Genomic DNA, 72,089 nt, shown 5'->3' with positions numbered 1-72,089 from the left:
CCACATGGAAAAAATGGAAAATTTGTTTCCGGTCGTCCTGTACACGCACCTCACTTGCCACTCATATTTAACAATGTCGTCTCAGGAGAGGTGTGGTTGGAGATTGCGCACCTCCTACCACAAAAATTCGTGGGTATCCATAGTCTGTCTAAGATTGAAGGAGCCTGCATGTTCACATAATCACATTACACTGTTTAGTGGATTTCGTCTATCTTGACTTTTATATAGTTTGTTCTAATCGTATTCTTTCTTCGCTCGTGCAATTGACACAACATCTACTCTATAGCTGTCTGGAATAGCTTCCGTACATTCATATCTGATTTACCTCTGCACTCCATGTTTAAAAAGGAAGTGTCCTCTATAGTATCAGATCTGACCGAATGGTTAATTGTAGGCATAGACCAATTCATACCATCTAAAAATTCCAACAAAAACCTAACAGCCAGCCATGGTTCTCCCCAGAATGTGCTGCTGCTATCGCGCACAGAAATCACTTTTTCCATAGCTACCAACGTAATAGATGCACTGAAACTAAAGCTGCTTTCAGGTCTGCCAGCAACCACTGTAAAAGAGGAATAAAAAATGCAAGAGAGCTATATGCCCAGTCTGTTAAATCCAAGGTAGCTGATCAGCGGCTTGGATCCCACCAGTTTTGGCAAATAACAAATAGGATCCTGAACAGAAGTGTGCGTTCTATCCCAACCATTATCAATGGACCAGAGATCATCTCGTAAGCATCAGACAAGGCCAAACTATTTGCAAAGAACTTTGCAGCTAATTCTACCCTATGCGACGAAGGCCATCAACTCCTCATATTTCCTCCTATAACACAGAACATGCTAGGTAATATACAAATTTCCGTGCATGAGGTCGCCAAGCAAATCAAGAACCTAGATTCCAGTAAAGCAACTGGCCCTGATGGCATCCCAATTATAGTGTTAAAAAAGCTTCAACCAGAACTTGCTCTCATACTTACGAAACTATTTAAGCGCTGCCTTAAGGAGAAGTGCTTTCCGACTCCCTGGAAGACCTCATCAGTTTGCCCTGTATTTAAGAATTCAGGTGATAAGTCATCTCCCTCTCAGTACAGACCAATAAGTCTACTGTGTGTTATGAGTAAGTTGCTGGAATCTATATTAGATAGAGAAGTAGTCAACCACCTCAGCAGGAATAACCTTCTTAGTGACACACAATATGGTTTCCGCTCTGCAAGATCTACCGCAGATGTGCTGACGGTTATATCCCACAGGATTAGTGAATCTCTTGACAAAGGCTTCCTTTCTAGGGCAATTGCTCTTGACATATCAAAGGCCTTCGACAAGGTATGGCATAAGGGTCTACTTCACAAGATTTCCAGCTACGGTATAACTGGAAATGTTTTCTCAATCATTAAATCATTTCTCTCCGATAGGCTCATAAGAGTAGTGGAAGATGGACAAAAATCGGAGGCCTGCAATATAAATGCTGGAGTCCCTCAGGGGTCAATCCTGGGCCCAACTCTCTTCCTGATCTACATCAATGACCTCCCTAAACACATACTTAAATCATTCGTTGACATCTATGCTGATGACATGACCATCTACGGCAACACATCAAAGGCTGTAAATGACAAAGTTCTCTCTGATTCTCTCTCCTCTGATCTCGAGCGTGTGGTTCAGTGGGGGAAGATATGGCTGGTTACCTTTAACGCATCCAAAACCAAACTCCTATCCTTACATCATCAACGCTCTGATCCCCAGCTGTCATCAATTGTGATGGATGGCTCTCGTCTGGGTGAGGCCCCGTGTTTTGACAAGCTTCTGGGTTTGACCTTTACTCCTGATCTGAAATGGAACACGTACATCAAGTATGTTGCCAAGGTTGCTGGAAAGATGGTGGGATCCTTCTACCGCTCCAGAAGATATCTCACTACTGATGCAATTCTCTATCTATATAAAAGCCAAGTACGTCCAAGGATGGAATACTGTTGCCATATCTGGGCAGGAGCGGCCAAAAACAGCCTATCATGCATTGACAGAGTACAAAATAGACTTCGTGGCTTAGTGGGGGATGCCCTTTTCTCTACTCTGAAACCTCTCTCCCACAGAAGAGACGTTGCGAGCCTATCCTTGTTTTATCGTTATTTTCATGGCAGGTGCTCGTCTGAACTCCAATCTCTGGTCCCCCCTCGCCAATCTTTCCCGAAAAACACCCGTCTAGCTGAATCCACTGTGAAAAATTTCCCCCACTCTTTATCTGTGCCTAAATCAAAACGCGGATTCCATGAACAAAGCTTCTTTCTTAGAACTGAACGCCTGTGGAACTCTGTTCCGTCTGCCTGCTTCCCTCCGGACTACAACTTGGATGTCTTCAAGTCCAATGTTAACAAATTCCTAATGAACCGCCCCCTTAATTAAACACTCCATCAAATCTCCGCACTAACGTAATGTACTTGCAATAACCCTTATCCCTGAGTGGCTTCCGGGCCTTGATAAGTGGTGATCACTGTGAAAAAAAAAAACATCTCTGAACTCGCTTCATAAAAGCTCCCACCCCATATGAATGAGCTTCACTCCAAACCTAAATTGGAAGACTTAAATCAATCTGTTACTAAGACCACTGGAAATATGCTTGGATTCTTTTACCGCTCCAGAAAGTATGACGCCATACTTTAACTGCATAAGAGTCTAATTGTAACGGAGCCAACAGGATATCGGGAAAAGAAGAAGAAAAAAGGAGAGAAAGCGCGTGCTTTTCTCTTAACAAGATGCCGGACTCGTTAATCCTTCAAACCTTTGCAAGATTGTCGAGCGACCGTGAACCGCTGAACGAAATACATACATGACAGCTGATATAGATGCAGATTAAAAAACTGTTAATTGACCCAGAGAGGGAAAAGCAGGAATGTGACCACATTCTATTGGCTTTGGAAATATATGTCAGTGGCTTGGTGTGGAAACGACCGTCAATAAATATCTGTCCTTTCAACAGAAAAAAACTCCTTTAGAATTTCATTTTTTTTTCTTTCATTGCGAGATTTTTTATACACTATGTCGGGTCTGTGTTCAAATGTAACAACCACGTTATAAAATATGTCCTAAGAAGAACTGTTACATATCTGGGTGTAACAAAATGGATTGAGAGAGAGAGAGAGAGAGAGAGAGAGAGGTGAGTAAACGTGGAGTGTAGACACGTTTACCAGCACCGAGGGTCAGCTGACCAGATTACGTATGAGTGACGTGGTCAGGTTGGCTAGTTCTGTGAGACTGGATTTGGGCTTTGAAGAAGATGGACGGCTTAATAGCTGTTCCCTCCCCTTCACTGGGAGTGGGGGACGCTGACGTGTTCAAAGCAAGCAAGATTTACTTCCATATTCTGTGTCGACATCTGGGAGGTAAATAAAAAACTATAAAACCCATTCATCGTCTTGGAGTGATAAATCTTCGTCTAACAGGTACCAGTCTCCCGCTCAAGAGAAGATGAATTCCAGATGGATCACATCGACGACACATGAAGTACGGTATGTCGAAGAAAGTGCATGTAACACACACACACAAAAGCATATGAACAATTAGAGATGAACACACACAACCGCATATGAAACTAGACGATCATACGCACACGGAATTCTTTTATGTTATACACCAAACGCCAATTTTGTGCCCCTCTATGATAACCCTAGTGATAACTTCAATGAGAACACTATATGTTACATGGGGAGGCGACTCTCAGAATATCCTTCCTTACCTTGACAGAGTACAAAACTGACCTCGAAATCTAGATGATGTCCTCTTCTTTTCTCAATAACCTCTTTTTCACAGCAAAGAAGTAAAGTTTCATTCCAAGAACTGCTCGTGTCACTCAGCTGCTTCCCAGCAGCTACAACATGGTCGTTTTCAAGTTAAATATTAACAAATTCTTGTTGATCCATCTCTTGAAATAATCAATTTTTAATCTTTACGGTTCTGTTACATCGTCCGCCTGACACTCATTGACCTTCACCCTCGAATTATCTTTAGGCCTTGATAGGTGATTACTCGTTATTACATAAAATATTCATCTCTAGGTTACGAATATATCATGGCTCAATATCATTATCATCGATTAATATTGTCCACGAACCGACCAAGTTAAGCAATGTTGCGCGTGACAAATACTTAGATGAGTGACTGTTTTCAATGAGTGCTATGTATATGGGAATTAAAGTTACTATAAAATTAATTTTTCTTATATAGGAAAAGTACGAAATATCTGCTTGTTATGGATGAAATAGTAGAATACGATGCACTTGACAGTCCAAGGTTTCTTCATGTACATGGTACATGTTTTGGAGCTTATAAGTGTCAAATAGCAGCAGTATCAGTAGTAATAGTATTATCCGTGTATTAGGTCGGGTCCTTGAGTAATAGTATATTTTTTACTCTAGTTCACTCCCAAAACAAGACATATTGCTACTTGAGCGTAAGGGAATACTATTTGGGACCATGTCTACAGTGAATTATGTGAGATGAGCAAGATGTCTATTCTTTTTTTTTTATATGGAGGTCACCACTTATCAAGACCCGAAGGCCACTTAGGGATAAGGGTTATTGCGTGTACAGTAATCAATGAGATAGTATTGTAGTAATCATTAGTATTGGGGTTTTTGATAGAGTGTCTTACTTAAGGAGGCGGTTTGTCAGGAGTTTGTTTATGTTGGACTTGAAGACGTCCAAGTTCTAGTCAGGTGGGAAACAGGCAAGCGGCAGAGAGTTCCACTGGCGTGCAGTTCTAAGAAAGAAGCTTTGCTCATGGAATCTACCTTTGGATTTCGGCACAGACAAAGAGTGGGGAAAATTATTGACAGTAGTTTCACATTACATTTAAACTTGCATGTTAGTCCAATCAGGGAAGCAGGAAACAGGGATGCAATTCCAAAGCCTAGCAGTCAGAATGAAGAAACTAGTAGAAAAAAAGGTTTTCTGGCATCTAGGGACATCAACAGTGAAGGGGTGAATTTTGCTGATAGATGGATATGTACGTCGAGTTGGTACAAATGTTATGAGTTCATCAGAGTACATTTTATTCTTGTAAAAAAGGCATAGGAATGCAACATTGCGGCGATGGGACAGGGGGTGGGGCTTAGCCGATGGTGTAAGACCTATTTGATTTGAGACTATTTTTAGACTAGTGGTAGATGCACTAGCGCAGATGTGGTCATCATACTCCATACATGAGCGAATGGTGGCTTTGTATAGATGCAGGATACACGCGGGTGTCAGTAATTTTCTAGCATGGTAACAGCCTTGTCAATGTCGTCAATGTATTTGTCCCAATTTATTTTCCTGTAAATGTTAAGCTGAACAGTTTGGACGATAAGCTTTCAGGTAGTGTGCTAGTGGTCATGGCTATCGGTGATTGAGATTTTTTAAATATAATTATTAGAGGAAAGTAGCTTAGTCTCACTAGTATTTAATGTTAGCATCGATCTACAAACTGGTTGGTTGTTTTTGTTTTACAGCATATCAACCATTTTCAGGTTATTTAATGCCGAATCCAGTGATTTTGAAGAATTTTTTTTAAATACAATAATATATTTTTTCAAGTCGGTTTCTATTAAACCCATAGTTGGAACCCTAGCAGGTACTACCACTCCGGGTCAGAGTGGACCTTGGAGCAATTGCAATTAAAACGTGGCTCCACACTCTCCAAAGCCCGCAAGCTGGGGCCTCATCATCGGATATAGTTTAAGGTCATATACAGGACCCTACAAACTAGAGTTCGTTTTTTAGGTATTGTAAGTCGAGAACTGAAAAAAAAAATCTGTGAAGGTCCTCTCTTCGCTGTGATTTTGACGAATGCTTATGCATTGTCAAAAACGCAATATACATTGTACTGAACGTGACCAATGAGACACATAACAGCTCGATTATACTAAGTCTAATCGACAATCAAAATCGAATGTGCAAGATGAATTGTATTACGTCGTCATTAGAGAAAGAAAGTTGTGTGTGCGTACATGTGTGTGTATGCGTTGGTTTAAACGGCAAGTGTTTAGGAAAATAGCGAGGGGGTGGGATGGGTGCTGATGGTGCGTGTAATGTTGAATTAATGCCAGCGGGTGACCCAGTTGACCCCCACTGGTCAAAACCAACGAAATAATTTGAGCAGATCCCAACAGAAACAATTGCGATTAAGCACTGGGCGAACTGCTTGGCAGTATTAATGACGAAAATCATTTACATGAAAAAGGATGGAAGAAAAAAGTAGTAGTAGTAGTAGTAGTAGTAGTAGTAGTAGTAGTAGTAGTAGTAGTAGTAAAGAAGAAGAAGAAGAAGAAGAAAATAGAAAAAAAGGGAGAAACCGAAGAAAGTAGAAAAATAAAACAAAAGACAATTAGGGAAACACAAAAAAAAAGAAAAGAAACAGGAAAAAATAAAAAAGAAGAAGAAGAAGAAGAAGAAGAAGATTAAGAAGAAGCAGACGATATATGTGAAGAAGAAGAAAAAGAAGAAGTAAGACGTAGAAGAAGAAGAAGAAGAAGAAGAAGAAGAAGAAGAAGAAAGAGTGATAGGCGAATGAGGCAACGAAATATGAAAAAAAAAGAAAGCAAGGAGAAAAAATCACAAAGGAAAAAAACGACGAAAAAAAAAAGAAAACTGCAAGTAAACAAGAAAAAATAATAAAGAAAAAAAAGACACAAAAGAAAAAACAAATTGAATAAAGCAACGAAAGAAGAGGACGAAAATAAAACACGAAAAAGAAAACAGGCGAAAGAATAAAAATAACAAAACAATAAGTAGCATTAGCAGCGGCTGTAGTAGTAAGAGCACTAGTAGTAGTAGTAGTAGTAGTAGTATTAACAGTAGTAGTAACAACAGTAGTAGTAGCAGTAGTAGTAGCAGTAGTAGTAGCAGCAGTAAAAATAGTAGTAATAGCAGTAGTAGTTGTAGTAGTAGAAACAACAAAAGTAGTAATAATAGCAGTAATAGTAGCAGTAGTAGTAGTAAAAAAAGAAGAAGAAGAAGAAGAAAAAAAAGAAGAAGAAAAAGAAGAAGAAAAAAGGTGTGGACTTGGTCATAACAGGAAACAGTAGTTAAGTACCTGTAGAGAAATGTAGAAGAAAAAGGTAACAGTGACACCGATCATTATCGGAGCCCAATCCTGGAGAGTGCAACAGTGAGAATAGATAATCTTCAAAATCAAGATGGGCGGAGGGAACGGGTAAGAGATTGAATCGTCCAGATGACATCGTTATTATGGAATATCGACGAGAGTGTTTCTGTTGCTGGACTTCCGGCTGAAACGATAATGTTTCACGAAAGGACACACATAAAAACACGGTGGGGTGGGGGGCATGTCGAAGACGTATTTGTTATAATGGGCTTTTTACTGTAACGCCTCTATGATGATATTTAGCAACACACGCGCACAAGTGCAAGGAAACATGTGCACACACATATAGACATGAAATAAAAAGGAGAAAGAAGCAACCGTATGGCATAAAGGTTTACTTCACAAGATCTCCAACTATTGTATAGCTGAAAATGTCTTCTCAATTATTAAATCATTTCTCCCTGATAGGTTCATAAGAGTAGCGGTTGATGGGCAGAAATCAGAAGCTCTCGATATTAATGCTGGGGGCCATAAGGGGTTCATCCTGGGCCCAACTCTCTTCCTGATCTACATTAATGATCTTCCAAATCACATCCTTACATCATTCGTAGATATTTATGCTGACGACACTATAATCTATGGTAGCACATAAAAGACCGTAAACGACCAAGTCCTTTCTGATTCTCTCTCCTCTGATCTTGAGCATGTGGTACAATGGAGAAAGAGGTGGTTGGTTATTTTTAATGCATCTAAAACAAAGCTTCTATCTCTACACCGTCTACGCTCTGGTGCCAATTTGGCATCGGTTGAAATGAATGGTTCTCGACGTCTGGGGGCTTCATGTTTTGACAAGCTTCTGGGCTTGCCTTTGCTCCTAACGTGAAATGGAACATGTATATCAAATCCATTGTCAAGGTCGTTGGAAAAATGGTGGGATCCTTCTACCGCTCCAGTAGAGATCTTACTGCTGATGCAATTCTCTATCTATATAAAATCCAGGTACGGCCAACGATGGAGTACTGTTGCCATATCTGGGCAGGAGCTGCTAGAAGCAGCTTATCCTTCCTCGACAGATTTCAGAATAGACTTCGTAGCTTAGTGGGGGGATGCCCTTTCTCTTCCCTGCAACCTCTTTCCTACAGAAGAGACGTTGCGAACCTGTCTCTGCTTTATCGTTATTTTCATGGCAAGTGCTCAGCTGAGTGTCAATCTATGGCTCTCACCTCACCAAACTTTCACGAAAAACACTCGTCTAGCCAAACCCACTATCAATAATTTCCCACACTCTTTATCTGTGCCTAAACCTAAACGTAGATTCAATAAACAGAGCTTCTTTCTTAGAACTGAACTGCACGCCTGTGGAATTCTCTTCCGATTGCCTGCTTTCCAGCTGACTACAATCTGATTGTCTTCAAGTTCAACGTAAACAAGTTCTTGATGAACCGTCCCCCAAGTAATCTAATTCACAAAATTCCCACTACTTATGTTTACTACGCTATAATCACATTGACTAATGTATACCTATTAACCCTTATCCTCGAGTGGCCTCTGGGCCTTGATAAGTGGTGATTAGTGTGTAAAAAAGTCAGTATATTCAATGATGCTGGTTAAACAGAGCTGATAGAGAAACGATAACAAAATACCAAGGTTTAATGTACGACATGAAAAAAAAAGCAGAATCTTTAGAAGATCTCTATCGTTCCAATAATTATAAGAGCGAATGGACCGATCCAAAGAATTTTGAAAACAACCTTGCAAATATACCCGGTGAACGAAGTGCATGAGCGATATAAACAATTTCACTTGGAGAAACAATTAGAACCTTAAATAGATCTCTCGGTTGGAATGTATGAGATAGCGGGTGAATGTCTGGTAGGATGCCCCATCCTTAGCTATAAAAAAAAGAAGAAAAATTGAAAAAATAAAGGATATGTACTTCTGAAAATCAGGCTGAATTTTAGTTTCTTCAGCTCCCCTGAAAACTATGCTAACTCAGTAGGGAAAGGGCATTAACTCTCTGTGAATTTAACCGACTTCCTCCAAAGGAGGAAGTTTCATGTGTTATATCCTTGGTCTGGGTTTAAATGCGCCCGGCTTAAAGACAGGTAAGGAGATCTACCACCAGAGACGGTTACGCGACTGGTCCCCAATCCAGTCGAGTGTAAGCAAATTTCATCGCCTATTGACTTTTCCCGAGTTTAATCAAAACAGTGAGAAGTGAGCATGCAAAAAGGTGACAAAAAAAGAGAAAAATTCAACATGAAATAATGAGGAGGTCGGAAGCAGAAATATAGTTTATATATATTTATATATATATAGTTTATATATATATATGTATATATATATATGTGTGTGTGTGTGTGTGTGTGTGTGTGTGTGTGTGTGTTTTCCTTTGATATGGGCTTTATTCATCCTTTTTTTATATAAACAAATAAACAAACAAAACAACCCAGGATTGCAATAGCACGAAAGTCTCTTTGGTGAGGAAACAGAGGAGGAGAAGTTCACAAACCTTCATGGTTAACTCATAGTGAACCGTATAATGTTTTTTTCTCCCTTTCTCTTTTTAAGTTATCATTCCCTTTGATTATTTTTTTTTTTTGCTGCTCATTCCACGAGCCAAGCAAAACGAAAGCATAGTCATAACAGTGTTTTCTCATGGATCGAAGGACCAGGTTTCAATAAGTCATACTACATTTATCGTGATCTTTAAAATTTCCTAATAGATTTATAGATACCCGTAATTAAAAAGGCCAATAGTAACCAGTAAAAACACATAAGAAATTCATCAATGAAATTATGACACACACACACACACACACACACACACACACACACACATATATATATATGTATATATATATATATATACAAACTCATAACTTATAACCTTGAAGTTGTGAATATATATATATATATATATATATATATATATATATATTAGTAGAAGTTAGTGTCCCCGATGATGCTGGGTGAAACAGAGCTGAGAGGGAAAAGATAACGAAATGTGTGACATGAAAAGAAACTGGAATCTTAAGACGATCTATGTTATGCCAGTTAATATAGAATCAACTAGACCCATGAAAAAAGAATTTCAAAAGCTCTCTGGCAAATACATCCGGTGAACCAAGTGCAAGAGAGATTCAAACAATTTCACTACAATACACGGTCACATTATATGAGTTAGTTGCTGAATCTTTGGCATCCAGTAGGATGCGTCATCCCCAGCTTGAACAAACGGATAAGAAAACTTTATATATATATATATATATATATATATATATATATATATATATATATGCTTTTTGCTACTCGAACGCAGAATATTGTACAGCAGCATATGCTCGACAACCTGCACAAGTACATATGTACAGAACGCTCGGTGTTCCTGCGGCGCCGACGTGCAGACTGTCGCACATATTATCACAGATTCTCTCTTAAGCCAGGCTTTCTCCGACGTGAACCTGAGGGGTGCTTCGGACTCTGCCCGACGATGGTCCTCGAGATGGAGTGAAACGCTATGATGCTGACACACGTATACGTATATATGCACATTTAAACAACGTCGTTGCTCACATAAATCATGAAAGCCACAGACCAGAAGTCCTTTCCCATTTGGAATCATCAGTAGAACATATCCGAACTTAGGATTCGAAAACTGAGGTATTTACATGCAAGGCGATTGCTCTGCCACCTGAGCCACTACGCCACATACCAGAAAGCTCATTGGCTAACACAGATCAAATAAACCGCAGAGAAGGCCGACAATGAAATGTACCTACTATTCCATGGGGCGTAGTTATTTAACTACTAAGAACCGAGCTCGATATCTCGCAAGTAAAATTTTACACTCGCTAGCACGGTGTCATCCAATAAGCCAAACCAGCAAGCAAATTAATGTTAAATTTTTTCTAAGATATTTTTAATGTGATGTAATATAATGAATATTCTTGAGCAATTATAGTAGCATGTAGTTCAGAATTCTTGAACTCATCACAATCATAAATATTACTTAATTATAAATGTTTTTTTCATTTAATCTAAGGGCAATGATGTTAAGGCCTTCATTATCCAAAGTATACCGTATTGTTTTCACTGGTTGCCATGTTTGTTTTCGCACGTGTGCCTTCAATTTTTGTGCGTTTATACATTAATTCTGTATAGTCACTTGCACTTTTATACATCGTGAGTATACATTCTGTATACTCACTATGTCGTAGCTAGCTATAACATATACTAGCGCAACGAGTTACAGGTAGTCTAGTATATATATATATATATATATATATATATATATATATATATATGTGTGTGTGTGTGTGTGTGTGTATATATATGTGTGTGTGTATGTGTGTGTGTATACAGAATGTATACTGACAATGTATAACAGTGCCGGTAACTATACAGAATTAGTGTATAAACGCGCAAAAATTGAATGCACGCGCGCGAAAATAAACATGGCTACCGGTGAAAACAATAAGGAATATATATATATATATATATATATATATATATATATATATATAGAGAGAGAGAGAGAGAGAGAGAGTTTTTATTATTCTTTATGTAAATACAGTCATATCTTGCTACGATGTGCAGACCGTTTCAATCATAATAGATCTCATCAGGAAAGGAAATTTAGAAATTAAAAGGGGTTCAAGACCATGTTAAATTTTAGAGGAGAGAAAATATCTATGCCATGACTGGCGTGAAGCAATGTTAATGTTCTTATGGATTTTCAGTTAAAGAATCGGGGATAAAAGGATAGTCTTGGGGAAGGGTGAGAGAGAGTGATAAAGAGAGAAAGGGTGACACAGAGATATAGAGGGGGGGTATGAATTTACAAAGAGGCAGAAAGGGAGAAGGGAGGAGTGGGAAGTGATTTGTGGAAATAAATGAGAATTGAAATACGGTCTAATGAAATTCAGTCGAAAATAAGTTTGACGGATTGTCAGATAGGATTGGTCAATTATTTTGTCATCACTTAATATGGTTAAGAATAAAAATACAAATTTAAAATGGGAATATAAAGAATATTAATATAATTTTTTTTATTAAGAGGAAGATTTGGAACAAAGACGAAGAATTTATATGAAGATAAACAGCGAGTTATCAAATTAAGTCGGATAGAAATTCATTGCATTTAAGCAGCCAAAATACTGTATCTATTTTTGTGTGTATATATATATATATATATATATATATATATATATATATATATATATATATATATACTCTTAATGTATTCTTTACTCGGAACAAACAAAAACTTATGTACGTCCAAAAAAGTTGTTCATTGATTATATATCAAACAATTGTTTCATCCTGTACTCATATATGATGATTTGCAATGTCTTGTCAGACTGGTGCCACTCCCTCAGTCACTCAAAGTCCATGTGCCCGAACATGACATTTTAGTCCTGCCAACGACTTACACACCCTTAAGCAGACATGACACTGAATACGGTTATTGGTATACATACATATACATACATATATATACATACATATATATATATACATACCTACACATACACACACACGTACACATACACATATATATATACATACACACATATATACATATATACATACATAAACAATACATACATACACATATGCACATACATACATACACATACATGATGGCAGCAAACTCGTTCTCGAGTATTGCCATTACTTAATACATCTCTGGCTTAAATGAGAGAGGCATGAGCACTACCAGCAGCACGTGCTGGACGGTCACTTCTATGAACCTTCTACAGTCATGCACATCTGCTGATGACCGGGTCCAGGTAGTGGTGCCCTGAATACCTGCCGGATCAGACCATGGTTGTTCCAGAGCCTTTATTTCCATTGACGCCCATATCAGTCCTCATTGAGTGTCCGTTTGCCGTTTTAAGCTACAGCCAGCCTTTTTGTTATCGAGATACACACTGATGGTAAAATGTGTATTCCATTACATATCAAGTAATGCCTGTGCTTGAAGCTTTTTATAGTGAGGAAAGACTTCGCACTGAGACAATCGCACTCTCTAAACAACTGCCACATTGAACCAAAAAAGAAGAGCAAATCAACATTATTGGATGCAGCAATCGCTGCAGATTTATATAAGAGTTTTCCTTCTCCTAGCTTACAAGGGCTGTGCTCCTCTGGAGGTTTCTGTCAGGGTTACCTCACCCTTAGCATTTGGTTAAAAAAACCCTGACCCACAAGACAGTGGAGGTCCAGTTATATGGCGCATGACGCTCGCCATTCATCAGAGCCTCGACTGCGACGGGTTGTGACTTGCGATGAAAAGTAAGTTCTTTACAACAAAAGGCGACGCTCAGCTCAGTGGTTAGACGCCGACGAAGCTCCATGACACTTCCCAAAGCCAGAGTTGCACCAAAAGAAGGTCATGCTGATCGGTCTCATTCATTACAGCTGTTTGAATGCAGGCGAAACCATTACGGCGAAGTATTGTCAACTAATAATAGATGAACTGCATCAGAAACTTCAACAACGAGACCCAGTATCAGTCAACAGAAGATGCATAATTCTCCTCCACGATAATGCTCGATCGCACATTGCTAAACCGACCCTGCAGAAGTTGAAAGAATTGGGCTAGGAAACGCTGCATCATCTGCCATACTCTCCGACAACTACTTTTTCAAGCATCTCGAGAAATGCTTCACAAACCTAAGCGATATCAAAAACGCCTTCAGCGACTTTATCGTCACCATAACGCAAGAATTTTTACATTACTCGCATTAATACACTTGTTTTGCGTTGGCAAAAGTGTGTTGATTCTGATGGTGCTTATTTCGATCAATAATATTTTGTTTGAGTCGAGACATGTTTATGTGAATTATAAAGTTAAAAACCGCAAGAACTTGCTTGTCAACCTGATATATATATATATATATATATATATATATATATATATATATATATATATGTATATATATATATATATATATGTTGTGTTTTTTTTACAAGGTGGTCACCATATTATATATATATATATGTATATATATATATATATATATATATATATATATATAATAGCAAAAGTACCCGTCGTTGACTGTGTTCAAAAACGCCTACTGAAAATGGACTCTGATTTATGAAAGTATGATAGGTTATAAAAAGGAAGGGTTGTAAAAAGATAGCTTCGAATTTGGGGGTATCAAAATCAAAGCAAAATATGATGAAAGTAAAAATAAAATAGATAAACACCATAATTTATTATACCATACCTGTTCACACTGAAACATTTATCACATTATTCTGTGGATCTATATTAAATAAACTTGTTAATCTTTGTGACATATTTCCATTCTATGGAAGTTAGGCGCGAACGAACACCCTATAATTTTATTATACCATATTTCTTCAAACTGAAACATAATTATCAAAGTATACTTACGCAGATAGATATGAAAAGTCTTTATTAAAGTTTGTTCCTATTTCCATTCTATGGAGGTCAGGCGTGAACGCAGACCCCGCAATTTTATTATACCATCTCTATTTAAGTTAAAACATACTTATCAAAGTATTATTATGTACATCTATATAAAAAAAAAACACTTGTAACCTTTTTTTTTAATTTTTAACTTTTTTATTTCCATACTTTGTGGACTAGGCACGTACGCAGACCCCACAATTTTAATGAAGCATCATTATGCCAGATGAAACATACCCATTCCTGTCTCTCGATACATCTTCTATCATCATTATATGTGATCAGTTTTCTATAATAGTCAACCATATTCGTGACCAGACACACAAAGACGTTCAGGTTTATATATATATATATATATATATATATATATATATATATATATATATATATATATATATATATATATAATATAAATTTCACCTGTCTGTTTTAATGTATGTATGTATGTATGTATGTATGTATGTATGCCTAAAACTTTTGACAGAGGCGACGGATTTTCACGAGATTGGTATCGTTTTTTAGCTCGACCCTTCGGACGACAATCGAAAAATTGGCTAAAAGCATTCATCCCTTCACCCTCAACTGGGCACTTTTCTACAAGGAGTGGTCGCTTTTTTTCACCGATTTTTTCGATTGACTAGCCTTAATTTAAACCTTCGCCACTTCCGGTTTGGCGATGGCCGCAACGGCAAAAACGTCACGTTTTTTTTTTCACGTTCTTTTCCCCCTTTGCATAACGGGTTCGAGCCCGCCTGCCTACTGCCACTTTATTTTTTATTTATTTATTTATTTATTGCTTAACACCCCCCCCCAAACACCCAGACAACGCCGGGCATCCAGGCTAGTCTAATATATAAAAGGCAAAATTGGCGCGCGCGTTTGTTTATGTCCGCGAAAAGCTTTTTGCATCGGGGTTTTCGCGTCGGCTAAATTCCTGGAGAAGTTTTCTAATACTTCCTATATCGTAATATCTCAGATTCGCAAACGGATAATGTCTCCCTTTTTCTTTTTCTTTTTTTTTTTTTTTTTTGATTTAGTTTTTAAAATTCCCTCGTTTCGAGTGTTTATCTTTTTTGTATAGAGCGAAACTTTTTGAACGTAAACAACAGCTCGACAGACCGCGGCGTCCACTCTTGCACTGCACCAAAATGAGATTATTTCTCGGTCAATGGAGATATATATATATATATATATATATATATACAGGGTGACCCCCAAAAACGGACCCCAACTCTAATTAGGCCCCGTTTCTTAGTGTTTTGTCCGAATGAAATTAAACTTTGGTCATAACTAGTTTATTATATTCAAAACATCACATCAAAACACTAGGGTCTTTGGCCTTTTTTCTCCGTTCTACACAGCATATGTTCTAGATGGCCTCAATTTAGCTTTTGTTTTTTGGGTCACCCTGTATATATATATATATATATATATATATATATATATATATACATATATATATACATATATATATACATATATATATATATATACATATATATATATATATATATATATATATATATATATATATATATATATATATAAAGGAAGATTTTATTCTTTTCTCCCAAGCTAAAACAATACTGTAAACTCTAAATCCAAATGAAACTTTACTGCATTTGAAAATAGTAAATAACCCCGACCCTTGAAAGCTAACAATCGGCACCCCCTCTATCTGCCACTAAAACCCTACATTATACATACGCCTTAGTAGTGGAATCGTTAACCTCAAGCTCCTAACTTTCACATACTAACCGCCTAACAGTCTTCACTAAACATCTATACATTTCTACCCCTGACATACATTAGAGTTCATTCCTATCCAGTTAGGGACTTACCAGCCAAAGTATGCACTCGGATGCAAAGCGATCTTCATTACATAACAATTGCCTCTTCCTAGATGGTTTTGCAACACACAATACTAAACCAAATCCGATACTCCTTGTCATGCAAAACTCTCTATGACTCTTAAATGAAAACTGAAATTATCTCCCCCTCAATAGGAGAAACACTGACACAGCTCCTATTTGCACCTACTGAAAACTTGCCCAAATATCTATTTACTTAATTATACATACGAAATGCACAATAACTTAAAATGTACCTCCAGTTATACCCTGAGTGTACTGCACCTACACTTTAACCTTCGTAAACCTAAATATACAGTGACTGGGTTAAATGTATTAGCTCAGTTCCTAATACCTACTCAAACTATAACGTTATCCTGAACCTAAACTAACATAAAGTTAAAAAAAAAATGGAAAAACCTCAGGTAAGAGTCCTAATCCGCACTAATGCTTTTCTAACAAGCCTCCCCACAAAACCGCTTCCACTGCACGCCCTTAAATCACTTTGAGGAGTGTAACTATTCATTAGATATATAACCTCTACAAACTAACCCTGTAACATTAACTAACCACGCGGGGTCGCAGAAATACCTGGAGTAGGACCCAGGCGCGGAGCAAACCCTCCCAGGGCTGATGGACCCAGTAGATCTTCCCAGATCACCCGTCTAGGAGAAGGAAAACTCTGAAACTAAACCAAAGGGGAGGGAGGCCTCTCCAGTCTTGGACGACAACCTCCCTAGAGCTGGTGACTCAAATAAATTACCGGTCTGCAAACCTAAATTGCTTAAGGAGTAGATAGGCTCTGTCTATCGCCGGCTTCCATACTCCTTCTTTGCCTATTAGTCAGGCGCAGAGACACTATTACAAGTGAATCGATAAAACACTTAGTGGTAGATTTTGTTTTTTGTATAGGGCATTGAATGCCGTTCTCCCACTCCTGACACATCCCACCCCTCATAACTGGGCACTTGGGAGTGCTTGAGTACCACATATGCATGTGCAATTAGATTGGGGTGATCTTCTTCTGATGGGCTGAGGGTACCGGATTGAGAGTTCCTGGCTGCTGTTTCCGACTGGTAGTACAGGTGCCCTAACTCTTTGGTAGCGCTTAGAGCGGCTGCTCCATCAACTGTTGTATAATATCGAGATGTTTTTAGTGCCATGTCACGCATGGAAAGGGACACTGCACTCATCCCCGATGGGGTTTCCCGAGGCCACAGTCCTAGTTGAAGAAAGGTCAGCTAATAGTCTACGTGTGTTGCATGTCTGATACCCTGCATAACCTTTTTTCAGCTCCCCCTCACCTAACTGAAACTCTTTAAAAACATGATGACAGTACAATAAAAAAAATAAGCTTAAACCAGGCCTAGGGACAAACAAATCCAACTCGCCTCCTCCCTTGAGGCTTGCATTCACTAACATCCGTGGGCTTAGAACTAATTTAGCTGATGTTGAAGCATTTCTCCTAACAAATACCCCGGATATCTTAGCACTAAGCGAGACTAACCTACACTCCTCCATTCCCTCTAACTACTTTAACATGCCTGGATATCTCCCACTCTGCCGTAAGGACTCTGACAGACATATGCACGAACTTGGAGTCTACATTCGTAACACCCTCCCCCTGACTAGAGAAACAAACCTAGAAACGGACGATCAAGCCTTTATGTGCTTTAGACTAAACATACAACACAACATTAGGTACTTTTATTTTCTCTACTGCTCTCCTTCGACCCAGGACTGCACCATAATAAACAATGTCACTGACAGCATAGACCCAGCACCCTCCCTCGACACTAGCGCACAAGTACATGTATTTAGTGACTTTAATGTTCACCACAAAAACTGGCTTGAATTCTCTACTCACACAGATACAGCGGGCAGCACAACACATAGTTTTGCTATATCTCACTCCCTATCACAAATGGTTACGTTTCCAACCCGTTTCCCTGACCAGCAAGAACAACAAGCATCACTTCTAGATCTGTTTCTGACTACAGTTCCCGAGGATTGTACAACCAATGCTGACAGCCCACTCGGAAACGCTGATCATGCAGTGATAATGGTTGAAATCGCCCTAAATTCTAGACCAAAAACTGAATAGCCAGTGCTCAAAACAACGAGATATTATAAAAAGGCTGAATGGGAAGCCATCAGAGATCTTATCAGAGATGCCCCATGGGGAAATATTTTTTCTCTTCCTGCTGAGCAGTGCGCAAATGAGATCACTGAATGGTTCAAAACAGCAATGGAAGCACATGTTCCCATGCCGAAATTTTATAGCAAGCCCCACTCTCCCCAATGGTTACTTCGACTTGTGCAACTGCCATTGCTCAAAAGCAGCATGCATACCGCAGATTTAACCGACATAAGTCCAGTTCAAACAAACAGAAGTATATAGAAGCTAGAAGTAACGTTAAGAAAGAAATAGCGACAGCTAAGAGAGCATTTACTTAAACCACTAAAAAATGCATCGAAGCACAAAAATTAGGAAATCGTGACTTATGGAAAATCTACAACAGTGTAGTAAATAATGGGCAATCAATAATTCCCTCACTAACCAACAATCGCGAGGTTGTTTGCTCAGCAACCAACAAGGCTAATATGCTTGCCAGCCGGTTTGCCTCGAACTCCACACTGGACCCTACCAACCACCCCTGTCTGACTTTCCTTTGCGGACAGACGCCACGCTAGACGATCTGAAAATCACCCCTGCTCAGGTACACGCTATCATAAAAAACCTTGACACTTCAAAAGCATGTGGACCTGATCTCATCCCAGCTGTGCTATTAAAAAAGTGCTCAGCCGAAGTAGCTCCAGTTCTCTCCAAACTACAACAAATGCCTTAATGAATCATGCTTTCCGGGCTGTTGGAAAACTGCTTCTGAGGTACCAATATTCAAGTATTTGTGGCGAAAGAACTGACCCATCTAATTATCGCCCCATTAGCCTCCTCCCACTTTTCGCCAAAATATTTGAGATCATAATTAACCATGCTCTAGTCCGGCACCTTACAGATGCTAAACTTCTGACTGACAAACAATATGGATTTAGACAAGCCCGTTTCACAGCTGACATCCTCACTGTAATCTCTGAACGTATATACCATTCACTGGACAAAGCGGGGGAGGGCAGAGCGGTAGCTCTAGATATATCTAAGGCTTTTGACAGGGTATGACACAAGGGTCTCCTCAGGAAAATTAAATCATACGGTATCACTGGTAGAATACTTAACATAATTAAATCCTTCTTAGATAAGAGAAAAATCCAGGTTGTCCTCGACGGTCGTACATCTAAACAGTGTGATATAAATGTGGGAGTGCCTCAGGGTTCTATCCTTTGACCTCTATTGTTCCTAATATTTATTAATGACCTCCCTGACAAAATTGCCTCTGAGATGGGTAAATATGCTCATAATACTACACTCTATGGCAGGCACGACAGGAAGACGAATTAACACATTTCTAAAGAAATGGCAAAAACACTAGAGGATGACCTCCAATCTGTAGTGGAATGGGGACATAAATGGATGGTCACATTCAATGCTGCCAAGACTAAACTGGTTTCCTTCAATAATTACAAGAAACCTTCTCTGCCACCAATAGCAATGGCCAGTGACTCCCTGTCTGAGAGTACATCTTTCAAACTGCTTGGCCTGACGTTCACAGGAAACATGAGTTGGAACAATTATATTGAAAACATTGCCAGGGCCGCTGCGAAAAAGCTAGGCTCCCTCTACCGTGCTAGAAAACTACTGACACCTGAAAGGATCCTGTACCTCTACAAGGCAACCATTCGTCCATGTATGGAGTATTGTTGTCACGTTCGGGCTGGTGCGTCTGCTACTAGTCTCTCACTCCTAGACAAGGTTAAAAAAAGAGTCGCCAATCTGATAGGCCCTGAACTGGCATCTAAGCTTCAGCCTCTGTCCCATCGACGAAACGTTGCATCCCTCTGCCTGTTCTACAAGTATTTTAATGGTGAATGCTCTGACGAACTGCAGACACTTGTGCCCCCACGACGTAGACACCCTCGACGAACCCGACAGGCAGCTAAATCCCACCTCCACACAGTAGAGATCCCTAGATGTAAAAGATCTTTCTACTCCAGTAGTTTCTTCCCCAGAACCGCTAGACTCTGGAATTCCATTCCAGATTCCTGCTTCCCTAACTGTACTGACATGCAGAAGTTCAAGTGCAACGTGAACCGACATCTTTCTGCCCAAATCCTAACATAGTGCCCCAGTAGTTGCTGACCCTGATAGTAGCCCCCTACACCAAAATGGCAATGCGCCTTGTTTGAGGTGAAAATGTAAAAAAAAATAAAAATAAAATATATATATATATATATATAGAGAGAGAGAGAGAGAGAGAGAGAGAAAAGAGAGAGAGAGAGAGAGAGAGAAAAGAGAGAGAGAGAGAGAGAGAGATTTCGGTTTCTGAACCAATCCTTTCATCGGTACCTGGTGAACATCCATGTTTTAGGTTGAAATGTCATCAACTTCATCAGCGTTACGAGTCCAATAAACATGTTACTAACACCTGAGATGTTCGTTTTTTTTACACGTTATCGCTTACCGGCACTCGACTGAACAAGTACTTCAAATAGAGCTAATATGAATGAGGTGTGGGGAAGGTATCCTTGACTACGACTCAACCTGAAGACATATTTCCATTCGCTGACGAGTCTAAATTGGTTACAAGTTACTACAACCACAGTGACATATCCACTACCACTACTACTACTACTACTACTACTACTACTAGATGTAGTTGTGATGTCAGCCCTACAGACATTCTTATCATTATGAATGATTATGGATTTTTAAAGGTGCTCGCAAAACGAATCTGTACTTAAAATGCATCCATTTAACTTGCGCGCTTAGCGATGAAAGAGCAATTTTTTTTTTAATTTAAGCATGGCAAACTAAACAGAAGCGTAAAAATCTAAGGACGAAAATAAAAATCTCGTACAGGTACGGAGTCACGTCGAAAATGTATAAAATTGCAGAATAGTTAACAGTCGAAAAAATCTTAAACAAAAATACAGCAAACAATTTAATCAAATTGGATTATCTTCCGAGCTGTATACTTTTAACTGCTGAAACTGTTTTAGATATTTTTATGGCCACCAGTCGTTTAACTGTTGATATTCTTTCCTAACAATCAAAATAAAATTACTTATTTTGTCTCTAATCCCAAGTAGGGACTTGCCACTCGAACTTAGGGTTTTGTCGTTAGGTAAGGCATTTTTTACTATCTGTTTTATTGTACTTGAACGTCATAAAATTTTGAAATAAAAATAACCCAATTGGCTAATTGACTGCGCAAGAAGGAATAACTATTAAAACAAAAAATGATGAGCTTAGCTTATTTTTCTATGATTATTAGCGACACTAAGTGCAAATTGACTAAATCTCAATTGAAATACATTAATGTTTTAACAAAAAAAAACACGTTAGCAAAATTTCCTTGTGAGATTCTACATTTGAAGTCTACGTTTAACTACTTGGTTTATTTAGTACATAAATGTTTTTAGTGAACATCAATAGCGTGGCCCGCTTAAAAGTAACGTACATATACTAATTGACGGAAACGAATGTATAGATGTAGCTCTTTCATAAAGTACTTGTTAAGGATTATGTGCATGCGCAGTAGATGTTACAAATGACAACTATTAGACTTAGATAAGAAAGTTATATATATATATATATATATATATATATATATATATACATATATATATGTATATATATATATATATATATAATTACGAGTTAAAGCGGAAAACTATCTTTACATAACACTAAAAGATGGAGGAAGTGAGGAAGCATGGCTGTGGAAATCTTTTTATCTGAATACGATGTCCAGCATGTTAAAAATATACCATTTGTTGTAATAATCTAATGGATAAACATATGAAGAAGTTTGTGGGGACAGCATATTTTTACGGAAACATAAATCGTAAAATTGCCACTCATTAATGAAACAGCTGTAATGGAAAAATCCAGGAAATAAAGGAAGGTTATAAAAAGAAAACATGAGTCTTTGAATTTTCAACAAAACTTTGCACTGTATATATATATATATATATATATATATATATATATATATATATATATATATATATGTGTGTGTGTGTGTGTGTGTGTGTATGTGTGTATTTGCGGGTATATATATGTATATATATGTGTGTGATTGTGTATATTTGTGTGTATATAAATGTATATATATACTAATATTAATATGTATATACACACACACGCACACGCACACACACACACACACACATATATATATATATATATATATATATATATCATTGAAATAAAATTATTTTTATTTAGTACAGGAAAATCCTGGGATACGGCATTAATCCGATCCATTCCGGGGTAGGTGAAATCGCCGTATGTCGGGGCCTAAGCAAAATTTTATAGATTACATATAACAATTATTTACAAAATACAGTACAGTATAAAATATACATGTATATAAAATCAAATAACATTATAAATAACACCGTAAGGCGAGGTAAACACCGTAACTAGGTGTTGGAAAAACATCGTATTTCTTACATCGTAACCAGAAAAAACCCAGAGCCACCGTATCCCAGTGTTCTACTGTATTCAAATATAGATATAAATAACATGGCTATTTTCGGTAGATTTTTGCATATAGAGTAGTTCTCCGCATATGTTTTTTTTTTTGTACTATTCTTATACCAGCTGGGCACTCCGCAACTCAAAATATACCTACAAAACAAATATAACAAGGGTCATATCAACTTCTAGACAGTCCTTCTTGCCAACAGTCCGACACATTCACAATTTTGGAAGTATTCTTTATAGTCCATTACATATTACGCGCTATCTAGATAACCATCCATTATCTCTCTCTCTCTCACTCTCTCTCTCTCTCTCTCTCTCTCTCTCTCTCTATATATATATATATATATATATATATATATATATATTCTAAGATTAAGGGAGGTGTTGTTTGATCAACACTGCTGGGAGCCATGATGTAATATATTGTTTTGTTTTTAAATCCCCGAAACAGTGTTTCATGGTAAACAACTGATGATCCCTTAAAAATAAATTATTGCTGGTACTATAGTGAATTCGAGAGAGCAAGTTGATGCAGTGATTGCAGGTGATTGAATGACTTACTAACTAAATAGTTTTCTAACGAATGATAAAAAATGATACTTTTTGTATAGTTTTAAAAGTTAAAAATCTTCCAAGACTATATATATGTATATATCATAGTTGGTTTTCGCGTGTTTCGCTTGATTTCTCAAATGGCAGAATACTCGCCTCTCATGCAAGAGACTCGGGTTTCGAATCCCGAGTTCGAATGTGTCCAACTGATGAGCTCAAATGAGGGCGAAACTCGAGTCGTGAACATTCAGTTTGTTGACTGTTATGGCTCTTGTGAGCTGTGGCGTTGTTTGACTGTGGAAATAATTATTTAATCTCTCACATTCTGAAAATTCTATTACTAATTGCTCGCTAGGTTAGCTTGGTAGATGGCATCGTCTTAGCGAGTGTAAAATTCCTACTTGTGCGAGAATCTAATTTTTTGATGAGTGATGAAACCAATTTTCATCCGGATGGAACAGTTAATTAACAAAACTGTCGTTATTAGGATGGAGAAAATCCCAAAGAACTGCGTGAAAAGACACTGCATAGAAAATAATAACAATATGTTGTGCTATTGGATAAACTGAATTGATTGGACAATATATTTTTCTTTAATATAATGCTGGAAATTTTGTTACTATTAACTCAGAACGTTACATTCAGATAAGCAATAATTTCTTTCTGCCAGAGTTAAGACGTAATCGAATTTCAATCCGACGTGTGTGGTTTCAGCAAGACGGAGCCACAGCACATACTGCTAGAAAACTAATAGACGTTCTCCGATAAATTTTGGCGAACGGTTTTTTTTACAGAAAATCCATTGTCCAAATTCACTTTTTTTTTTCTTGTAGGAACGTGTTTATCAGAAAAAAAAAAGCTGCGTAACATAGAAGAATTAAAGGAAGAGATGTTATTAAGAGATGTTTCTGTTATTACAAGTCTTGTAATAACAGAAATAAACAGCGACATGTTGCAAAGAGTTTATGCAAACTTTCTTAAACACATTCATACCTGCATCTCCGAAAATGGACATCATATGAAAAATATTATACGTGACTTTATAAAATGGCTAACTTTTTTGAATAAATTGATGAAAAATATCTCATTTTCAATAAAATCTCATATTTGATAATTAAAAAAACACCTGTTATTTCTACCTCACACTGTATATATGATCCTTAATTATATATATATATATATATATATATATATATATATATATATATATATATATATATATAACTACTTCATTTCCTCACATAAAATTCATATACGAAAGTATAGATTTATGCGTAAACTCTAAGTATTTACTTCAAAAGTGCTCAATACGTAGGTAGAGCTAGTTAGTAATTTATAAAATATATATGGCGATTAAGCTACACTGAATATTCGGCGTTTCATCCACTCTAGGATTCGTCAGGCTTATGCGCGAATTCTGTGGTTGTTTCTCGTTTTTATATGGTCCTCTTCTGTTGAGGATTTTAGTTAGCCAATCAGCTTTCAAGTATCCACTGCGCCCCTTCCTATCAGCCAATGGACTTGCATTTTATCGAACAAAAGATATATATATATATATATATATATATATATATATATATATAAAATGACAAGAAAGGGATGTAGTGTTTACCTGATATACGCAATAGTAAACTTAAAACTAATATAAATGACAGTATTTATATATAGAAAATTTAATCCCAACCGAATTTTAAAAAAGCTCAATAAGCAATAGAGAGTAGAGCTTGCTATAAGAGAAAAAAAATAAAAACTGTAAGTTGAACTTGATTATAAAGTTCAACTTACAGTTTGTATTTTCTTTCTCTTATATATATATATATATATATATATATATATATATATATATATATATAACATAAAGTTTTTAGATAAAACAATTCATTGGTACCATCGGTTTCAAACCCGATAATTAGAACCGTTTTAGATACCCATATCAAGCTCTCGGCAGCCAATACTCATCACTGAGTATGAGACGGAGATGAGTATTTGCTGACAAGAGCTTGATATGGATATCTAAAACGGTCCTGATTATCGGGTTTGAAACTGACGGTACCAATGACTTGTCTCATCTAAAAACTTTCTGTAAACAAAAAAAATATATGAATATACTCCTATTTTCGCATTTTCCTTATAATTGAGCACTCTGCTGGATTTCTTTTAAAAAAAAACTAATTATAATTATATATATATGCATATATATATGCATGTATGTTATATTGTCTCTATAATAAAGGGTTTTGTGTTTGATTATCATAAAGGGAATCGTATGTGAGTGACATGTATTTTCAGAACCTACCTCTGCTTCTTCGATGTTGGACCATCTGGAAATTTCTCATCCTGGAGGGAGACTTGATACCTGTTTTTGGATGAAGATTCAATCACTCCAAGACAAGGAATTAGTTCTATAGTTTTTATTTCACTTTCTCCAGATGTCCTGCAGAAGGTGGAAGTGAAATCGGCCTGTGTGAGTTCTTCTACACACGTCAGCGTTCGTCCCCCCCCCGTGAAGGGGAGGAGACAACGGGAAGCCGTCCGTTCTCTTCTGTGTCCAAATCAAATCTCCACGATTCAGCTTACCTGATCACATGACTTACACGCAATCAAATCAACTGATCTTTTACTTCCGGCCAACGTGTCTACACTATAACTCACCTCTTCCCCTCTCTCTCTCTCTCTCTCTTTCTCTCTCTCTCTCTCTCTCTCTATTCTTTAACATTCTCTCTCTCTCTATCCATTCTCTAACATGTATATATATATATATATAAAATTAAAAATGTCTGTCGGTTTGTGCGTCTGTGTGTCTGTCTGTCTGTGTACATTTCTCTACCAAATAACCTTATCAATTTTCGGTCTACAGACTCCAGATTTGACATAAAGGGTATTGAGATTTGGGAAAATCGTTTTAATCCGTTTTCGGCCAGAAATTTGGCTGTCAAGGGGTCAAAGTTCGACAATCTGACCTTTAAAAACACTACCAAACTCCCCCGGCAATTTTGGATCTAAACACTTGAAAATTAAAATGTAGGTTACTTGGACATGGGTCTAATTTTATAATTTGATTTGAGCCCCCCAAAATAAATGTAATGGGTTTAAAATCGGGGTCAAATTTTATTTTTTTTACTTTTGTGGTGTCTAGCACATTACTCGGCAAATTTCTGGTCTAAACATTTGAAATTTTACATAAAGGTTATTCAAAGATAGGGCAAGCTTTTAAATCGGTTTGAGTCGAAAATTTGAGCTACTAAGAGGTTAAAGTTCAAAAGATTTTTAGAGGGGTTGAGATTAATAGTTAATTAATAGTAAAATGTTTGAATTTGAGAAAATAGTAAATTAGTAGCAAATGATTTTGGGTTTGAGATTAATAGTGAATTACTAGTAAATAGGTTCGGAGTTGAGAATAATAGTAAATTAGTAGCAAGTAATTTTGGGTTTGAGATTAATAGTTAATTAATCTATCTATTATATCTATTAAAGTAATATTTTCTCTGTGTGTGTGTACATTTCCCTAGCAAACTACTCTGTCAATTTTTATCTACAGACTTGAAATTTGAGAAAAAGGTTATTGAGATTTGGGAAAATCTTTTTAATCGGATTTTCGCCCGAAATTTGGCTCTCAAGAGGTCAAAGTTCAACGAGTTGAGCTTTGAAAACTTTAGCAAACTCCTCCGCCAAATTTTGGTCTTAACACTAGAAATTTTAAATGTAGGTTACCTGTACATGAGTACAAACTTATAATATATATATATACATATGCATATAAAGTTATTAATTTATTAATTAATATTTATATACATATGCATATAAAGTTATTAACATAGGGCGCGACCAATGCCGGGCTGAACCGCTAGTATATATATATATATATATATATATATATATATATATATATATATATATATATATATATATAAAATAAAAGTTACAATAAGTTTACTAAGGTAATCAAAATGGTAAACTTAATTTTCAAAATTTGATCCTGCATTTTGCTAATTCCTGCCCTCTGATGAGAAGGAGAGTATTTCTTCGAAACTCCGCGGATTAAGGACTATCCACTTATCTTGTGCTTCCTTTTTTAAAATTAAATATGTTTTTAACTCTTTTTCAAGATGTCTTTTAACATATTTTATTAATCATTTGTTCATATATATATATATATATATATATATATATATATATATATATATATATATATATATATATATACAGCGCCGGCAAAAATATAGTGCCGGCAAAAAGAAAGTCCGCACTTGTAATTTTTTCAAAAATTGAAAATTTAAGCTAAATTCAATGTAACTGTTTAAACAACCTATACTTCATTTTATTAGCCTTTTATTCCTCTATAATTTTACCTGTTCATATTTGACTTTTAATTGAAGTATCCAAGTGTTCACGTAAATTTTAAAAATAACTTCAAATTTAGGCAGCCAAAAGAAAGTCCGCAGCAATAAATTCGCTTAAAATCAGCTTAAATTATCGCCCGTAAATCAGTTTAAAATATCCACCAACATGCAACAAAGCATCTCTAATCGTAATTGTTGTTGTTCCAAGTTATATAACGTCAAATTTAGTGCATATGGCACGACTTCCTCTTAGTGATCGTCAGGAGCTCATAATATCCACCTTTCTGGTTTATCCAATCGAGAAATCGGTCGCAGATTGAAATGTGATGAGAAAACGATACGAAATACTGTGCAAAAGCACCAAAAACACCGTCAGTGTTCGTGATGCTCCTAATTCTAGTCGTACTAGAGTAGGCACCGCCAAAAATGGCCGAAAAATCAAGTTGTTGTTGCTTTTTAAAACGAAATTACATTTATTAAAATCCATTATTTCTGAGTAACTTTTTTTTTTCCAGAAAGATAAAACCTTGAATTTTATCATATAGAAAGCAGAATAATGTCAAACTTTTTCTACTATTTTTAATTAAATTTTAAATGTTAAATTTTCCCCAAAAGTTAACAATTGGCGTTTTTTATTTTGCACAAAAAACGTATATAAATAGTTAAAAAAAAAAAAGAAAAGAAGGTTTTTGAAAGAATTAATTTGTTTATTTCTTGTCTAAGATTTAGGGTGATTTTCTATGAGAATATGCAAAAATATTATAATATAAGTACCTGGATTTCAAATAATTCCACTTATTCATATAGGCAACCAGTTACTTCGAGTCGATTTGATTACTGTTTACATTTGTTCTTGATAAAAAGCAAACTACGGAAGACCAAACAGGCCAAAAAAAACTTATTTTTCAGTGACGAAAATTTCAATGTATTATTAACGCTGAGGCTGGCCAGTACCAGATGGGTGACCATTTGTATGAGTTTGGTTTTTAATGTTTATATGTGTGGGGGCCAGGCTCTCCAAAATAGGGAGGGGGATAATTTAAAGCAGAATAAAAAAAATATTTCAGCGCGTTTGGTCCACCGTAGTCGAAAGGCGGCAAACGTTTCCAAACTTAATCGAAAAAATAATGATATTTTTAACACAAAGGGCACAATATTTATCGAATTTTTTTTTTGTATCGATTCTTCAAAGCATGCCCTGTTCAATAATGGTCATGCATTATTCGGCTCGCTAAAAAGAAATTGTTAATTTATTTATCAAAGATTTTAAATGGCTTTTTTCGTATAAATATTTTAAAAAAAAATTTTTTTTAACTTGAATTAATTATTTTACTTAACATATTCACCCAATTTCACACTTCAAAACTCAAAAGCGGGATAATTAAACACAATCGAAGTTTTGATATTCAGACATCAAAATAAGGTATGCAAACAAGTTTTTTTTAATCTATAATCCCGTCCCTTACAACAACATAATATGTTTTGTTCAGTTTCAGATGATTATTTTAAGCATATTTGGAACCCGCTCAAAACAAGGGGGGTTTTGTAAGCAAAAAAAAAAAAAAATATATATATATATATATATATATATATATATATATAAATATTGTTTATGAAAAATAAGTGTACTGTTATAAAGTTCATTCTTCTCTTAATAATCGCTGAAAATTTCGTATTGATTAGATAATTACCTAATTTTTGGTAGATTTTTAAAAAGACTGCCACCCCCAGTTTTGGCGGTATCCTATACTAGAGTTACTTCTAACAGGGAAGATAGTGCTATCAAGATCCGCAGCCTAAGAAACAGATTTAAAACGGCTCCCTAAATCCAACAACAGCGCAATCTTGTTAAAAAGTGCTCTCTTTCTACTGTCAAGGACAGATTAAAGGAATTTAATTTGCGAAGATATGTTGCAAGACGCAAGTTAATGATTTCTGTAAAGAACAGAAAGCACCGTCTGGAATTCATCAGATACAATGAAGATCATGACTCTTCATATTGGTAAAAAGTGCTTTTTATCGACGAAAGCAAGTTCAATAGGCTAGGCAGTGATGGTAGCAGTACGTCCCACGGAGGAAAGACGAAGAATTTAATCCCAGGTGCTCAGTTTCAATGCTGTAAGGTGGTCCAGGGCTTATAGTTCGCTTGCAAGGTCGAATTAATTTGACCAAGTACATTAATATGTTGACTGAGCATTTTCTACCCTATTTTGGTTGGAATTTGGATGATAATCCTATCTTCATGCAGGATAATGCTCCCATTCACACAGCTGGTAATGTCAAGACGTTCCTGGAAGAGCATGATATTCCGTGTTTGGATTGGCCTGCACAATCTCCAGACCTCAATCATATCGAAAACGTATGGCATTAAATCAAGCAACAGCTACGCAATGATAAAATTTCAAATTTGGAAGAACTTTGGACAAAATTTTTTTAAAAGTGGAATGCCTTTTCCCCCAGAGTATTGCTGCAGTCTAATTGAAGGAATCCCCAAAAGATTGCAGGCTGTCAAATTGTAGAAGGGCTATGCTACTAAATATTAACTAATTCATTATGTTCCTGTTGTATTTGTGTTGCATTAATGTCCTAAAGTTACATTTAAATAACAATTTTCCATTGTGCGGAATTTATTTTGCCTCCTCAATTTGAAATTATTTTTTGAAATTGACGTGAACACCAGAATATTTCAATTAAAGTCAAATATGAACAGGTAAAATTATAGAAGAATAAAAGTCCAATCAAATTAGGCATAATTTGTTTAAGCAGTTACATTAAATTTAGTTTAAACTTGCAGTTTTTGAAAAAAAAATTACAAGTGCGGACTTTGTTTTTGCCGCCCATATATATATACAGGCGGCAAAAAGAAAGTCCGCACTTGTAAGTTTTTTCGCGCATTATATATATATAATGCGCGGCTCGCTCTTTGTAAATAAATAAAGACAAGCAGCTTGAACACTATATGGTGGGCAAATGTTTGTTTGAAATAGACAATTGCTGAGGTCATTTGCGGAAGCCGCTCCCGTGGGTCGATGGCTAGAACTGCCGACTACCAACACCATGATTCTAAGTTCAATCCTTGGCTAGACAAAAGTGCTAGTCTACAGTACTGTATGTTGATAACTATATATATAAATGACAAAAGTCTATATTCCAAATTTCAAGATGTTGACCATCTTATAATTTATTTCTTTAAGTATGTTGACATGTACAATTCTTGACAGCACCTGTTTCGTAGCGCAAAACCATTCATTTAATTATTATATCAATCAATGAATCTATTCTGCCTTAATGTTTTTAAAGTTTTTAAATTTGTATGACAAGGTTTTCTCCCTCTTATCTATTTGCCTGCCTGGTACCAAAGTACTTCAGTTTTTTATGTATATTTATTGCTACATAAATATATATATATTAACATTTTGCAGAATAGTTTTTCAGAGTAGGGTTTATATGATATCATGATACCCATATTCATTAATTAATTTATTTATATACAGGGTGTCCCAAAAGAAGATGACGGATTTTAAATTTGATTAACTACCTTAATATTTAAGTTATGTTTACCAATTTTCATATGTAGGTAGATGAGCCTCTCCGTGATGTTTTTAGACATAGTAAGATGTCATAGTCTTCTTATTCTAATTTTATTTAAACAACTTAATCTAGGGTAAGTTTTTCCACAAGGTCTAATTTTAGTTATGAAAAATGATGTAACTCAAATGTCCACCATTTTCATTTTCACACTCTTGTGCTCTCTGCAGGGCATTGTCCATTGTCATTGGCTGAAGCTCTTGCACTAATTGAATTTTATATGGAAATTTGCCCTCTTCATGAAGCATTCTGTAAAGAGATGATCGAAAGACCACAATTTGACTTGATCTCCTTCTTACTGATGTGGATGGATCCTCGGCCACACTCTCTGCTAATCTCTGACGATTCTCATTACTTCTTGCTGTTCGGGGTCTATCAGATTTAGGGAGGTCACATACAGACCCTTGCTCATGAAATCGAGCTACCATTGCTTTTATCGCATTGGGAGTAGGGGACTTTCTTATGTTGAAGTTTCGTCTCTTTGAGTTTCTGATATTGACTCATTCAACCGAAAATACAACTCTACAATAAATATCCACTCCTCGGTAGTGTAACGAATCAGGATTACTCTTGATGATCTGGAAAAAGGGGGAAAAATAAGAAAGTTATGAATTCTTTTTAACCATCAGCTTCTTTTGGGACACCCTGTATATTATATATATATTGTGTATATTTAGGCAGCGTTTTCTCATTTAGACAAATATTATTGAATAGCACGGAGTTATTCTGTTTTACAATTTTCCTTTTTATCTTCTCCAATCTCCGAATAGTCCTTTTTGTGTTCTTCTCGAAATTGTATATGTTGGATCCATAATCGCGAGCGCTTTCGACAGAAGTACTTCTATCATCCTCGGGCATATTGTAGAAATAGAAATAAAATTAAGGGGGGGGGGAGTCCGCCCACCTAACTTGTAACAAGCTACCACGTGACTAGGAAAAGATGTATATATACGTAATTTAAAAACAATTTCTACATTTATTTCTACAATATGCCTGAGGATGATAGAAGTACTTCTGTCGAAAGCGCTCGCGATTATGGACCCAACATATACAATTTCTAGAAGAACACATAAAGGACTATTCGGAGATTGGAGAAGATAAAAAGGAAAATTGTAAAACAGAATAACTCCGTGCTATTCAATAATATTTGTCTAAATATATATATATATATATATATATATATATATATATATATATATATATATATATATACATTAGTTAAATAGCAACTGTACTGCGTCTAAATTCTGTTATTTGGTAAGGAGCATTTTCCAACTGGAAATCCATGAATTTAACAGCTGTCCTGTTTGTAAATCTCTGAAACAGCCACATGGTAAGCAGTTGATGATCCGCGTTTTCTGTTTATTATTTAAGTTAAAGTTCGTATTTTTTTCTTTCACTCTAATATAGTTGGATTCTTTTTTGAAACTGTGAATTTCGTAATAGTCATTCGGCTTATGCAAATGCGAAGTCGATATGTTGAAATTTAAATCGCACGTTTTAAGATTTTTTTATTATAAAATACTTAAAGTTTCTTTAAATTTCTTTAGACTAGAGCTTGCCAACACTGCATAGTATTTCATCTGAATTCACACCGTGTTCCTTTTTGAAGATATTAGACTTAATTTTCTTGACTCGTGGGCCTTCGCGCGAAGTATAGTCAAACCACTTGTTTAATAAACTATACAATTTGTTCCGAGAAGAACCACAGCATTTTCGGCTAGAGTGGATATTTAATTTTGTTGAAAAGTTTTTTTGGATTCAGTGGGCGTTTCTCTTGGATCTTGGCCGTTAGTAGTTATTCTTTGCAACTCTTCTATGACGAGTAGCAACAATCCTCATCAAGCAGTTTCTTCAGAGTCGTCACTCCAACTCCGATCACCGTAAGCAAGGCCATATCCCTTTACCTGTATTAGGCTACACTATTTTTGTTGCTTTTCCACGAACTTCGTTTTGCGAACGCACTCATAGGCCCTGCTATGATACTTTCTGGAAGTGACCGCTTCCTCATCTTTGCAATTATCCTAATCAGAGCCGGTCTTGGGTATAGGAAAACGAGATAGCTGCCTAGGGCCTCCGATTGGTAAGGGCCTTGCACGGGAATCATAAGAAAAAAAACTATATACATAATGTTAATTATGCATAAAACAAAATAGAGGCGTATTAATATAGACGTGTGATATCAACAGACCGTCTTCTCTTGATACTTTACATTTTATTTATTATCATGGTTTGAATACTGCTGTTCCAAACGCAGCTATTGCCCTTCGTACAGCATTGATAATTCCTATTACTGTTGCATTAAGAGAAAAAAAGTTTTTCAAAGTTGAAATTAATAGAAAAAACTATTTGAGAACGACATTGACACAAGAACGCGTGAACGGCCTGGCAATGATATGTCATCCAGTCTCTGGATTATTCACAATTTATTTGAAACTTTGCTGCCATCAAAGCACAAAAAGTTGATTTTTTTAAAGGTTTATGACATCTTCATGTGCGTACATATTTCAGTTATTTGTTGATTTAGCTATAAATATAGTTTTTAATAACTTTATTTTTTCAATAATTAATTTTATTTTTTCTATTTTATTTGGGGGCCACCAAATTTACTTCGCCAAGGGCCTCCAATTATCTAAGGCCGGCCCTGATCCTAATCACATTTCACGGTTTTCAAGTTATTTAAGGATCACCGAGATGCAGCTAAAAAATTAATTAAAAAATGAAATCTACTATGAATGGTTTTCGTCCGAGTCACTCTCTTACAATATTCCTTATTACACCAATAGTTAACATAACCTTCTATCCGGTTTATTTTGCTGCTATTGAATATTTCAAATGATTCTTGAATGAAACAATGTGAAAAGAATACAAAATTTGTCTAAAACGTCGTGTAAGTATATGTCCAGGTGGAACGATAAAATTGTCGCCCTAGAAAAGACATGATTCCATTTCCGTTTGACGAAAACCGATTTTTATTGTGGGAGACAATCCCACAAGCTTGTCAAAACATGAAGCCTCCTTAAGACGAGAGCCATTAATTTTAATTGATGCCAGATGGGTGATCACAGCGTTGATGATGTAAAGACAGAAGCTTGGTTTTAGATGCATTAAAAGAACACAGCCACCTCTTTCCCCATTGTAACATATGCTCAAGAGGAGAGAGAATCAGAGAGAAGTTGGTCGTTTACAGTTTTTGATGTACTGCCGTAGATTGTAGTGTCATCAGCATAAATGTCTACGAATGATCTAAGGATGTGATTTGGAAGATCATTGATGTAGATTAGGAAGAGAGTTGGGCCTAGGATGGACCCCTGAGGGACTCCAGCGAAAATACCTGACACGCTGTTGGTTGGCCTATTCTGCAATTTGTTTGCAATGGAATGTCTTAGTGTATTCTCGCGATTCCTTTGAGCTATTCCCGTAGCAAAGTTCTGTGGTGTTTCCGTCTTATTTATAAAACAATTTTGTTCAAAATGTTGGACGAGTTCTAGCTCTCGAATTTTTATATTTAGATACAACCGTAAGATTTCGGTTCTGGGATCTCATCAGATATTGCTCGGTGGTCATAATAGTGGTTCGAAGTTGATGGTCAATTTCTGAGAAACCCACAGTTCCTACCCAAATACATACTTGATAAGCATTGATTTCTGTATGTTACTCTGTGCAGTGTTAACATTTTCCTTGTTTTACTATCTAGCCTGCTAATTTCAATAAGCCGATATCTATATTGGTAAATATATTTGTGAGGATATATAAAAAAAATAGCCCCACAAGATCCGATGTTTATCAATTTAGTATTCATTTATTGATCAATATTATCGATTAAAACTGATCTTCTCCATAATTAAATAAAATATATTTCATCTTTCGATATGTCAATATATATCTCAGTAAACTCTAGGCCGATATTGGAGAGTTCTTTTGATATCGATAGATAGAGATCTACGATGTGAAAATGCAAAAAAAAATAAAAATAAAAAAAAGTGATCCAGTTATTTTCAATATTATTAAATCAAGTGATTGCTTGAGTAGTACTAAACCACTAGTTTCATTCTACATATTTTTTTTTTATTTAATTGTTTTACTAATTCTTCCTATTTCGGAGTTCGTCAGATTAATTAAGCGAGTGCTTGGGTTATTGTTAAAATTACTTTTATGGTCTTTTACTAAGATATAAGCCGCTTTGGATTATAATTTACTTATTTTATTGCTAATTTTTAGTCTATTGCTGATTTATTTACTTTCAGCATTTATTATATCTACAGAATTGCATTCCTTTATATCTAGCTTTATTTTACTTCTTCATATTATGAGATTAGTTTGCTATGCTCATCTTCTTATTAGAGTTGTTAATGGTTCTAACGATGTTGGATATGGGTTTTTGGAAATTATTATGTTGGTTGTGGAACTCTAAATCTCTGATTATATTTAAAAATCCCAGACTGAGCTTCAATCTATGGCCCCCCTCCCCTGCAAAACATTCACGACAAATACTCGTCTAGCTAAACAACTGTCAATAATTTCCCTTACGTTATATGAATGCCTTAAACTAAACAAAAATTTCGCTTTTTTCATTTGTTTTATACTGAAGAAAAAAATTCAAGGCGATGCCGAAGAAAAAACAACATACATTTATCCCCCCCTCTCTCTCTCTCTCTCTCTCTCTCTCTCTCTCTCTCTCTCTCTCTCGCTCTCTCTCGCTCGTTTTTTTATATGTCTTTTTATGCCGAAAAAATTATCAATATTATCTACAACAATTTTTATTTCCTCGCTCGATCGCTTTGTACATTTCTTTTTATGCCGAAAAAAACCCCAAAAGACAAAAAAATCCCGGCGTCAATAATATCTACAATAGTTTTTATTCCCCATCTCTCTCTCTCTCTCTCTCTCTCTCTCTCTCTCTCTCTCTCTCTCTCTCTCTCTCTCTCTCTCTCTCTCTCTTTCCCGCTCTCTTTCTAGCTCGCTTTTTTAATAAGCCGGGAAAAAACAAACATTTACGGCGTCAACAGATTTTATTTCCTTCTCTCTACCTCTTCCTCTTCATTCTCTGTATATATTCTTCATAACTCTCCTCTCTTTCTCTCTCTTGCTCACTCTTTTTTTTCACTCCGATTATTATAGATGAGCATAACAGTCCGCAAACAAATAACTAAATAACTACTTTCTTTATTAATTAAATTACTGATATTTTTCGATAATGAGAAATAAAACAGTTTACCACATCAATTCTTTCTTAATAAAAAAAATGAATTTTGTCTTTTTTGTGGAGGTCCCATTTTCACAACTTGAACCACAGCAACGCATAGCCGAATACGGATAATAATAATAATAATAATAATAATAATAATAATAATAATAATAATAATAATAATAATAATAATAAAATGCAGAATACGACCACAGAGAAGCAAGAAAACCGAAACCGAAAAAAGTTAACTAAATACCGTCCTACCATACAAAATAGTGGCGTCTATATCGAATGGTATCATACCAAATAATCGTGAAGGGTCGCGAAGGACTGAGGAGAGAGAGAGCACTAACCAAACCACAACTGAGTAATATGCAGGAAGCGCTGAGGCCTTGCGGGGGCTGTTTACCACCTTAACATCAGGGAATACCAATCGTCGTTGTTGGTGAGAGATCAAGGATAATCGAATATATGTCTCTATATGTTGTTTTTTCAGAATTTAAAATTGAACCACGAAACTTTATATATATATATATATATATATATATATATATATATATATATATATATATATATATATAAGTTTCGTGGTTCAATTTTAAATTCTGAAAAAACAACATATAGAGACATATATTCGATTTAAGAATTTATTGTTTGACAAAGGAATATATAGAAGGGTTATATATATATATATGTGTGTGTGTGTGTGTGTGTGTGTGTGTGTGTGTGTGTGTGTGTGTGCGTGCGATTAGATATTTCTGTTCGAAATAATCCATTTCAATACAATGACCGTTTTAAGTCTGATGCTTTTAGAATTTCCAAATACGTTATTATTGATTTTTTTTTTCGAATTACGATAAAATTCCGGTTTAATATCCACATATATTTTTGCAAATTAAAAAAACTATATACTTGGGAGGTGGACGAGGTATATATTACACGAGTAGACCTTTGTAAATATTTTTTTTTAAATGTTGTCCTTGTAATGGACTGGAAATAATTAGGTAACTTAAGATTTTATTTAATTAAAATCGATTTGCATTAATTTATTTTATAGCGGACTGTTATCCTCATCTTCCTTGGATGTTGTTTCATGACGTTTCGGCCAACTATTCCTCTGGCTTTCGTCAGGTGGTAATGGCGACGGGGTAGGAACTCCGAATCTCCTAATTGCTGAGAATCCATTTAGGAGATTCGGAGTTCCTATCCCGTCGCAGTCAACCACCTGATGAAGGCCAGAGGAATAGTTGGCCGAAACGTCGTGAAACAACATCTTAAAAAGATGAGGTCAATAGTCCGCAATAAATAAATTAATAAAAAATACTCATCTCAATAATGAATTCCAATTAAACAATTTGCATTAGTTCGCTGTTAGTTAACAAAAGTCCATTTGATTTTTTTTTTTTATAAAAAATTAAAATAATCAACGATTGATTTGCAAAATATAATTAACAAATCGTTCGTTCTATGTTAAGAATGAATTTCTAGATGATAATGTTACTGTTTAGAAAACTATTCTTAATATGAGAAAAACGGGGCCGCTATGTTTTAATAACTGTACAGTTTTTATATAAAAAAAAAATTCATGATTTTACCATAATTATAAAGATTTGATCGGTTATTGCTACTGTCAATAAATTTAGGAAAATTGCGCAACGGAAAATTAGGCATCGGAAAATTAGGAACCGGAAAATTAAGCAATTTTGACAAAGTAGAAGAATTAGGCAAGTATGGGATGAATATCGATTGAAAATAGGTTTTATGTTCTAGAAGGATATAGTTTTAAATGGCGGATACCCCCCATAACATCTAAAGATTAATATTCAAAGATATTTAATGTTGTTTTAAAGCGAATGAAATCGAGTGTTTGTTCTAAGAACATAATTCTTGTATTATATTTAAATCCATCATAATGCATATCGATTTTTTTTCGTAAACAAGTCAGTCATTTTAATATTTTGTTTATAGCTTTATTAATTATTTCGTGACTATTCGAAATGTGAAAGGAATTTGAAAGCATTTAAACTATCGAATAGAAAATCATAAAAACTGGCGTTAAAATTCTTAGCAAATCCTCATGTATAGAAAAATTTGGTAGATTTTTTACATCCAATAATTTTTGTTTTCATTATTTCCGAGCCATTTTAACTTTTAAAGGATGTTCACTAATTTTCTACCACTTATTTCCAACTCTAAATTCGCAAGTAATTAAGTATTTTCTCTTTTTCCTTCCCGTTAAGTTTTTCTGCGTGTTCACATGTAACAGTTCAAAAATATAGAATCTCATTTGTGCTTGGAAGAGTGATAAAGAGGAGGGTGTTTATCTTAAATAATACTTATAAGTTCTTGTATATTAAAAAAAATAAATTTAACTAGCGGGGATGGGGTGGCTTTGCCTGGTCGTAAAATACGCTTAAATATGATATTTTAATTTGTCCAGATTTCGTATCGTGATTTCAAAAGTAAAAAAAATATTTGAATGCCATCAGCTAGAATCGAAACCAAAAGCAAAACTGTAGCATTCAAAGCTGGTGACGTAACCACTGTACCAATGTGACACGCATATGAACTGATTAAAAATAAACTAAGATGAATGTACAAAATGTATAACGACTTTTTACATTTTGACTACTATTTCAATCGGCTAAAGACCCATAAAAATCCAATCATTTGAACCCCTAGCGTCACTCTGCGACTTTTAGTTTCGAAGGAGATAGAGTTTGAAAATGTGGAGACAGACAGACAGACAGACATAGTGAGTTTTATAAATTAGATTTCTGCAAAGATACATACTTTTTTTTTCTTTTTTTTACACGGTGGTCACCACTTATCAAGGCCCGGAAGCCACTCAGGCATAAGGGTTATTGCAAGTACAGTACGTTAGTGTGGAGATTTAATGAAGTGTTTATTTAAGAGGGCGGTTCATTAGGAATTTGTTAACGTTGGACTTGAAGACATCCAAGTTGCAGTCAGGTGGGAAGCAGGCAGACGGAACATACATTAAAATATAAGTTTAAATACGTAACATGAATTCATAAAACGAATGTAAGTAGTTTTTTCATAAAACATATTTTAAACATCTTTAAAACAGTTTTTAAAATATACTTAAATTTTAATGTGGAAAATATTTTGTCTTCCACGTGTCTTGTCAATGGAAAAGAATATAACAAATATATTGCCAAAAATCATATTTATCATCAAATTTTTGTATCCCCATCTACCCACCACTTATATATTTAGACAATTTGTTGAGCAATCAAACAGAAAATAAAAACAAAACACTAGCGCCAATTGTGTTCTCACACATAGTGTGAAAAGCTTTTAATTCAGGAATTCATTTATACCAAATTTAACACAAATTCGGTCTTTTCAAAAAGTCTAAAGCGTGTCAATCCTGGTTGGTGAATCGGACAAAAGTCCAATGGACAAACTCCACTGGTTAAAGTCCATAATCTATAATATAAAAGCGAAAATGTGCGTGCATGCGCGTGTGTGTGTGTGTGTGTGTGTGTGTGTGTGTGTGTGTGTGTGTGTGTCAGGCAAAGGCTTTTGGAGGGAGGGGGCGCTTGTGGGAGGGAGGTCACTAATTCTTACAACTTCTTACATACTTTCTAGATTATAATATCTCCGATTTACGAAATGAGGTCGTCTATATCTTTTATTTGAGCGACTTTTATGTTACAAAATTCGCGCTGTGATTTCATTTTTATATGGCGAGATGTTTGACCTAGATTACCAGACGTTGACGTTCGTTTAACCACCTACTTTTTTAAACGTTTAATTTCACCAATTCTCACTTCTCTGCCCGCTTATCGTCCCGGTAACGTGTCATTTTTTCCGCCTAAGCCTCAAGGCTTCGGGTTCGCGCCTACCTCTCTACCAAAACTTTTTACACTTACAAACACTCGCGCAACGCCGGGCACCCTCGCTAGTCGATAATATAAATCTCCCCTGTCTGTTTAAATGTATGTATTAAAGTATGTATGTATTTATGTATATCTCGCAAAAACTTTCGCCAGAGACGACGGATTTCGCGAGATTCGATCATTCGACAAATATCGAAAAATTGGCCAAAAACATTAATTTCTTCATCTTTGACTAGACACTTTTCTACAAGGAGGGGTCGCTTTTTTGCCGACATTTTCGAAAGCCATCGTCTCTTTTCGAGTATCTAGCCTTAATTTAAACCTGCGTCACTTCCGGTTTGGCGATGGGCGTAAAAGTTAACGCGTCACGTTTTTTTTTTCACTTTCTTTTCCTCCTTCGCGGTTAGGGTTCGAACCTGCATGTCTATTATTATTTTATTTATTTTATCTATTTATTTATTTATTTATTTTTTGGCTCAACCAACACCCTTTCACACATCTTCACTTTCTTTCCCGCCTGCGCGTTACAGATTCGAGTCTGCCTGCCTGTCACACACACACACACACACACACACACACACACACACACACACACACACACACACACACACACACATATATATATATATATATATATATATATATATATATATGCTCAACACACACCTCCAAACCTCCGGGCAACGCCGGGCACTCAGACTAGTATAATAAAAAAGACACAAGCCCAAAAGCATAAAACAAATTAATTAAAAAATAAAAACAAAAACGCTTTATATTTTACCTTTAATTTAATTATTAATGTTTGACAGTATTTTTCTTGACAAAAAATGTTTTATTTTATTTTGAAACATCTTTCGCAATATTGTAAATCAGGTAGATTCTTTAACGGCTACGTATAGAATTTATTCAAAAAATTCATTTTCTTTGTCTTTACGCATGTAAAATAAATTTGCATCGTATGATATATAGATTTTAGTCTTAAAAACAATATGTATGTCTACCAGTTATACAAAACTAAGCTTGAAAAATATTAAAATAATCATTTTGAGAATCGGAAATTAGGCTCAATTTTTTCCGATTCCGATAATCCCAAAAGTTCCGATTTAACCTATTCACGATTCCAATCAATCGCCCCAACACACACACACACACACACACATATATATATACATATATATACATATATATATATATATATATATATATATATATATACATACATACGTATATATAAAATATAAATACATATTAGACACGTTTGAAGCCAAAAACAACGCATTATTACAATATAAACAGATATTTATTTTGTTTGAAATTTATATTAAAATTTATAAATATATTTCGAAGGTACATTTCATCATCAGTATGTCTTTCTTTCTTTCTTTTTCCATGTTGTTGTTGTAGCATAGAATCAGTAGAAGTCCGTTTGTTGTTTTTACGGTAGTCTTTTCAAATGTTGGAACGGTGCGTTGGTCACGCGTAATTCAGGTTAGGGGTTGTGTTCCTTCATAGAAGAGCTGGTTGAGTTTGAATAAGATAATACCTATTAAGTAAGTTTGAAGCCAAAGCAACGCATTATTACAAAATAAATAGATATTTATTTTGTTTGAAATTTATATTGAAATTTATAGATATATTTCAAAGGTACACTTCATCATCAGTATGTCTTTCTTTTTTTCTTTCTTTTTTTTCTTGCCATGTTGTTGTTGGAGCATAGAATCAGTAGAAGTCCGTTTGTTGCTTTTACGGTAGTCTTTTCAAATAAATATCTGTTTATTTTGTAATATTGCGTTGTTTTGGCTTCAAACGTATCTAATACGTATTTCATTTTATTCAAACTCAACCAGCGTTTCTATCAAGGAACACAAACCCTAACATATATATATATATATATATATATATATATATATATATATATATATTAAATGAAATGCTTAAATGTTGTATAATTATATAAAGTTCAAATAAATATTAGTAGCAATATGTATAGATAAAGAACTCTCAATATGCAAGATAAAACAATAATATAAATGAAAATTCTTAATTAAATTATTGTTTGACAAAAGCGTAATTGAAAATTAAATTTGATGGTGTAAAAAGGAACAGTTGAAAAAAATCTAATGAATAAATTTTGTTGCAATTTTACAGAATTTAACCTAAATTTTCCATATATATATATATATATATTTATATATATATATATATATATAGTGCAAAATTTTGTTGAAAATTCAAAGACTCACGTTTTCTTTTTATAACCTTCGTTTATTTCCTGGACTTTTCCATTACAGCTGTTTCATTAATGAGTAGGCAATTTTACGATTTTTGTTTCCATAAAATTATCCTGTCCCCACCAACTTCTTCAGATGTTTATCCATTAGATTTTTACAACAAATGGTATATTTTTACATGCTGGACATCGTATTCGGGTAAAAAGATTTCCACAGCCATGCTTCCTCACTTAATCCATCTTTTGGTGTTATGTAGAGATAGTTTTTCGTTTTAACCCGTGCTTTCATATTTTTATTTTTTATTTATTAATTATTTATTTTTGTTTTAATTTTCCCTGTTATTCCTATTTGTTTTTTCCAATTACCATATAATTTTATATAATTTTATTCCTATATTTATGCGTATTTATTTTAATATTGATTTTTGCTTAGTGTTTGAATTCGTATTATATTACCCGATGCATGCATATATATATATATATATATATATATATATATATATATATATATATATATATATATATACTTTATGTAAATACAGTTATATCTTGCTACGATGTGCAGACCATTTCAATCATATTTGATCTCATCAGGTAAGGTGAATTAAAATGCAAATATTAAAAAAGTACAAGACCATTTTCAAATTTTGAGGAGAGAAAATATGCCATGACTGGCGTGAAGCAAAGTTAAAGTTCTTATGGATTTAAATTAATTACAAAAATCAAATTTTCGTTAAAGAAGAGAGGGGATTAAAAGGATTGTTTTAGGGAAAATTTAGAGAGAGTGATAAGAGGGGATGGGTAATATAAAGATATAGAGAGGGCTATAAATACACTAAGAGGAAGAAAAGGAGGCGGGAAGGGTGAAAACAGTTTGCATGTAACTAACGAAGGTGTCAGTAGACGATATTAAAAATATTATAATTCAAGTCATTTAAAAGTGTTTAACCTATAGAAAAAAATTGAACTAAATTGGGTCATATTGTCTATCAATAAAAGACGGCGTTTTTCGTTCAATTATTTATTTATTTTTTTAATTTTTTAATTTTTTAATTATATCTTTTGTTTGGAAATGAACGTTGGCTTTTTCCAGTTATATCGCATTGGATATTTATTTAATTTTATCTTAATAACTTGGAATATTTAAACTTATCAAATAGTAGTTATTTAGCTTTTATTTTGTTTCCATATATACACAAGCATATATATATATATATATATATATATATATATATATATATATATATATATATATATACCCACATATATAGACACGTACACAAATACACATGTGTACACAGACACACACCGACATAGACACACACACACACATAAACATATGTACATGTATAGATTGTGTTTTAAATTTTTATTAATTTATATAAGTATTAATGAATTTATTATTATTATTATTATTATTATTATTATTATCATTATTATTATTTATTACTATTATTATTTATATATATATTAGTTTTTTATTTTGATTTTGATTCATAATTATTATCATTTATTTATTTCATTTCTTTTATTTTCTTTTATTGAAACTTATAAATTTCTTATTTAAGTTTTGGTATATGAAGGGTGTATTTTAATCTAAATAATTTTCGAAGGATTTTCTAAAGAATTTTAAAATTCACCTACGGTCGCCTTTAATTTCTACAGTTTGATAGTCTTCTCCAAAATTACATAGTGTATTTTTAGGAACGTAATTTATCCTTATAAAAACGTCATTTCTTCTTAGTATTTTGTATATCTTTGAAAGTATTTAATTTAAATTATATTATTGGAACTCTTTAGTTGGATAATTTCCAACATATGTTAGGGAATAGGTACATTGAAATTATTTAAACCGATATATTAAGTACGAATGCAAAAAGTGTATTAGAAATAACGATCAGAGCTTGGGTATTAATTTTATTGAGGGTGTTCTAGTAATATTGGTTATCATGATATATTTATGGAAAGTTGGCATTTTAGGCTTATTTAATTGTTAGTGGTAGATTAAACAAATGGGATACTTAATTATGAGTATTATGTATATTACTCATACATATGCATATATACACGCAGCATACATATAGAAACATACATAGAACTATTTACACAATATCAATACTTATATAATACATACATATATATGTGTGTGTGTGTGTGTGTGTGTGTGTGTGTGTGTGTGTGTGTGTGTGTGTGTGTGTGTGTGTGTGGTCATCGACATACAGTCCTGTTTCGTTGTATCACAACTCATCAGTGTCGCTGAACTAGCACTTTTCCCAAGGCGAGGATTGAACCAAGAACCATCGCGTTGACAGTCCGCAGTTCTATCGAGCGACACCCGTAAATAGTCTATTTAAAAAACATCCGTCCACCACCTTTACAGTGCTCTAATCGCTTTGTTTATAAAAAAATTGTGTTTTAAATAAGTAAATAATAATTATGAATCAAAATAAAAAACTAATATATATATATAAATAAATAATAATAATAATAATAATAATAGTAATAATGATAATAATAATAATAATAATAATAATAATAATATTAATAATAATAATAATAATAATAATAATAATAATAATAAATTCATTAATACTTATATAAATTAATAAAAAATTTAAAAGAAAATCCATACATGTACATATGTTTATGTGTGTGTGGGGTATACCAGTATATTTTTGTACGTGACTATATATGTGTATAGTTACATACATATATGCATATTATATATATATATATATATATATATATATATATATATATATAATAAATTCACCAGCCAAACAACGTCGCAGCCCAAAAGAGCCATGACAGTCAAGGAACCGGAAGTCCAAGACTCGAGTTTCGCCCTCACTTGGGCTCATCAGTTAGACACATTCGAACTCAGGATTCAAAACCCGATCCTCTTGCATGCAAGGTAAGCACTCTACCAACTGAGCAAACGCCCCCACATACAAGAATTTATATTAACCAACACAGATCAAGCAAACCGCGCCGAAATCCGACTGTGAAATGAACCTACTTTGTCTCGACAAGGGACACAGTCATCCAACGAGCTAATAACCCCAACCGATGTCTCACAAGTAGGAGTTTTAACTCTAAAGGACGATGCCATCCAGCAATGCTAACCAAGCGAGTAACTTATGAAAGGATTTTCAGAACGTGAGAGATTATATATAATAAATTCCACAGCCAAACATCGTTGGACTTCCGGTTCGTTGACTGCCATGGCTCTTGTGGGACGTTGTTTGGCTGTGGAATTTATTATATATAATCTCTCACGTTCTGAATATATATATATATATATATATATGTATATATATATATATATATATATATATATACATACATACAACCAAATATCATATACACATACAAATATATATCAATTCGTATGACATACATGCACAAGCATATACATGTGAAAACATACACATACAAATATACACGAAAATACACATATATACCGCATGCAGACGTTCTATCGTCTTAGTAAAATACAAGGAGTTTTATATATACTCACTGGTTGTATCAAATCAATTAATTTGTATCTTAATAAGTTAATATATTAAAACTTATTAAATAGTTATAACTTTTAATGTGACCCAATTTAATTAAACTTATTTCTATAGTTGAAACACTTTTAAATGACTTGAATTCTAGTAATATTGGTTAGTTTGGATGGACAAAAAGGAGAATCATTTTTTTTTCAAAGGGGGGGAAGGGAGATAGTTTAGCGTCTTCAGTTGCAGAACTAATAATTGTGTTTGAATCTGAAATTTAAATGAAAAAGGTGAAAAGATAGTGTTTACATCTGTAAAGTAGATAAAATAGTTAAAAAATAGTTTTAAGAAATAAAAAAAAATTAATTAAACGTTACATTGTAACTGGAACTCTTTTCAAACAAAGAACCCAATCGTCTCCATGCAAAAAAAAAAAAAAAAAAAAAAAAAAAAAAGCTATAGAAAAGGGAACAAACATGCAGTAATCAATAAAGCTTAAAAAGTCAACACAAACGTGTACCTGGATGTGTTGAAGAGTGTGGTGATCCCCTAGTGCAATCTGGTAGACCTTGTATGTGGCTGCAGAACTCGGCGCCGGCTCACAAGTCGAAAGAGACCCAGGCTTGGCTTCAGAAGGAATGCTACAACTTTGTATCCTTCTATCAATGGCTCCCCTTCTTCCCCGACCGGAACCGGCTGGACTACTTCGTTTGGTTATATGTCGAGAGCATCATCAATATGACCTCCTTCAACACCAAAGCCAGCTTGTTTGCCACCATCCGCCGAGTATTCGCCGAACTCCTGCTTGCGCTTGTGGAAAAGGCATGCTCCCAGTTTTGGGTCTGTATCACGGTGGTAATTGAGGCTGAAGGCGGTTATATTTCATAGATGTTAGCTCTACTACATAATCAAGTTACCTGAATTGATTTTTTTCAGTAAGTTTTAAATAAAGCGACACTTTTATCGTTCCATCACCTAGAGATAGACTGATAACTGTTCCAAGTATCATTGCTCTACTCCTATAGGAAATGGGTTAGAGTCATAAACTGTTTCAGATTTGTTTGCTAGTTCGTAGCCAGAATAGGGCTTATGTATATATCTACTTACATTTAAGAGGCACTTTGTGTGTGTGCGGGAGTTTGTTCTCTATATACACGGAAATAGCTTGGTCGATGTTTTTGAAATTGCACGCAAATGTCTTTTATGTTTCTGATAGTATTTTTAAATAGGTTTGCTCCCAATAATTATTAAAATCGATAATTGAAAAAATCATTCTACGTAATAAGGAAAAAATCACGTTGACACGTTGGTTCTCGCCAGATCACCAAAGTTAAACAACGATGAGCCTGGCCAGTATCAGATGGATGACCATTTGGGAACGCTAAGCGCTGTATATACCGCGCCGAGTCGTAGAAATTTCCAGGTGGAAGGCGTTTAACTCACAGGGGAAGATACACCACTGAATTAAGACTAAAAGCAACGAGAAACTATTGTTTTTACTTGTTTTCCCGAAATTACCATGGCTCTACAATTGTAGAGAACCGTGGTCGCCGATGCTGTTAAAAACAGAAGGGCCGTTGCATGCATACATCTATTAACCAACACGTTGTCCTTTCTGATCTTTTTTGAAAACTCGTTATTAGTGAAAACTAATCTTTTTTGAAGACTCGTTTTTAGTGCCCTACTTTGATGTCCAAACATGGTACGTGTTCACTATTTTTACAAGCCAAAAACTATATGGTCCCCCGACTGATGCCTTTGCCCTGTTTTTGCCACGTATACCCATGTGATCTTGCTTTTGGGTAATTTTCAGCAAAATCTAATTGCCAGAAAATATTCTATGCCCCGAAAAGTGCATTTTTTTTGTCATTTTGACTCCTTTTGCCCTCTTGGGGACGCAAGCAGAATTTTTATAAAAAATTCGAGAATGTTACCTTTGGGTAGTTATAACTTCATGCAAAATTTTCAGAAAAATGTAATTGAGAATTTTGGGAACGAACGGACGAGGGTAAATTCTAAGGTCCAAATCTGACTAAGTCGATGGACCAATAACTTCTGATGATAAAATTTTCTTGTAATCAAAAAATGAGAAAAACATTCTTTCTTTTTTTTTTCTAAGATCTAGGCTTGAAGAACTTTGTTTCGAAGCACGTACAAATGACTATTAAATGAACATTTGATTTCTGAAATCTGAGTTAAATGTGCTTTACAAGCAATAAACATGAACATATAATGAAGATGTGGTGTCTGTCTGTAAGCAAAATTATGTCACAATTTAGAAAGTCATTACATCATATTTATCAGTTTTTTTTAATCACAAATAATGCGAATTAGTATGCTCTCTTAAGAGGAAGATGTCATTAACTTCCTGGAAAATAGCATTAGTCATTTTACGCATATCAACAAACTATGTCGCTTAAGATAATGAATATTATTTTGCATAATAGTTCCAAACAAGTAGTTTTAATTCATAATTATTGATTTATAACTATATTTTTTCTATTTAATTATACATATTCAACAGTTCCTTTTTATATTATTGCATTAAACACTATTGAATATTTGCTCATAGTGTTTGTATGTATTCATTGGTATATCAAATAATAAGAGCGTGAGAAGGGGGAAAAGAAGGAAAGTAAAGCGAGAGAAATAGAAAGTAAATGAGTGAAAGAGAAAGGGCGGCTTTTTTTGCGTAATATAGTTGCTATGACGACGTCTGTATTTAACGTTTCGTGCTTATCAGCGTCCATACGCGCCGATAGCGAGCGTATTTCTTATTCGACGTAATATGCAGCGCATCACACAATGGCGCTAAAAACCATTGCACACAGGTGAGAGACGAGATTTCTAATCTCAAACCAAGCCCCCTTGTTATTCTTCTCAGCGGAACATTTCTTTCCACGCACGTTTGATCATTGTCATTTGATTGTGGCACGTTTTTTTTTTTTTCATTTTGTTTCTTTGATATATCTATTCTATTATGAGCGGAATCTGATTGTCCATCTCTCCATGTCTTCATCTCTCCACAAAAAAGATGCTGACTCTTAAAAAATTTTGGCCGCATTAAATTTGACCGATTCTATCCATATCCATACTAGCTAGTTGCTAGCGTTTCCCGGTCGTACAATACGCTTAAATATGATATTTTAATTTATGCAGATTGCGTACGTATTATTATAGAATCGATCCTCTATTGACTTGCATTCCTAACTACAATAGATAATTCAGTGCATTCCTGGAATCGTATAAAATAACAATAATGTATTAAGTTTAACTCTTAATAACTGCGTTCGATTCAAATAAATTTAAGTAATTAAATAAATACATCGAGATAACTAAATAAATACATAAAAATATTTAAATAAATACATTTACATAATTTAAATAAATGCACGGAAATAGCATTATTAATAAATTTAAATAATTATATTAATACATCAAAATAACTAAATTAATACCATTATATAACTAATCAAAATCATTTAAATAGCTTGACATATTTATATGAGGAATAAATACATTTTAATAATTCATAAATACAGTTCAATAACTGAATAAATGCATTTAAATAATGAAATAAATTTATTTAAATAACCAATAAAAACATTTAAAAAATTAAATAAAAACATTTAAATACATTTTAATAACGAAGTAAATACATTTAAATAACTAAGTAAATTAATTTTAATGACTAAATAAAACATTTAGATAACTAAATAAATATAGTTACATAATGAAGTAAAACATTTTAATAACCTCATAAATGTATTTAAATAATTAAATTAATACATTTAAATAAATATATTTAAAAAACTAAATAAATTCATTTAAATAAATATATTAAAAAAACTAAATAAATTAATTTAAATAACTAATTTAATTTAGTTGCATAACTAAATAAATTCATTGAAATAGCTATATGAATACATAAATATATACATTTTAAAAACAAAATAAATTCATTTATATAACCGAATAAATACATTTAAATAACATAATAATTACTTTTTATTACTAAACTAATGCATTCAATTTACTTAATATATACATTTATATAACTAAATAAATTCATTTTAATAACTAAATAAACGCATTTTAATAACTAAATAAATACATTCAATTTACTTAATATATACATTTAATTAACCAAGTATATGCATTTACATAACTAAATAATCTAGGTAAATATATTTAAAGAACTTAATAAACAGACTTAAATACTCAAAGAATACATTTAAACAACATGATAAGTGCATTAAATAACTATAAATGCATTTTAATTACTAGCAATTATTTTTACAAGACGACGAGAAATATTTTGTATTGAAAAGAGTGTTTTTTATAAAATAAATTTATTATTGATTCAAATATTTGAAATGGAACACGTACATCAAGTCTGTTGCCAAGGTCGCTAGAAAGATGGTGGGATCCTTCTACCGCTCCAGAAGATATCTCACTACTGATGCAATTCTCTATCTATATAAAAGCCAAGTACGTCCAAGGATGGAATACTGTTGCCATATCTGGGCAGGAGCTGCTAAAAACAGCCTATCCTGCCTTGACAGAGTACAAAATAGACTTCGCGGCTTAGTGGGGGATGCCCTTTTCTCTACCCTGCAAGCTCTCTCCCACAGAAGAGACGTTTCGAGCCTATCCTTGCTTTATCGTTATTTCCATGGCAGGTGCTCGTCTGAACTCCAATCTCTGGTCCCCCCTCGCCAATCTTTCACGAAAAACACCCGTCTAGCTGAATCCACTGTGAAAAATTTCCCCCACTCTATATCTGTGCCTAAATCAAAACGCGAATTCCATGAACAAAGCTTCTTTCTTAGAACTGCACGCCTATGGAACTCTGTTCCGTCTGCCTGCTTCCCTCCGGACTACAACTTGGATGTCTTCAAGTCCAATGTTAACAAATTCCTAATGAACCGCCCCTTAATTAAACACTTCATCAAATCTCCACACTAACGTAATGTTCTTGCAATAACCCTTATCCCTGAGTGGCTTCCGGGCCTTGATAAGTGGTGATCACTGTGTAAAAAAAAAAAAAATTGACATTGAATTGACATTGAATTTAAAATTTTAATAATAATATTCGCTCAGAGAAATTTATTAAAAAAAAATTTATGTATATTGATATAGAAAACACTGCGAAATTTCTACGCGATTCGACTAGTTCTTTAATCTTGTAATAAATATACCATATTCTCATTTTTTTTTTTGACTTTGTTGTAAACTGTATTTCTTTTTAGATTGAACTAATTCCACTCTTTTTCGACAGTGAGTCGCCATCTTTAAGGTTGGGATCGTGATGTTACATGCTCGTTAATCTATGTGTTATTAAGGATAGATGTATTGACGGATATAAAAAGAGAAAAGAAAGAGAATGTTAGACGGACAAATTTAGGCGTACATATCTCTATCTCTACTATTATATAAAAATCACTTTTTGTGTGTGAGTTCCTTCCTCATAGGTTCCGAAACGGCTGATCCTATCTTTTGCAAATTTCACACAAAGCTAATTTATATGTCTGGCAGTGTTCTTAGATATGTTTTGTACAGAAATTCACCCGAAAACTACAGAAAAAAACGATCTTAAAAATAGCTTTTCTCGCTTGAAGATAAAAAAAAAAGAATCATTTTTAAAGGGGGAATATTTTACGTTACACCGACAAGGGAGATAACAAAATTACAGCAAATCATTTCTTCTAAAAAATTTATTATAATCTGGAGATATATCTTAGTGGTAGAGCATTCGACAACAGATCGAATGATGCCCTGTTCAAGCCCGGGCATACCTCACCATTTTGTTTTAATTTTTTTTTTTTCGTATTAACGAGTTCAATTAACGATAAAAGAAGAGGTACCATTTAAAATCGCCGCAAATCCTTTCTTCGTTTGCATATTTATAAATTAAACATTAGATGTGACTTTTTCAGGGAATTCATCGTCAAATCCAAATATCAGCTGACGTGATATTGTGATCAAACACAGTTGGGGTTTGATGAAATATCATCAGTATTATTTGTTTCGCCGGGGCCGGTATCAGCGTTTCGTATGGGATCAGGAGTACCGGATCATGAGTTTTGCAGTAGTGAATTTATTAAAAGGAGTCCACCGGGCAAATTAATCCTCGTAATATATAACAATCAATAGAGGATTGATTCTATAATAATACATACGCAATCTGTATAAATAAAAATATCATGTTTAAGGGTATTGTACGACCGGGCAACGCCGGACTGCCAACTAGTGAAGACAATAATATAAAAACACGGAGAAAAACAAGCACTCACGTGAGCTGATGTATGTGTGTGTGTGTGTGTGTGTGTGTGTGTGTGTGTGTGTGTGTGTGTGTGTGAATATATGCATGCAGTAGTTTCTCTCTCTTTCTCTTGCCACTCCAATCTCTCTTTCTCTTTTCCTTCTCCCTTTCTCTCTGTCTCTCTCTTTCTTTTTGCTTTCCATTCTACCCTCTCTCTGTTATCTCTCTCCCTCTCTCTTTTCCTCTTTCAGTATGCGCGTCCGTGTTGTATGTAGTATATCGATTACCGGCATCGAGGAATCGAAAAGCTTGGGAAAACATCAAACCATCTGACTGGCTGGATTTCGCCGGAGCCGGTATCAGCGTTTCGTATGGGATCAAGAGTACCGGATCATGAGCTTTGCAGTAGTGAATTTACTAAAAGGAGAGAGAGAGAGAGAGAGAGAGAGAGAGAGAGAGAGAGAGCGCGTAAACCATCCTGCAACCTCTTCCCAATCCTCCATCCCTAGATGACCCATTTATATATTTATTTCATTTTACTCTAAATAAGGCACAGAGCTACTTAGTCGTAAGGGGCTATTATTTGGGACCAGATCTGCAGAGATACTATTTAGGGAGTTGGGCAGCGAGATGTCTGTTTACATTACAGTTGAATTTCTGCGTGTCAGTACAGTCAAGGAAGCAAAGGCCCTAGAGAAGATCTTGGGGAGGCTTATTGCCACCCACAATCAAATGATAATACACGATCATTGCCTGCGAGCAATCAATGGCAAGCAGTTGTTGCGATCATGCAAATTCATTTTAACAAGTTATCGAAAAAAGTGGAAAGTATTGGATATCTTGGGAGACTTGTTGTCACACAGACTCCAGACGTAACACCACCGGTTGTTTTCAGTGACTAATCTGATGATGACATGTGTGAGGATTCCGTGTCAGTACATTTTGTGTGTGTATGTGTGTGTGTGTGTGTGTGTAGGTGTGTGTGTGTGTGTGTGTGTGTGTGTGTGTGTGTGTGTGTGTTGCCATCATTGGCGTCACACCAAATAATCGAGGAAGGTCAAGGAGGATGGAAAGACCGAGGAAAGAAAGCACTAGCCGGACCTCTGCTGGATGAGTGCAAAGAGGACTAGAACCTTGGAGAGGCTTATTGTCACCCAAATTCCAGTGAAGACTAATAGTCACTGCCAACGATAAACCAATGGTAAGTGACTGTGGCGATAAATTAATCTGCAATGGTAATTAAAAGAGGTGGAGAGTACTGGAAATTTCAATGGCAAATGCTCTGACGAACTGAAAACTCTTGTACCCTCTCGACGACAATACCCCTGACAAACCCTACAAGCCTCAGAATCCCACCCTTACACTGTAGAGATCCCTAGATGTCACAAGGCCTTCGACTCAAATAGTTTTTATCCCTAGGACCCATTGAGAATGGTTGCGACTATATAGAAAAATAAATTATGGAGCACAAATTGTCGCGCGATTTAATGGTACCGCTCCCGTTTCGTAGCTCTTCAACTTTTTTGAGTCAAAAGAATGGGAGGTTTTACTTTTGGAAAGACTCTCGTGAATAAAAATTTAACTTCCAATTAAATAAATCGACTTGAAAATAAATAATAAAAGCGTCGCCTTTATTGACTCCAATTCGTTTGTATTATATATAATACATATATATAAAATAAAAAATACTATCTAGAAATACCCCTACCCCACAGACAACACAATCTTTAAATGTGTGAACTGCTTAATTTTTAATCATCTGTCTGTAACAATAACGTTCGTTCGTTTGTGAATTAATAATGTGTTTTCTTTTTTCATGCTAACAAACTTTCATTTTCCAGCCTTTGCTTATTTCGAATTCATAGCTTTCAATTATAGGTCAATTCTTTTGTTAATGTGAAAATCGACATGTTTTAATTTGAAGTTCAATTGTTTTAATTTTAGGATAAATAGCTTTTATTGTGTAAATAGATGGATTTAAGTAAGCAGTTAATAATAAATTAATACCGATTTTTTAAAATATTATTAGTAGTCTGTATAGAATTATTGCACATGTTTAATACAATTTAAAAGAAACTTCAATTTGTTTTTAAACATAAATCATTGAATTTAATATTTAAGAAGCATAAATTTATATTTTTAGACTAGCAGGGCGCCCGGCATTGAGTGGTCGTAAGATATGCTTAAATATGATACTTTAATTCATGCAGATTACGTATTGATTATTACAATACGCTATCGATTATTATATTGAACCTAATATCTAGTAGTGACATCAAAACTAATATATATATATATATATATATATATATATATATATATATATATATATATATATAATACACTACAGTTTCGCCCTCATTTGGGCTCATCAGTTAGACACATCCGAACTTGGACTTCCGGTTCGTTGGACTTCCGGTTCGTTGGACTTCCGGTTCGTTGACTGTCATGGCTCTTGTGGGCTGCAACGTTGTTTGGCTGTGGAATTTATTATATACAATCTCTCACATTCTGAAAATCATATATATATATATATGTATATATATATATATATATATACATATATATGAGTGTGTGTATGTTTGTGTGATTGTGTATTTTTAATGAATTTTCAATGTATGTGCTAAAAAGCAAAATTATAGAAGAACTGCTAAAAGCATTTCCCCTGAAGAGATGAACTTACATCGAAAATCTATGGATTATGGAAAGAACTTTATTCCTTGTTCCAATGATAAATTTGTTTTTAAAATTCTATATTTTACTGCAAAAAATTAAACATAAAACCTACACTTTATATATAAATATATGTAATGTCATATATCCCTCTCACCCTCTCTCTCCTTCTCTCTCGCTCTCTCTCTCCTCTCTCTCTCTCTCTCTCTCTCTCTATATATATATATATATATATATATATATATATATATATATATATGATTAGATCATTCTGACTGACGTTAAAAACATTTACTAAGAACTAATGTTTAAATTGCAACTGTATCTCTCGCGGTTGACGGTAGCCGAATGGTTTGGGTTCTTGTTAATGAAGCCAGACATAATTTCTGTTTCCGGGGTTCGAATCTCTCGACTGGTGATAATCGTGGCAAATTGCACTGATGATTCCCGAAAGGATGAAACACTAATGTCTGTAGGTATTAATAATTATTATAATATATATATATATATATATATATATATATATATATATATATATATATATATATATATATAACATAATCGTTTTGACACGCTGGTACTCGTCAGATCACCGAAGTTAAGCAATGTTGAGCCTGGTTAGTACCAGATGAGTGATCATTTTGGAATTCTAGGCGCTCTATGTGCTCTCCGCTTATTTCGGCATTTGTTTCCAGTTGTCTTGAACATACGCTTCACTTGCCACTGGTATTTAACAATGTTGATTGAGGAGAGGTGTGGTTGAAGATTGCGCACCTCTTGCCACAAAAATTTCATGCGTAGGCACCTTTTCGTGGGTATCCATAGTCTATTAAAGACTGAAGGAGCCTTTATACACACACACACACACACACACACACACACACACACACACACACATATATATAATTCATATATCATTTTTAACGATTAAATCGCCCGATAATCGAACACAAGCAAGGTCTACAAAATGCTGTAATTATATAGATAAGCATGGGTTAGCGTTTATATATATATATATATATTATATACTCCTTACGCAAATATGTAAGCGTGTGTATATGTGTATGGACAGTCTGGATCTATAAGGTTCCAAGAGTAATGCCTCCTATTCTTTTTATTCCGCGCGAATAAATCAGAGAGGATTGCAAATGCCATTATCATGATGAAGGAATTTGTGTATTCATGACCTACAAGTTTTGTCTCTCTGCTGTAAATATTGTCGGTGTGAGACGCTAAGAAAGCAACTTCACTCATGAACGTGAATCAGAAGCAGAGATACGTCACTGAGATTCTCGCAAACGGGCATTAAGAATGGTGTTGATTATGTAGAAAAATAAATTCTGAAGCACAAAAAGGCCCCCTGTTTTAACGGAACTGTCCCCATCTTCGTAACTCTTCAACTTTTTCTTTTTTAGATTACAAATAAGAAGCTTTACTTTTGGAACGCCACTCGTATGACAAAGCGCGCTCCTAACGTCTATGCACAGCCATCGTTTATCTGACAATGATGGTGACTATATATGCACAGCCATCGTTTATCTGACAATGATGGTGACTATATATGCACAGCCATCGTTTATCTGACAACGATGGTGACTATATATGCACAGCCATCGTTTATCTGACAATGATGGTGACTATATATGCACAGCCATCGTTTATCTGACAACGATGGTGACTATATATGCACAGCCATCGTTTATCTGACAATGATGGTGACTATATATGCACAGCCATCGTTTATCTGACAATGATGGTGACTATATATGCACAGCCATCGTTTATCTGACAACGATGGTGACTATATATGCACAGCCATCGTTTATCTGACAATGATGGTGACTATATATGCACAGCCATCGTTTATCTTACAATGATGGTGACTATATATGCACAGCCATCGTTTATCTGACAATGATGGTGACTATATATGCACAGCCATCGTTTATCTGACAACGATGGTGACTATATATGCACAGCCATCGTTTATCTGACAATGATGGTGACTATATATGCACAGCCATCGTTTATCTGACAATGATGATGACTATATATGCACAGCCATCGTTTATCTTACAATGATGGTGACTATATATGCACAGCCATCGTTTATCTGACAATGATGGTGACTATATATGCACAGCCATCGTTTATCTGACAATGATGGTGACTATATATGCACAGCCATCGTTTATCTTACAATGATGGTGACTATATATGCACAGCCATCGTTTATCTTACAATGATGGTGACTATATATGCACAGCCATCGTTTATCTGACAATGATGGTGACTATATATGCACAGCCATCGTTTATCTGACAATGATGGTGACTATATATGCACAGCCATCGTTTATCTGACAATGATGGTGACTATATATGCACAGCCATCGTTTATCTGACAACGATGGTGACTATATATGCACAGCCATCGTTTATCTGACAATGATGGTGACTATATATGCACAGCCATCGTTTATCTGACAATGATGGTGACTATATATGCACAGCCATCGTTTATCTGACAATGATGGTGACTATATATGCACAGCCATCGTTTATCTGACAATGATGATGACTATATATGCACAGCCATCGTTTATCTGACAATGATGGTGACTATATATGCACAGCCATCGTTTATCTGACAATGATGGTGACTATATATGCACAGCCATCGTTTATCTGACAATGATGGTGACTATATATGCACAGCCATCGTTTATCTGACAATGATGATGACTATATATGCACAGCCATCGTTTATCTGACAATGATGGTGACTATATATGCACAGCCATCGTTTATCTGACAATGATGGTGACTATATATGCACAGCCATCGTTTATCTGACAATGATGGTGAAAATATATATGAAAATAAATTCTGGATCACAAAAGTTCGCTGGTTTTAATGATACTGCACCTGTCTTCGTAGCTCTTCAAGTTTTTACGTTAAAAATAGATTTTACTATTGGAACGAATCTTGTATGTGATTGTTGTGTGTTAAATGTTGTACGTTAGTCATAGTCATTATGTGATGGCTTTATGTAATATTTTAATTGCGAAAAATAATTATTTATATCTTGTTGACAAAAAAGTTTTGCGGTTTTTAACTTTTAAATTCAGATGAAAATATCTCGGCTCAAAATTTATTCATTGAAATAAGCACCATCAGAATGAACACACTTTTGCTAATGCAAAACAAGTGTATTTATGCCAGTAAAGCGTTCTTGTGGCGATGAAGTCTCTAAAGGTGTTTTTGATATCGCTTATGGTTTTTTTAACATTTCTCACGCAGAAAGTTGTCAAGATGCTTGAAACAGTGGTAGTTGGTAGGTGAGAGGTTTGGAGAGTATGGCGGAGTTTTGTAGTCCAATTTGTTCAACCTTTGCAGGGTCAGTTTAGCAACGTGTGGTGGGGAAGGAGAATTGAACCTTTTCTGTTAACTAATGCTGTGTGTTGTTGTCGAGGTTTCTGATGCATTTCATCCATTTGCTGACAGTACTTTTCCGTCGTAATGGTTTCATTTGCATAAAAAAACTGTAATTCATTAAACCGACCGCATACCACCAAATAGTCAGCATGACCTTTTAGGATGCGTTGTAGAGCTTTCTCGGCGTCTTACCACCGAGCTGAGTGTCGTCGGTTGTCGTAAAGAACTCACTTTTCATCGCAAGTCACAATCTGATCGAGAAACGGGTCGTCCAGTTGTGTAAAAGAAGAGAAGTGAGACTTCGTAACTTTTTTTGGTTGTCGTTCAATTCTTGAGACACGCATTCATCAAGTCTTCAAGTCTTTAGAATCTCTCCCAAGTGGTTGGAAATCATCGTATACGTTATGTCTAATTCGGAAGCTAGTTTTTTAACAATTGTGAGTAGATTGGCTTCGATTAAGGCTCTTAATTGATCGTTGTCAACATCCGATAACCAACCACTACGCTCATCATCTTCAAGACTGCCGTCGCCGCCACGAAATTTCTTAAACTACCATTGTGCTTTGCGTTCCCGAACCAAACGCTTTGTTGATATCGCGAGCTGTTCCAGCAGCTTTTCGATCTAGTATGAATTGAAATAAGAAAATTGTGCGAATTTGCTTTTTTCCATTTTGTATTCAACGTTCTGAAAAGAAGAGATAATCGTTTTAAAACGATTGAATTTTGAACGATTAGATAGAGTAGATAAAGTAGACAGATTAGACAGATTATATAGATTAGACAGATTAGATAAATTATATAGATTAGATAAATTATATAGATTAGACGGATTAGATAAATTATATAGATTAGATAAATTATATAGATTAGACGGATTAGATAAATTATATAGATTAGATAAATTATATAGATTAGACGGATTAGATAAATTATATAGATTAGATAAATTATATAGATTAGACGGATTAGATAAATTATATAGATTAGATAAATTATATAGATTAGACGGATTAGATAAATTATATAGATTAGATAAATTATATAGATTAGACAGATTAGATAAATTATATAGATTAGATAAATTATATAGATTAGACGGATTAGATAAATTATATAGATTAGATAAATTATATAGATTAGACGGATTAGATAAATTATATAGATTAGATAAATTATATAGATTAGACGGATTAGATAAATTATATAGATTAGATAAATTATATAGATTAGACAGATTAGATAAATTATATAGATTAGATAAATTATATAGATTAGATAAATTATATAGATTAGATAAATTATATAGATTAGACGGATTAGATAAATTATATAGATTAGACGGATTAGATAAATTATATAGATTAGACGGATTAGATAAATTATATAGATTAGACGGATTAGATAAATTATATAGATTAGACGGATTAGATAAATTATATAGATTAGACAGATTAGATAAATTATATAGATTAGACGGATTAGATAAATTATATAGATTAGACGGATTAGATAAATTATATAGATTAGACAGATTAGATAAATTATATAGATTAGATAGATTAGATAGATTATATAGAGTAGATAAAACGATATATAAAGTAAAGGTATAATAAGGAAAACTTATTTGAAAATATATCATTTGAAATCCAAATTAAAAAATCCGCAAGAATCTTCTTGTCAACAGTGTTTTTATTCTCCTTCTCTTTTATACACCGAACCCAAATGTTCATTATGTATATGGGTGCGTGTGACGTACCTTAATTCGCTGTCGTTCCTATTTTCTTTCAATATTGTATGACGCCTCTGTTTCTCTTTATCTTGTTCTCATTGCCGCATTAATCTTCGCACCGTCAGTTTAGCTAGACCAAAAATAAGTTTATTTTTGTACACAAAAGATACAAGGAGAGGTTAACTGAGAGTTTATTAAAAGTTTCATTTTGAGATGGAATTGACTCATACATGAGAGACTAGCATTATCTTAGCTAATGAATTATTTAACTTGTTTTTGTACATAAATCTTCTTTGGGGGATAAAGTCTTCTTTCTACATTATTGTGGCATGGAAAATCCATTTCTGTCCTTTTTTGTCGAATTAGGTATAGTTTTTTTTTTGTTTTCTTGTTTTGTTTTATTTTTTTTGTTTTTTGTTTTTTTGAAAAATTGTTACTTTTGAGAATTTTGCAGAGAATCTTATTGAAATGAGTGATGAAAATGGAGATTCTATCAGAATAGTTCAGTGATAAACAAAAGAACAACACGTTTTAAGGAAAAATGTTGGCAGACTATTGCTGGGATATAAAAAAATGCAGGGTAACACTCAACACAAAAGGTTAAGAGGACAAACGCTGTTTAAACTGACAATTCTGTGTTTTTTCATGCATAACCAATAATAATAAAATATGATTTATAGTACATGAAAACGGTTCCTAATGTAAATAAAAATTACATTTAGTATTAGGATACGTTTCTTCAACCGAAACAGGTCTTATGTATGATGTACTTTATTTTTACCTGAAATTTGTTGCACAATGTTCTCTATATGTCGTTAGTTGTAATTAAAGATCCTTACTCGATTTGAAAGCAAGCTGACCTGTGTCCCGGCGTTACCTTGGAAAGTAGCCTCTCATGTCTCTGCATAGATGTATTATAATAAGGACTTCTGTGAATTCTTGTATATTCAATAAAACTTCAAATATGCCAACTAAGATAAAACTGTGCAACACTGGAGAAAAAACACCAAATACAACAGTTATTACACAAACCATATGTCTATTTTAAGTTGGAATGCTTGATAACACTGTGAAACACTAAAATAAAAGTATAGGGCATCTGTGACCATTTTTATATACACAATGCCATGGAAAATTAGGTATGGTTTTTTGTTTTGTTTGTTTTTTTAATTTCACTTTCGAGAATTTTGCAGAGAATCTTAGTAATGCGAGTGGTAAGCATGGCAAGAGGTTCTATCCAGATATTTAAGTAATGGAGATACATTTTAAAGGAACCCTGGCATGTTGGCAGACTATTAGTGGAATATAAAACGGGATGAGTACACTGAACACAAGAGGGTTAAGAAGATACACGCTGTTTAAACTGACAATGCTGTGTTTTTCATTCATAACCAACAATGATAAAATATGATTTATAGTACATGAAAACGGTGTTTTTTTTTGTTTTTTTTTTACACAGTGATCACCACTTATCAAGGCCCGGAAGCCACTCAGGGATAACGGTTATTGCAAGTACATTGCGTTAGTGTGGAGATTTGATGAAGTGTTTAATTAAGGGGCGGTTCATTAGGAATTTGTTAACATTGGACTTGAAGACATCCAAGTTGTAGTCCGGTGAGAAGCAGGCAGACGGAACAGAGTTCCACAGGCGTGCAGTTCTAAGAAAGAAGCTTTGTTCATGGAATCCGCGTTTTGATTTAGGCACAGATATAGAGTGGGGGAAATTTTTCACAGTGGATTCAGCTAGACGGGTGATTTTCGTGAAAGATTGGCGAGGGGGGACCTGAGATTGGAGTTCAGACGAGCACCTGCCATGGAAATAACGATAAAACAAGGATAGGCTCGAAACGTCTCTGCTGTGGAAGAGAGGTTGCAGGGTAGAGAAAAGGGCATCCCCCACTAAGCCACGAAGTCTATTTTGTACTCTGTCAAGGCAGGATAGGCTGTTTTTAGCAGCTCCTGTCCAGATATAGCAACAGTATTCCATCCTTGGCCGTACTTGGCTTTTATATAGATAGAGAATTGCATCAGTAGTGAGATATCTTCTGGAGCGGTAGAAGGATCCCACCATCTTTCCAGCGACCTTGGCAACAGACTTGATGTACGTGTTCCATCTAGATAAAGTTTAATCTAGATAAATAAAGTTCAGATTTAGTATTAGGATACGTTTCTTACACCGAACCAGGTCTTATGTAGTATGTATTTTTTTACCTGAAATTTGTTGCAGTGTTCGCAATCTGTCGTTAGTTGTAAATAGACCCTTACCCTATTTGAAAGCAAGCTGATCTGTGTCCCGACGTTACCTTGGAAAGTAGATTAACTCACGGAATTCCATGCTTAATTGTGGACTTTTCGTTACGAACACAATCCCCACAATGTTAGAAGCAGATCCCCAGAAATTTCTATCAACTTTTGTCGATGGTACGTAGTATTAGTTGTGGTAGTTTTACTAGTGCCGTGCTTAAAAGTTAAGTAAATACAGGTTGTTTGTGGAGGCCGCAAACTTTAAATTGATAACTATATTTTCTTTAATTGCAGATTTGGCAACTATCGGTTATTTAGAGTTCAGCTTGGTTTGACAATTCATCATGTGGTTTCAGAAGGAAGGGGCCATCTGTCACACAGTGCGCGATACGGTCGATTTACCGAGACAAACATTTGATGAGCGTATAATTTCACGAAATGAACCTACAACTGATGACACATTGGTGCGATTTAATTAAATTATTTCCTACGCTAATAAACCAGACTCCGTAGATAACTTGAAAGACAACATTCGATACATTATTGCATAAATACGACCTAATTTATTGCGTAGAATTTGTGAAAAGTCGACCTCTAACTCCGTCATATACGTGCGTGTCGCGGTTACATATGTCAAAAATTGTAATTAGATTTAAAATCGCAAAAATTAATGTTTGGAATAAATTACATATTTGTATAATAAAAATATTTTCTGTGATTTATTTTAATTTAACGTTCGTTGCCTTAAAAAACGCTCTTTAGTTTATTGTTTTAGTTAGGAAATAAATCGTAATGAAAGAAAACGTATGCAATTGTTGTATTTTATTTTAGAAAAAGAAGTCCTTAGTACGGTTCGTAAACTGAAGAAGTACGAATTAGTAATCGATTTTGTTTTATGTTTTAGTTAAAAAAAAAAAAGAAACAACTGGCGGGTGAAACTTAGTGGTTTTGTCATTTATGTTATTGAAATAAAGCAATCTTATTACTTGGTTTTGAAAACTAATCGATTTACTATTTTCTTGCTTAAGCTTAGTTATTATTTTCGTCGTTTTTTAATCGAGTTTTTGTTAAAGTTTGGACAAAGCCGGTCGTTTAAAAATAAAGCTGCTGCTGAATGATAGTTATTGGTCCTGTCATTCGTTTTATAAATAGAAGGAAGTTGGCGCTGAAATCTATTGAAAATCAGGAAGCGTTGTTTTTTTTTATTATTTAATAGTAAATTTTACCGTAAAATGGAGGACATAGTATGAGGTAAAAATTAAATAGTGAAAAGTATACATATCATGGATTTCGTGAGAGGAATTTGATTGCAGAGGAGTGAATGTTTTTCTTATTTTTCCTGTTGGAGTTCGTATTCGAGAGATTCAGTTTGGTCGGATCAAAATGTAATAGTTTATAAACGGTTAAAACATTAAGTATATTTTTGCAAAATACGCTTTTATGAGTTTTTCGTTGTTTTTGAAGGTAATTGATTTATTTTTTTCTTAGACTTTAAACAAAAAAAGTAATGCTGTCACTGAATTATAGTTATTGATTGTGTCGTTCGTTTTATTAAAACAAGATAACAATCTTAATTCGTGAGTTTTTAAAATAACATAGTCGATTCACTTTGTTTTTATAGCTTAAACAGATCTAATTCTTTTTTTTAAATCTGTCAAAGAAGTTATTTATCTGTTGTGTTGTTTTAAGGCAAAAGAAACTATCTTAATACTTGATATACAAAATCAATTAATCGAATTATTTCTTCTTTTTATAGCGTAAACAACCATAGTTGTTTACGAAAGAAGCTGTCGCTGAAATCTAGTGAAAGTCAGGAAGCGTTTTCTTATTTAATGGTAAATTCCACCGTAAAATGCAGGACATAGTATGAGTTGAAAATGAAATAATGAACGGTGGCCTCGTAAAAATTATACATATGAAAGAATTGGCCCAGTTATCGTGCATTTCGTGAGAGTATTTAATTGTGTTATTCCTGTTCGAAGATCATATTTGAGGGAATCAGTTTGGTTAGATTAAATGTAATAATTTGTAAACGGGGACGAAATGTGAGCATACTTTAGTAAAACACGCTGTAAGTAGTGAGTGTTAAAGATGTTTATAGGAAGTACTTGATTATTTTCGTTTTTTTTTTATTTAATAGTAAATTCCACCGTATAAATAGTACTGGCGCTGACAGTACTATTTAAACGATGGAATTTACTATTAAACTATAACTTTTGTCTGTTTTGACTAAAAAGTTTGTAATAGATGTAACAACATGAAATATATTTAAGAGAAATGAAATTTTATTTGCGAAAAATAATCTCTTTTAAATGTTAACCATTTTCAGCTTCGCACATCTGTGCTCTTTCTAAAACATTGTTCATGACAGATTGCAAAATGTATGGATTGTGATTTAGCTCCATTATTTCGTTCTTGATGCTTTCCTTCAATTCTTGCGGGATTTGTTTTTGTTTTTTTTTAACATAGACTCTTTCCTTAAGATATCCCTACAAGAAAAAAATCGGGGCTAGTCAAGTCTGGGGAACGTGGTGGCCATTTGACATTGCCATGTCGAGAGATAATGTTGTCAGCAAATTAACCCCTGATTTTGGTAAAATAAGTTTACAACTTGCATTCGTTGTTCAATATTAAATTTATCTATAATTAATTTCCAAAACATTATCTGTAAAATATAAATAGAGAAGAAAAATAATCATTAACGATAAAATAACAAATTTTTTTTTAACCTTTCAGGGACTTTGTGGACACCCTATAATTAATTAAAAATGGGTATAAATTTAAAAATCCATTTGGCATAAAGCACTCGTTTAGTGTTAAAACGTTTGTCTGTTTTAACAGGCTAAAAAGTTTGTAATAAATGTAGTCGCATGAAATATATTTAAGAGAAGTGATATGAAAAGCAAACATTTGACAAAGTAGGAACTGCGGCCAATTAGAACAATTGAAAATTTTTCAAACATAACTCAATCCCGACGCTTGCAAATATTTAGCGTGTATTCTGTTTCATTGAATTTATTGAAAGAAATAAGAAGAGAAACAAACGTTAATTAAACCAGCTTTAATAAAAGTATCTATATTATATTTATCTTCGTTTGTTAGTCTGGCCGTTTCATTTTTCTCGGAAACTACTAGGCCGATCTGACTGATATTTCTATGGACATTTCTATGATCAGGTGCAGCAAGTCCAATGTAAGCAAGTTGATTCGGCCTTTTAAATAATCAAATTCTACTCAATTTTTTTTTTACAAGGTAGTCACCGCTTATCAAGACCTGGAAGCCACTCGGGGATAAGGGTTATTGTGTGTACAGTACGTTAGTATTGGAGATTTGATAAAATGTCTTATTTAAGGGGGCGGTTCATCAGGAATTTGTTTACATTGGACTTGAAGACATCCAGGTTGTAGTCAGGTGAGAAACAGGCAACCGAAACAGAGTTCCACAGTCGTGCACTTCTAAGAAAGAAGCTTTGTTCATGGAATTTACGTTTTGATTTTGGCACAGATAAGGAGTGGGGAAAATCTTTGACAGTGGTTTAAGCTAGACGGGTGCTTATCGTGAAAGATTGGCGAGGGGGGACCAGAGATTGGAGCTCAGATGAGCACCTGCCATGGTAGTAACGATAAAACAAAGACAGGCTCGCAACGTCTCTTCTGTGGGAGAGAGGTTGCAGGGAAGAGAAAAGGGTATCACCCACTAGGCCATGAAGCCTATTTTGTACTCTGTCAAGGCAGGATTATTACGATGTTGTCTTTAGGACTTGATAAATGGTGACTCCCTTGTATAAAAAAACAAGAAAAAGAAGATGGTGAACAAAAAATAATGTAACTTAATTTGAAAAAAAAAACGCATATGTTTTCTAAAAACACTCATCAGGTATTAATCTAACTGACTGACAAAGCAGATTAACGTATGCGTGTTTTTTTTAGAAAGCTATAATAGTCAATGAAATGAGGAAGAAATTCGCTTTAGTTATGTAAGATAAAATAGGTTATCATTTGAATCAGTTTAGATTTCTTTATTTTTCATCTGATTGGCAATATTTGGTAATATTTCGGAAAATATATGTCTCTAGTATTATATAAAAGTCACTTTGTGTGTGTGTGTGTGTGTGTGTGTGTGTGTGTGTGTGTGTGTGATCCTTCCTCATATGTTCCGAAACGGCTGAGCCTATCTTTCGCGAATTTCACACAAAGCTAATTTATGTGTCTGGCAATGTTCTTAGATATGTTTTGTACAGAAATCCATCCAATAAGTATCGTAAATAAAAAGAAAATGCAAACTTAAAAATAGCTTTTCTCTCTTATAGATGAAAAATAATAATTTTTACAAGGGAATGTTTTACTTTACACCGACCAAAGAAAAATAATAAAATCTTAATCATTTCTGATTAAAAAAAAAAAACAGGTTTATTATAATCTGGAGACATAGCTTAGTAGTATGATCTCCTGTTAAAACCCGAATGTACATCACCATTTTATTTTAATTTTTTCTTATCAATGAGTTCAATTTACGATAAAAGAAGAGGTGCCATTTAATATCGCTGCAAATCATTTCTTAGTTTGCATATTTTAAATGTAAACATTAAGCAGAAGTGACTTTTCCAGTGCATTCATCGTTAAGCCCAAATATCAGCTGACGTGATATTGTAAACAAACACAGACGTAATGTGATGAACGACATTATTATTATTATTATTATTATTATTATTATTATTATTATTATTATTATTGTTGTTGCGAATTAGTCAACCGAGGAAATTATTCGTCGTAATATATAATAATCAATAGAGGATTGGTTTTATAATAATTCACACGAAATCTGCATAAATTAAAATATCATGTTTAAGCGTACTGTAAGGTTGGGCAACGCCGGGCTTCCAGCTAGTGATGAATAAAAAATTCCTTTTTGCTGTTATGTCTAAATGTGTAGTACCCCCCACCCCACCATCTGAAGCGACTAATAATATTTACGTTTTTTCATCCATGACTTAAACTCATCCCGTTTTATGCTTTTGGTGAAACCATGTAATGTAATTACTCTTTTATCGTTCCTATATTCTTCTTTTGATAGCATAAAAATCAACATCTCTTTTTTTTTATGTAAAATCCAAATTGAATTTTACTGATATAAGATTAAATAAAAAAAAGTAGACAAATTGAAAAGAAGCATTTATAAATAACAGTCTATTATCGTCATTCCATTGATAATTTTAAGGCCATGTGACATGTTATGACGTCATTGAGTTTACTTCTGGTGAGGCATATAAATTTAGAAAATAAAAGATAAGAGCAGACTTGTTATGTTGTATCTAACTACTAACATTTAAGCCCTGCGTTGCTCGGAGGTTTGGAGGTGTATGTTGAGCAAAAAAAAAAAAAAAAAGTGGTAATAGGAAGGCAGGCTCGAATTCGTACCGCAAAGGAGGAAAAGAACGTGAGAAAAATGTGATGTCTTTGCTGTTACGATCACCGCCAAACCGGAAGTGACGTTGGTTTTAATTAAAGCTAGACAATGGAAAGGAGAGGATGACTTTCGAAAATATCGGCAAAAAAGCGACCCCCTATAGAAAAGTGCCCAGTTGAAGGTGAAGATATTAATGTTTTTAGCCAATTTTTCGATATTTGTCGTCCGAAAGGTCGACCTTCAAAACGATACTAATCTTGTAAAAATCCGTCGCCTCTGTCGAAAGTTTTAAGCAGACATGCAAACATACATACGTACATACATTTATATATTGGTAACTCACATTTTCGACCCAAACCGATTAAAAAGCTTGCCCTATCTCTGAATACCCCTTTATGTAAAATTTCAAATGTTTAAAGAAGGAATTGTCTGAGTAATTTGGTAGAGACCGAAGTGGTCAATTTTTTTTAACTTTGACCCCTATGATGATCCTTTAACATTTATTGTTTTGGGCTCAAACCAAGTTATTAAGTTAGATCCATGTCCAAGGAACCTATATCTAAAATTTCAAGTGTTTAGACCCAAAATTGTCGGAGGAGTTTGGTAGAGTTCTCAAAGGTACAAATCGTTGAACTTTGATCTCTTAACAGCCAAATTTCTGGCCGAAAACCTGTATATCAAATTTCGAGTCTGTAGACTGAAAATTGATAGAGTTATTATGTAGGAAAATGTACACAGACAGACAGGCACACACACACACGCACGCACACACACACACACACACACACACTTTTATAGATATACTAGCATGGGTACCCGGCGTTGCCTGGGTGTTTGAAGGTGTATGCTGAGCAAAAAAAAACAAAAAAACGGTCAATTTTTTTTAAATTTGACCCCTATTATGACCCCTTAACATTTATTGTTTTGGGCTCAAATCACGTTATTAAGTTAGATCCATGTCCAAGGAACCTATATCCAAAACTTCAAGGGCGTAGACCCAAAATTGTCGGAAGAGTTTTGTAGAGTTCTCAAAGGTCAAATCGTTGAACTTTAACCCCTTAACAGCTAATTTTCTGGGCGAAAACCTATCACATAGATTTTCCCAAAGTTCAGTACCCTGTATATCAAATTTCGAGTCTGTAGACTAAAAATTGACAATTATTGCGTAGGGAAATGTACACAGACAGACAGGCGCACAGACACACAAACAGACACACAGTCACGTTCACTTTTATAGATAGATTTATACACTCATAACAAATTGTATCGGTGATTATCGTTTTTTTTTTTTTTTTACAAATATGCACTTTTATGTAAATTTCCAAATAGAAGAATTCATTTAGAAATAATTTTTTGTTAATTTAATTTTTCAAATCATATAAATTATTTAATTATAATTTTCAATTAATAAAAGCGAAGAGAACAAAACTTTTTTCATTTTTAATATCATTCCTCTTAAATATGTTCCATGCTACAATTTCCGTACCGAGTTTTCAATGTTTCCGTTAAACCGAAAGTATCGATGGAAAATCAAACCGATATATAATGTCAATGGAAGTAATATGTATTGATATTTTTATTCATACAAATACGTACAAAACGACACTGCCATGTCGATGTTTCGATCTCCTCATGGCAAACAAAGTCGATAAGTGATAAGTTAGATAAAAAATGCAGAAAGGTCACATGATTACATTAAAAGTAATGTTTTAAATTTGACCGTTTGTATACCTTTGGTTAAACTAACTTATTTTTATTGTTGAATTAGAGTTAATTTAGGCTTGTAGATTGTATGTTAAAAAGGGGATAAAATGCTGGATGGCAGAATTCATAGGAGAGTAGGCTGAATGTAGTAAAGAATAAAGGAGACGGGGTTCTGGGAGAGGCTGGGATTTTGAACTAAATACAAACAAAACTAGAGGTGACCTTATATTTATTTTGATTTGATTTTATTTATTTAATTTTTTTTTTGTAAGATTACGCAGTTTTTCAAGAAAGAAAATTCACAGGAATTGTTTTTCTTGAGTCTGTATGAGAATAAAATGAATTTAAATTAATTTGGATAATAATTATAAAAATGTATAATGATAATATCAGTAATTGATCACAAATTATTATTATTATTATTATTATTATTATTATTATTATTATTATTATTATTATTATTATTATTATTATTATAATAATAATAATAATAATAATAATAATAATAATAATAATAATAATAATAATAATAATAATATAATGAGCACTAAGTACAATACCAAAAAGCTTTAAAAAAAAGAATGGGAGAAATTGGAATCAGAGGAATGACTGGAAAAATACAACGAACAGCAATAATGAAAACAACAGAAATATAAAGGAAACCCCTTGAATGTGGAGACTAACACACACGAACCAAAAGCATAGACCAGACAAACTGCCACAGAGACCAAACATTAAGCGCTACATGGAACCAAAAATATTGAAGCTGCATACCTATGTTCTCTAACCCCACTCCGATCACCCATTACCACATCACTGCCCCCTCCCCCCAAGAAAAAGAGTGAAACCAAATAGTCAAGTAGTCAAGGAGAAAGGAAAAACGAGGGGTGGGCACTGACCAGACCTCCACTCTATAAGTGCGAAGAGAACTTGCCACTCAAATTCCATTGAAGACCAATGTCCACTGCCAACGATAAACCAATGGCAAGCAGCTGTTGCAATAATGCAACTTTATTTGCAAATGTTATCGAAAGAGGTGAAGAGTACTGGAAAATCCGGGGAGACTTGTTGTCATTCAGCTTCCACTGAACACCACAGGTTGTATTCAATGAGATCTTTGATAACCTGTGTGAAAGCTCATTGAGAGCCCATAATTATAATAATATAACGGCATCACTAAATCTAATACTAACATTAATATTAATAATCATATTAATAATAATGGTAATGATAACTTACAATGCCATTCACAATAAAAACCAATGGGAATAACAATAATTTTATTAATAGCGGTAAGGTTCACAATATTAATACTTGGTACTAGTTATAATAATTTTGATAACTAATAATAATAAAACAAACATCTATAATGACACTAGTAATAATAATAATAATAATAATAATAATAATAATAATAATAATAATAATAATAATAATAATAATAATAATGGTGATAATACAACTACTGGTAATAATGATAATACTAACAATTCTAATAACGCTAATGGCAATGATACTATCATTACTTTTAGTAGTAATAATAATAATAATAATAATAATAATAATAATAATAATAATAATAATAATAATAATAATAATTTACAAAGAGAAATCTTCCAAGGTGACTACCTATCACCACTACTGTTCATTATAGCCATGATACCCCTGAACAACATCTTAAGAAAATGTCAAGCCGGATGCAAGTTCACTAACACAGAAGAAAGAATGAATCACCTAATGTACATGGATGACCTGAAACTGTTTGCAAAAACAAACACAGAACTAGAAACACTAATAAACACGGCCAGAATTTTTAGCCGGGATATCCAAATGGAATTCAGTATGGAAAAGTGTGCACTGCTGATCATGAAAAGGGGAAACTAGAAGCAACTGAAGATATAGTACTGCCTAATAAAACAGAAATTTTGGCATTAGGTGAACATGATAGCTACAAATACTTGGGAGTGCTGGAAGCAAACAACATCAAAGCAACAGAAATGAAAGAGAAAATAGAAAAGGAATATTTCAGAAGAACAAGAAAAGTCCTCGAAACTAAACTAAATAGTCGAAACCTAATCAAATGAATGGATACGTGGGCAGTGTCACTATTAAGATACTCTGGACCATTTATAAGCTGAACCAAAGACGAACTATGTAATCTCGACCAGAAGACTAGAAAACTCATGGCTATGCACAATGCACTACACCTAAAGGATAATAGTGATCGATTACATGTAAAAAGGAAAGACAGACGAAGAGGACTGTTCTGTATAGAAGATTATGTAAATAACACGAAAAAAAGAATTAGAAAAATGTAGAACACCGAAAGAATGATTAATGCAGCAAGAGACCTGGAAGAAACAAACAAGATAGATAAAGAAACGAGGAT

This window comes from Euprymna scolopes, chromosome 21, assembly GCF_053919585.1.
Source record: "Euprymna scolopes isolate OS-2025 chromosome 21, ASM5391958v1, whole genome shotgun sequence".
NCBI lineage: Eukaryota > Metazoa > Mollusca > Cephalopoda > Sepiida > Sepiolidae > Euprymna > Euprymna scolopes.
This window is presented reverse-complemented; position numbering follows the sequence as displayed.